General features: G+C 44.2%; 1 protein-coding gene across 2 annotated transcripts; it reads right to left on the bottom strand.

Annotated features, from left to right (window-relative positions):
* Positions 1-7,889: 7,889 nt before the first annotated feature.
* On the bottom strand, positions 7,890-33,066 carry LOC139550253 (cullin-3-like). 2 transcript variants are annotated; one of them, XM_071361010.1, is made up of 16 exons: positions 32,785-33,066; positions 29,610-29,807; positions 27,987-28,100; positions 26,108-26,268; positions 25,455-25,569; positions 24,511-24,739; positions 21,844-21,989; positions 21,166-21,342; positions 14,855-15,025; positions 14,435-14,542; positions 13,672-13,796; positions 13,481-13,577; positions 11,857-11,991; positions 11,503-11,689; positions 10,956-11,101; positions 7,890-9,157 (listed from the first exon to the last, which is right to left on the bottom strand). In XM_071361010.1, exons 1-16 carry the CDS (start codon positions 32,842-32,844, stop codon positions 9,026-9,028), a joined length of 2,301 nt encoding a protein of 766 aa, XP_071217111.1. In that variant the 5' UTR covers positions 32,845-33,066; the 3' UTR covers positions 7,890-9,025. The 2 variants fall into 2 exon arrangements, with proteins under 2 accessions (XP_071217111.1, XP_071217112.1); XM_071361011.1 differs by lacking the exon at positions 7,890-9,157 and adding an exon at positions 10,756-10,891.
* Between the last annotated feature and the right edge of the window lie 18,467 nt (positions 33,067-51,533).

The following is a 51,533-nucleotide window of genomic DNA, read 5'->3' on the forward strand; positions in this document are numbered from 1 at the left end:
TTGCAAAGTCAAAGCGTTAACACTAACCTCTGTGTGAGAGTATTCTATGCTGGTCCTTGTTTCATGATCATCTGTAATTGTCAGGCTATTACTCTCACTGTAGGCTATACATTCATTTAGATCAACGTATGGCACTACCAGACATACACAACCCCTCTTTTAACTCACATTACAATAGTCCCATTGGCAGATGAAGTGCCTTGTCATGTGAGGTTGGTTTCTCCTTCAGTCACACAACAGCTGACCCATTCTATAGAGGTGTCACACAGCACCTGACCCATTCTATGAAGGTGTCACACAGCAGCTGACCCATTCTATGAAGGTGTCACACAACAGCTGACCCATTCTATGAAGGTGTCACACAGCACCTGACCCATTCTATGAAGGTGTCACACAGCAGCTGACCCATTCTATGAAGGTGTCACACAACAGCTGACCCATTCTATGAAGGTGTCACACAGCACCTGACCCATTCTATGAAGGTGTCACACAGCAGCTGACCCATTCTATGAAGGTGTCACACAGCAGCTGACCCATTCTATGAAGGTGTCACACAGCAGCTGGCCCATTCTATGAAGGTGTCACACAACAGCTGACCCATTCTATAAAGGTGTCACACAACAGCTGACCCATTCTATAAAGGTGTCACACAGCAGCTGACCCATTCTATGAAGGTGTCACACAAGAGCTGACCCATTCTATAAAGGTGTCACACAACAGCTGACCCATTCTATAAAGGTGTCACACAACAGCTGACCCATTCTATAAAGGTGTCACACAGCACCTGACCCATTCTATAAAGGTGTCACACAGCAGCTGACCCATTCTATAAAGGTGTCACACAGCAGCTGACCCATTCTATAAAGGTGTCACACAGCAGCTGACCCATTCTATAAAGGTGTCACACAGCACCTGACCCATTCTATAAAGGTGTCACACAGCAGCTGACCCATTCTATAAAGATGTCACACAGCAGCTGACCCATTCTATAAAGGTGTCACACAGCAGCTGACCCATTCTATAAAGGTGTCACAGAAGAATCCTGGAACTTCAAAATAACCTGATGGTTATAGAGTGCACAGGAGGGTAATGTGGTGTTTGTGTTCTCATGATGTCATTGTAAAGAAAAATACAATCTACTTCAACTTTGCGGTGGGATAGTTTTGATTTGGTTGCATTAGACAGAGGGGACATGGTAACTTCATGGACGGATGGATGGATTGGTGTGTTGTGTCCCAAATGGAGGGGGGGGGGGGGGGGGGGGGGCAATGCCACAGCTGTAGCAAATAAAGGTATGGAACCAGAGACTGGTCAAGAAGATTAAAAAAAACACTCTGCCTCTCTATGCTGCTGTCATAGGCTACACAAGTAAAACCCACCCCTGCCTCTCTATGCTGCTGTCATAGGCTACACAAGTTAAACCCACCCCCTGCCTCTCTATGCTGCTGTCATAGGCTACACAAGTTAAACCCACCCTCTGCCTCTCTATGCTGCTGTCATAGGCTACACGAGTTAAACCCACCCCCTGCCTCTCTATGCTGCTGTCATAGGCTACACGAGTTAAACCCACCCCCTGCCTCTCTATGCTGCTGTCATAGGCTACACAAGTTAAACCCACCCGCGGCCTCTCTATGCTGCTGTCATAGGCTACACAAGTTAAACCCACCCCCTGCCTCTCTATGCTGCTGTCATAGGCTACACAAGTTAAACCCACCCCCTGCCTCTCTATGCTGCTGTCATAGGCTACACAAGTTAAACCCACCCCCTGCCTCTCTATGCTGCTGTCATAGGCTACACAAGTTAAACCCACACCCTGCCTCTCTATGCTGCTGTCATAGGCTACACAAGTTATCTGGTTAAAAAAAGGTACTACATTACCAAAACGTTGGTTAATAGGTTTACCCATTGAATTGTTGGGTGTGATTTTCTTTGTGTAGGCTACAGAACTATCAGGATTCTGTTTTACCAACATCCCCTGTTTGTCCAGGTGGTACAGTCCACATGGTATGCAGTGTTTGTCCAGGTGGTACAGTCCACATGGTACGCAGGAACAAGGAGAGAGCTGAGAGAGAGAGAGAGAGAGGGCTGAGAGAGAGAGCTGAGAGAGAGAGCTGAGAGAGCGAGAGCTGAGAGAGAGAGAGAGCTGAGAGAGAGAGAGAGAGAGAGAGAGAGAGAGAGAGATTGCTCGTGTGTGTTTGTGAACTCAGCTACAACGTTTGTGCTGAACTCAGCTTCCGCATAAAGATCAACATCTGACCATACTGGTTTATTGTATTACTTTAAATGACTTTTTATTCTAGTAAGAATACGGTCACCATCTGGTTATATCTGAGACACATGGTCTGGGATCCTTTCAGATGCAATATATACTAACCTGCAATACCCCACCATCAACATGTTGGTAGGCTCCACACAGTCCATTTACTAACCTGTAATACCCCACCATCAACATGTTGGTAGGCTCCACACAGTCCATTTACTAACCTGTAATACCCCACCATCAACATGTTGGTAGGCACCACACAGTCCATTTACTAACCTGTAATACCCCACCATCAACATGTTGGTAGGCACCACACAGTCCATTTACTAACCTGTAATACCCCACCATCAACATGTTGGTAGGCTCCACACAGTCCATTTACTAACCTGTAATACCCCACCATCAACATGTTGGTAGGCTCCACACAGTCCATTTACTAACCTGTAATACCCCACCATCAACATGTTGGTAGGCTCCACACAGTCCATTTACTAACCTGCAATACCCCACCATCAACATGTTGGTAGGCTCCACACAGTCCATTTACTAACCTGTAATACCCCACCATCAACATGTTGGTAGGCACCACACAGTCCATTTACTAACCTGTAATACCCCCACCATCAACATGTTGGTAGGCTCCACACAGTCCATTTACTAACCTGTAATACCCCACCATCAACATGTTGGTAGGCTCCACACAGTCCATTTACTAACCTGCAATTAGGGTTGCAGAGGGTCTGTAAATGTCTGGAATTATTCCATGGGAATTTAAGCCCAGGGATTTTCCTTAAATTCATCAAAACAGTAAATTTATAACAGTTAACCTTTTTTTGTGGGATACACATAATGCAATCCTAGGTCTTATTTTGTTTGAACTATCCCCAATTCAATGGAATTGCAACCCTCTGCATGCGCAGTGCATTCTCCCATCACATGTACAGCTGATTCTCAAGATCTTGCACACTAATGAGATGCTATTGAGCCCAGACTACTACATTGTCTGAGCCAGGGACTACATGCTTTCTGGTAAGTTTTGATTACAGTACTGGGTGGAGTGAATATATTTTATATGACATGGTTTTTTGGTTTACGAGTAAATAGTAGCCTACAGCAAAGTGTGTTTAAATAATTTCTAACTTGTTAACAATTTCTGCTAGTTAGTTTTTGCTACCATGTGGGTTTAGCTTGTTTGAGCCTTTATCTTACAAAGGAGAATTTTATCTAACTGCTTAACTATTTATCTGTACATGGAATTGAATTTGTTTTGTTTTTTACTAATGTATTTCTAATCTCTACAGGAAAATGCCGTGGGCCCTATCGGATGTGTGGAGACATTTCAATGCAGCTAATGTAGAAGGAAAAGCTGTGTACATTTGCAAATATTGTGCCAAATCATATGTGAAGAATGCAACAAAGATGCAGAATCATCTGGCCAAGTGGATAAAGTTCCCTCAGCGCTCACAACAAGCAACCTCTGACAAAAGTCCCTCTACTTTTATTCGAGGTGAAATTATGAATCAGACACCTTATCGATAGCAACAGCTCATGGTCCTCCTGGAATCAGATTTTTTGTTGTTGACTGAATGGAGGAACGTAGTCAAAGAAATGCTGATGAATGTCTTGCTCGAGCTGTGTATGCAACTGGTTCATCTCTGATGCTCACAGGCAATGTGTATTGGAAGAGATTTCTGAATGTTCTTCGCCCAGCATACACCCCTCCAACCAGACATGCTTTATCTACTAATTTGCTGGATGCAGAGTTCAACAGACTTCAAGTGAAGGTCAAGCAAATCATAGAGAAAGCAGACTGTATTGCAATCATCCCTGATGGGTGGTCGAATGTTCGTGGGCAAGGAATAATGAACTACATCATCTCCCCCCCTCAACCAGTATTCTACAAGAACACAGACACAAGGGACAACAGACACACCGGTCTCTACATTGCAGATGAGCTGAAGGCAGTCATCAATGACCTTGGATCACAGAAGGTATTTGCACTGGTGACAGACAATGCTGCGAACATGAATGCTGCTTGGTCTAAAGTAGAGGAGTCCTACCCTCACATCACAGCCATTGGCTGTGCTGCTCATGCATTGAATCTGCTCCTCAAGGACATCATGGCACTGAAAACAATGGATACATTCCACAAGAGAGCCAAGGAAATGGTTAGGTATGTGAAGGGTCATTAAGTTATAGCAGCAATCTACCTCACCAAGCAAAGTGAGAAGAATAAGAGCACCACGTTGAAGCTGCCCAGCAACACCCATTGGGGGGGGGGGGGGGGGGGGGTGTTGTCATCATGTTTGACAGTCTCCTGATGGGGAAGGAGTCTCTAAGAAATGGCCATATCACAGTCTGCCGATATGGACAGCCCCATCAGGAGGATCCTCCTGGATGATGTATTTTGGGGGAGAGTGGTAAGCAACCTGAAACACCTGAAACCTATAGCAGTAGCCATTGCATGGATTGAGGGAGACAATGCCATTCTGTCTGATGTTCAGACTCTGCTTGCAGATGTAAGAGAAGAAATCCGTACTGCCCTGCCCACTTTGCTGTTGCTCCAAGCAGAGGAAACTGCAGTTCTGAAATAGATCAAAAAGCGTGAAGACTTCTGCCTGAAGCCCATACACGCCGCAGTGTACATGTTGGACCCAAAGTATGCTGTCAAGAGCATCCTGTCTGGTGCAGAGATCAACAAGGCCTATGGTGTCATCACTACCGTGTCTCGCCACCTTGGCCTGGATGAGGGCAAGGTTCTTGGCAGTCTGGCGAAATACACTTCCAAGCAATGGCTTTGGGTTGGAGATGCAATATGGCAGTCGTGTCAACATATCTCATCAGCCACCTGGTGGAAGGAACTTTGTGGATCTGAGGCTCTTTCCCCAGATGCCTCCATCATCCTTCAAATCCCACCAACATCAGCCGCCTCAGAGCGCAACAGGTCCTTGTTTGGGAACACACACACCAAAGCATGCAACAGGCTGACCAAAACAAGGGTTGAAAAATTGGTGGCCATCTGGGCAAATTTTAGGCTTTTTGAGCCTGACAATGAGCCATCCTCAACAAGGTTGGAAAGTGACAGTAAAGATGAGGCCTCAGAGTCTGATGTTCAAGAGGTAGACATTGACGAGGTCCAGGGAGAAGACACGGAAGCCTGAGAGGAAGACAACCAAAGCTTTCGTTTCTAGAGTATTATTTTACAGATGTTGAAAACGTTTTTGGTTGCGATGGATCATTGTGGATAATTCAATATTCCCTTTTGATGTTCAGTGAAACCACCCATGTGAAGAGTCAACTCATTTAATTAAAGTTGAAATTCATAACTAAATTGTTTTTTTTATTTCTGTTGGAAGGATTTAATCATTTGCAATGATGTCTACTTATAAGGTAAAAGGTTTATGTTTCTGTCTCCATAAGATATGATAAATATATCAAATGCAAAAAACATCTACATTTAAATGATATTAATTTCCATTATTTCCCATATATTCCCGTTAATTCCCATATATTCCCGTTAATTTCCATGGTAAATTTCCACCTCTGAATATTTCCCAGAATGTGCAACCCTACCTGCAATACCCCACCATCAATGTGTTGGTAGGCACCACACAGTCCATTTACTAACCTGCAATACCCCACCATCAATGTGTTGGTAGGCACCACACAGTCCATTTACTAACCTGTAATACCCCACCATCAACATGTTGGTAGGCACCACACAGTCCATTTACTAACCTGTAATACCCCACCATCAACATGTTGGTAGACTCCACACAGTCCATTTACTAACCTGTAATACTCCACCATCAACATGTTGGTAGGCACCACACAGTCCATTTACTAACCTGTAATACCCCACCATCAACATGTTGGTAGGCACCACAGTCTGTATACTAACCTCCAATACCCCACCGTCAACGTGTTGGTAGGCACCACACAGTCTGTATACTAACCTGCAATACCCCACCGTCAACGTGTTGGTAGGCACCACACAGTCTGTATACTAACCTGCAATACCCTACCATCAACATGTTAACTAGGTCAAATCATGGTGCCAGTGACTTTCAAGTGGGAAAATCTGAGTTATTTTCCCCCAGTTGCATTGAACACAATGAAGTCGGAAATCTCAGAGTTCCCAGTTGTTTTGAACGCGGGATCACTTGAGGATCTGGCAACTGACTTTGCTTCTTGAAAGTCCAATATCTTGAAAACTTGACTGCTGACATGCAAACCATTATGGGACTGAATCAACAGTGGACAAATAAAACAAATACCAAAATAGTTTTGGAGTGGATTTTTCCTTTAACTATTGAGGGGGTCAAGCCTTTTTCTCCGCGTTGGTTTAGATTAATAATGCTGTCTGTATGGTGAACAAGAGAAAGGGTAACGATGATGGTCTGGAGAATAACTTTACCACCAGCACCTGTACTGTCTGAACACACCTTGGGTAAGACTTGTACTGTCTGAACGCACCTTGGGTAAGACTTGTACTGTCTGAACGCACCTTGGGTAAGCCTTGTACTGTCTGAACGCACCTTGGGTAAGACCTGTACTGTCTGTACTGTCTGTACTGTCTGAACGCACCTTGGGTAAGACCTGTACTGTCTGAACTCACCTTGGGTAAGACCTGTACTGTCTGAACGCACCTTGGGTAAGACCTGTACTGTCTGAACGCACCTTGGGTAAGACCTGTACTGTCTGAACGCACCTTGGGTAAGACCTGTACTGTCTGAACGCACCTTGGGTAAGACTTGTACTGTCTGAACGCACCTTGGGTAAGCCTTGTACTGTCTGAACGCACCTTGGGTAAGACTTGTACTGTCTGAACGCACCTTGGGTAAGACTTGTACTGTCTGAACACACCTTGGGTAAGACTTGTACTGTCTGAACAAAGTAATCTATGATCTGAATAGGTTCTCTTCCCTTCAGGAGTGTATGTGTAAGTAAAATTCCACAGGCAACCAATCAGAAGGTTACGTGTACAACATTTGGCTCCAATCGCAGTAACATCTGCTAACCATGTGTATGTGACCAATAACATTTGATTTGATGTTCTCACCCAGAGCCTCATTCCACGGCAGAAGAGTTGGGACCCAAGGGTGGTGGACACTTGCACAGTAGACATAACAAACCAATGGTCTGGATATTCCTTGGGGCTATGCCATGGGAGTTTCTGCAATAAAAACATGTATCTGTCAACATTGGCTCTTTTGTCTCTTCTGGCATGTCCATGTACTGACTACCCCGTTCTCATCCTCTTTCCCCCAGATAAGTTACATCAGGGGGCATGCCGGTCCAGAATCTCCGGCCTGATGACCTCCAGTCCGCAAAAGGTCCCTTTGATGGACCCATGGTCTAGGTAGAAGTAGAGAACAGGGTTCACATGGTGGGGATACCTTGCCTTGGAGGTGCTTGGTTACAGTAGTTATGTACAACACACTATAAGATTGTATTTTGTCCACAGCACAAGGTGCACCTATGTAATGATCATGCTGTTTAAACAGCTTCTTGATATGCCACACCTGTCACGTGGATGGATTATCTTGGCAAAGGAAAAATGCTCACTAACAGCCATGTGAACATTTGTTCACAATTTTAGAGAAATAAGCTTTTCGTGCATATGAAACATTTCTGGAATATTTTATTTCAGCTCTTGTAACCATCACTTTACACGTTCCGTTTGTATTTCTGTTCAGTGTAGAATCCCAACTTCCACTAAAGTTAAATGTTCACTTCAGTCATTGATGTAAATGGAATTCTCCCCTTTGTACTTTTCACTGTGTTAAGGTAATGCAAAGCTTCAGTATATGACCAACAGCCATGAGGTGGTAGATAGCTCATCCTGACACATTCATGGTCGCTCATTTGTCTCTTAAGCTAGAATCCTAGCTGAGGGACGGGCCTGGAAAAAAATGTAGCCACTCATTCATAAACAGAGCTTATGGATGCAAGGACTGACCATCCAGGATATCAAAATAACATTTTTAACCATGTTTTTGTTTACAAAATGGGACACAATAGCTGAACTGAGCTCATGAGGAATTTGAAGCTTTTTCATTAGGATTAAATGGGTAAAAATAAGTTTAAAAAAATAGATGTAGCAACTAAGGATTCTAGCTTTAAGTACCTCTAACCTGTCCTGATTTCTTTATTACCAATGAAAGACACTTGGCCTTAAACACAGATTGAGTATATCCCTGTCTGAAACTCAGGACACAGGACACACTTGAATTCAACGATTTTGTAGCTAGTTTTAGCCTGAAGGATCAGCATTAAATAATTGTTGGTTAAGAAATAAAACCTCAATATTCCATTTTTTTTTGTTGCAGCAATCCACATTTGCTGTTTTGTTTTTAATAATTCATTCTCATTTTTATACAGTATTGAAAACCAAAAAAATTTTAAAAAAAAGTGGTGCATTCACATCTTTCCCAAGGGATTCTTTAAGGTTGATCTCTACAAGGGTAAAACGGTGAAAAGCTGGAATCCATCCATGTTGAAATTCTCACAGGGAGCAAGAGTAATAGTAGTTGGCCTGATAGAAAAAAAATCTACAACACTTCATGGATTTTTTTTTTTGTATTATTTTTTTTGCCATTTACTTCTGGTTTTTGTCATTTTTGTAAAGGGAGGAGTCAGCTTCCCAGCGTTTATCTTTTAAAAAGGAACTTCCCAGTCCATGCGTACAACACCCCCCCCCCCCCTCCAAAAAAACCTCCCCTCAATCCATTTCTCCTCTCCCACAACGCTCCTCTCCTCTTATGCAACGTAGGTGTAGACTTTGCGGTCCTCAGGCGTCCGTGCCAAGTATTCTCTCTCTATGAGTCCTTCAATGCGCTTCTTAATGACCACAGGGCTGGGGAGGAACCGGGCCCTCAGCTGCTGGGTGACCTGGGGAGAAAGGCAGTACAATAACACTATTACACACTATCGTTTCTCTGGTTCAAGAGACTGTGCTGAAATGTCCTTGAAATATCATGTGTTAATGTTCTGTACTGAAATTTTATGTCCCGAAATATCCAAGTTCTGAGGAAGTGTATTTTCATTAAAAACTATAACATGATTGGTGAAAGAATAGCACTGAGATGATTGGCGGTACTCACGTTGCAAAAGTTACCTCAAAGTACTCACTGAAATACTGCAGGGATAAACATTTCCATGTAAAAATTAAAATTGAAAAAATCTTATATTCAACAGAATTGACTCAGAAATGATCTAGGGATGCAGATTTTAACAATAAAAACGATCTTCCAAACCTGGCTGCACACCAACCCTACACGTGCTATGACGAGGGACTGAATGGACAACAGATGGAAATTTACCAGCTGGCTCAGAGACAATTTATGCTCGATCCGAAAATGTGGTCGGTGGTTCCATATGGAGGGCGTTGCGGAGCCTCCGGAAGCACGCAGAGGCCAAATTGAGCTCCATACTGCATTGCCGTGCACATTTCGTAACAATGCAGCGGGCTCCGTAAAACTACGCATTGACATGATTGGTTGACGGAAGGTGAGGGCGGTCCTGTATAAACACAAACCCACTTCCTTGACAACAGCTCTGCTCTGAGAAGTAGGAACGCCCTGACTTCTGCAGTGGCCCCATCACCCTTACTGCTGCACGGCCAATGCAGACAACAGATTGGCCACACAGCGCCTTTTGGTCTGAAATATTGAACAATGTGTGTTGTCCCTGTGAGATAAACCAAGTCCAGGACAGTACAGCTAGCGGAGGTCAAGGCAGAGAGTTCTCTCCAGACCCCATGGGCCGGTTTCCCTAAACAGACTCAAATGGAAATTCTCCCATTGAGCTAGTTATTTTTTAGTCTAGGGCAAAGGTCCGTCCTCCACCCTTTCTCCTCTGTCCACAGTAACCCCAGAAACTGATAAGTGGTCTACTAGATGAATGTAAATTGGTTAGTAGGAGAACGGAAGAGGCTCCTCCCCTCCTCTATAGCGACCTTTCATCAAGAAGAGTCATACTACGAGTCTTTATTGGAAGAGATTTGAAATCTGCCACACCCCCTTTGAATCAGCGTTTGTTTTGTCTGAAGGAGAAAAGCATACAGACGTGTTAAAACAATATGCCTCTTAAGGTTTTACATAGAAAATGTCTTGCACAACCAACTTGTTTTAATCCCTTCACACATGTATTTTGGGATCCACCCCTGTAAACGTCATTTAACTGATGACGCACGAGAGAAGGAGCTTCTCATTTCATAAAATCGCTTTTTTCTCCACTTTCTCTCTCCTCAATTACCTTAGAACTTCTTCAAAAGGAGGGGAGAGGAAGCCTCCATTTGATTTGCTTAACTGCTGAAAGGCTATCTCCATGGTAACACTACCACTTACCGTTAGAATCTCTATGGATGCCATATAGGCCTACGCTTACTCTGTGTCCAGGAAACAACCCACCTCTTACCAGGACGTTAAGGCCTCTGCTACCAGGACGTTAAGGCCTCTGCTACCAGGACGTTAAGGCCTCTGCTACCAGGACGTTAAGGCCTCTGCTACCAGGACGTTAAGGCCTCTGCTACCAGGACGTTAAGGCCTCTGCTACCAGGACGTTAAGGCCTCTGCTACCAGGACGTTAAGGCCTCTGCTACCAGGACGTTAAGGCCGCACCCACCTCCGCTACCAGGACGTTAAGGCCGCACCCACCTCCGCTACCAGGACGTTAAGGCCGCACCCACCTCCGCTACCAGGACGTTGTGCTGCATCCTCTTCCTGGACTTCATGATGCGGACGATGGCCGCCTCGATCTCATGCTTTCTGTCGTCGTCCACCTTCTGCCGCGTCTCCTTCCTCTCAGGGTCCGACTCGCCCTGCTTAGCAGCGACTGGAGGGAGGGAGAGAGAGACAGCAACCTTAGCACGGCGGAGGGAGGGGGGGCAACCTCGGCGGAGGGAGGGGGGGAGATAGCAACCTCAGCACAAGGCCACGTTCAGTAGCCAGACGTTGTCGAACGTTGCAGATAGAAATACCACAAATAGAGCCAATTATTTTGCAAAACTCGACATGTCAGAGAAGCATGTTTGTTCTAAATACCATAGCTCTATCTGCGCGTCCTGCTGAACACATCTCAGGGCAAAGTCAAAGTTCAACATGCCCAGAGGTTAAATGAGCAATAGTTAGAAGATGACACCCTAAGCCTGTAGCTCCCCAGACCAGAAGACCACTGTGATATGGCTCTTTTTATCATTTAGAAAACCTATTAGAATAACAGACAGACACACTCGCCTGTCTGTATTTTGACTCTGTGCAGCTTGGAGGTAAACTGATCGTTGACTGTAAACACGTGGCCATTCTCGATCTCCTTGGACTTGGGCTCCTTGGTGAGGACGCGCTGGGTGGGCTTCCCGCAAGCCAGCGACTGCAGCGCTCGCACCAGCTCCCTCTCCGGTATATCCGTCTCCTGCTGGATCTCCTACAGTGGGGGAGGAGGGGGACAGAGAGGGAGAGAGTGTAAAGGAGGAGAAAGGGAAGCAGAAAATGGGAGAGGAGGAAAGAAGATGATTTTTTTCAGCGTGCCATCTTTATCTGTGAATTCTAACACTTTCATGTGATGGAGACTGACCTGTATCTGGCTCTTACCTCGAACGTGGACTTTTCTCTGTTGTTGAAGAGGATGAGGATGGTCATCTGGAAGGTGGAGACCTGCAGTATGTGCTTCCTGGTGTTAGAGCCCGTCACCTGGGCTCCTCCCACTCCTACCTCCGAACCATCCTCCTGGAGAGACAGAAAGAGACTGTGACTGACCCAAACTTAAGGAAAGCTTGGACTATGTACAGACTCAGTGAGCATGGCCTTGCTATTGAGAAAGGCCGCTGTAGGCAGACATGGCTCTCAAGAGAAGACAGGCTATGTGCACACTGCCCACAAAATGAGGTTGAAACTGAGCTACACTTCCTAACCTCCTGCCCAATGTATGACCATATTAGAGACATATTTCCCTCAGATTACACAGATCCACAAAGACTTCGAAAACAAACCCAATTTTGATAAACTCCCATATCTACTGGGTGAAATACCACAGTGTGCCATCACAGCAGCAAGATCTGTGACCTGTTACCACAAGAAAATAAGTGAAGAACAAACACCATTGTAAATAAAAACCCATATTTATGCTGATTTATTTTCCCTTTTGTACTGTCATCATTTGAAATGTCTTTATTCTTTTGGAACTTCTGTGAGTGTAATGTTTACTGTACATTTTTGTTTTTCACTTTTGTTTATTATCCATTTCACTTAATTTGGTAATGTCAACATATGTTTCCCATGCCAATAAAGCCCCTTGAATTGAGACAGAGTGACCAGAAGTACAGGTAGAAAGAGGTAGAGAAGGGTTAAGAGACGGGAGAGAGGTAGAGAAGGGTTAAGAGACGGGAGAGAGGTAGAGAAGGGTTAAGAGAAGGGAGAGAGGTAGAGAAGGGTTAAGAGAAGGTAGAGAAGGGTTAAGAGAAGGTAGAGAAGGGTTAAGAGAAGGGAGAGAAGGGAGAGAGGTAGAGAAGGGAGAGAGGTAGAGAAGGGAGAGAGGTAGAGAAGGGAGAGAGGTAGAGAAGGGAGAGAGGTAGAGAAGGGAGAGAGGTAGAGAAGGGAGAGAGGTAGAGAAGGGAGAGAGGTAGAGAAGGGAGAGAGGTAGAGAAGGGAGAGAGGTAGAGAAGGGAGAGAGGTAGAGAAGGGAGAGAGGTAGAGAAGGGAGAGAGGTAGAGAAGGGAGAGAGGTAGAGAAGGGAGAGAGGTAGAGAAGGGAGAGAGGTAGAGAAGGGAGAGAGGTAGAGAAGGGAGAGAGGTAGAGAAGGGTTAAGAGACGGGAGAGAGGTAGAGAAGGGTTAAGAGACGGGAGAGAGGTAGAGAAGGGTTAAGAGACGGGAGAGAGGTAGAGAAGGGTTAAGAGACGGGAGAGAGGTAGAGAAGGGTTAAGAGACGGGAGAGAGGTAGAGAAGGGTTAAGAGACGGGAGAGAGGTAGAGAAGGGTTAAGAGACGGGAGAGAGGTAGAGAAGGGTTAAGAGACGGGAGAGAGGTAGAGAAGGGTTAAGAGACGGGAGAGAGGTAGAGAAGGGTTAAGAGAAGGGAGAGAGGTAGAGAAGGGTTAAGAGACGGGAGAGAGGAGAGAGAAATGTAAAACAGTATTGACATTAACATACAACAGGAAAGCTACAGTTCATGTCATTCTGAGAAGGCCCCCCATGCCTTATTGCCGACAGGAAACCTTTACCTTCTTGATGGGGCCGTGGAAGGTAGCGTTGAGGTCTGCTGAGCCCATGTGATGCTGGAGGGTCAACTGTCTGCCACTGTGTTTGGCCAAGTAGAACCTAACAGAAGAATATATATTAAATGAACTGCACTGTGGAAGACACATGTAATAGATAACAGATCCATCGATGAGGCTCAGAGGATGGCTGGTACCTTCTGAAGACCTCGAAGGCGTGTCTCGGGGAGGGGGGGATGGTGCATTTGGGCGTGGCCGACTGTGTGGGCCAATAGCCAGTGGTGAGTACTCTTACTGTGAGGTCGACACCCCCTAGAGACAGCTGGGAGAAACAGCAGTCACAACATGAAAAGGAGAACCAAGACACACAGGAAGAGTCCAGGGTTTATAACACAGAAACAAGACATGTTGTGGCAATGCCAGTTTTTCATATGATGGAAATAGTACTTTTATCATATCTTATACATGTGGACTGTTAGGGGTGTGTGTGTGAACTGTTAGGGGTGTGTGTGTGTGTGTGTGTGTGTGTGTGTGTGTTAATGTGGACTGTTAGGTGTGTGTGTGTGTGTTAATGTGGACTGTTAGGGGTGTGTGTGTGTGTGTGTGTGTGTGTGTTAATGTGGACTGTTAGGTGTGTGTGTGTTAATGTGGACTGTTAGGTGTGTGTGTGTGTGTGTTAATGTGGACTGTTAGGGGGGTGTGTGTGAACTGTTAGGGGTGTGTGTGTGTGTGTTAATGTGGACTGTTAGGTGTGTGTGTGTTAATGTGGACTGTTAGGTGTGTGTGTGTGTGTTAATGTGGACTGTTAGGGGTGTGTGTGTGAACTGTTAGGGGTGTGTGTGTCTGTGTTAATGTGGACTGTTAGGTGTGTGTGTGTGTGTTAATGTGGACTGTTAGGGGTGTGTGTGTGTGTTAATGTGGACTGTTAGGGGTGTGTGTGTGGAGGTATAACAGTCTTACCCCCGTGGACTGTAGGTGTTGTCTGAACTCGTCCATGGTGGTGTTGGAGATGCTCATGTCTCTGAACATCCCTTCCAGTTTAGAGGTGAACTGACAGCCACACTCAGTCTACACAGAGAAGACAGCACAGCGAGTCACACAGCACAGCGAGTCACACAGCACAGCGAGTCACACAGCACAGCGAGTCACATGTTCAGGGTTGGGACCAGCACCATATGGAAAACCAGGTCAAACAACTACCAGTCCATTCTAATGCTGAGAGATGTAAGAGTCTGTACAAGAGTCTGTACTGAGTCTGTACAAGTCAAGAACATCCTGAAATCCTGATTAATACGTAATAATCTAATTAAAATCAAATGAATTAGTAATATATTGGGTCTGAAATGTCAATGTGTAATTGGCCGCAGTTCATCTCCTCACCTTCAGCTTAGAGATCATGTTCTTCTCAGAGTCGTCGGAGACACTCTTGTTGGTGAGCAGCCTCCGGGCCAGGTGCTGTTTGTAGTACCGCTCAAACACATCCTTCTCCTGCATGAACCGGAAGAGAACCATGGCCTTGTCCAGGATGGACTCCACCTCCTGTTCTGTCAGCTGGAGACCCAGACAGACAGACAGTTAGGATATTGGTTTGAATAGTTTTCCTTTAATAAAAGCGTATTTTTATGCTGTGTTCCCTGTCCAGAACCACGTCTCTACGTGGTCCTGGAAGGTAGGGTAGGTATGGAGGGTATGGTAATGCAGGTAGGGTAGGTATGGTAATGAAGGTAGGGTAGGTATGGAAGGTAGGGTAGGTATGGAGGGTATGGTAATGCAGGTAGGGTAGGTATGGTAATGAAGGTAGGGTAGGTAGGGTAGGTATGGAAGGTATGGTAATGCAGGTAGGGTAGGTATGGTAATGAAGGTAGGGTAGGTATGGTAATGAAGGTAGGGTAGGTATGGTAATGAAGGTAGGATAGATATGGAAGGTATGGAAGGTAGGGTAGGTATGGAAGGTAGGGTAGGTATGGAAGGTAGGGTAGGTATGGAAGGTATGGAAGTCAGGGTAGGTATGGAAGGTAGGGTAGGTATGGAAGGTAGGGTAGGTATGGAAGGTAGGGTAGGTATGGTAGGTATGGAAGGTAGGGTAGGTATGGAAGGTAGGGAAGGTAGGGTAGGTAGGGAAGGTATGGAAGGTAGGTATGGAAGGTAGGGTAGGTATGGAAGGTAGGTATGGAAGGTAGGGTAGGTATGGAAGGTAGGGTTGGTATGGAAGGTAGGGTGGGTATGGAAGGTAGGGTAGGTATGGTAGGTATGGAAGGTAGGGTAGGTATGGAAGGTAGGTATCAAATCAAATCAAATTTTATTAGTCACATACACATGGTTAGCAGATGTTAATGCGAGTGTAGCGAAATGCTTGTGCTTCTAGTTCCGACAATGCAGTAATAACGACAAGTAATCTAACCTAACAATTCCACAACTACTACCTTATACACACAAGTGTAAAGGGATAAAGAATATGTACATAAAGATATATGAATGAGTGATGGTACAGAACGGCATAGGCAAGATGCAGTAGATGGTATAGAGTACGGTATATACATATGAGATGAGTACTGTAGGGTATGTAAACATAAAGTGGCATAGTTTAAAGTGGCTAGTGGTACATGTATTACATAAAGATGGCAATATGCAGTAGATGATATAGACTACAGTATATACATATACATATGATATGGGTGATGTAGGGTATGTAAACATTATATTAAGTGGCATTGTTTAAAGTGGCTAGTGGTACATTTTTACATAATTTCCATCAATTCCCATTTTTAAAGTGGCTGGAGTTGAGTCAGTATGTTGGCAGCGGCCGCTAAATGTTAGTGGTGGCTGTTTAACAGTCTGATGGCCTTGAGATAGAAGCTGTTTTTCAGTCTCTCGGTCCCTGCTTTGATGCACCTGTACTGACCTCGCCTTCTGGATGATAGCGGGGTGAACAGGCAGTGGCTTGGGTGGTTGTTGTCCTTGATGATCTTTATGGCCTTCCTGTGACATCGGGTGGTGTAGGTGTCCTGGAGGGCAGGTAGTTTGCCCCCGGTGATGCGTTCTGCAGACCTCACTACCCTCTGGAGAGCCTTACGGTTGTGGGCGGAGCAGTTGCCGTACCAGGCGGTGATACAGCCCGACAGGATGCTCTCGATTGTGCATCTGTAGAAGTTTGTGAGTGCTTTTGGTGACAAGCCGAATTTCTTCAGCCTCCTGAGGTTGAAGAGGCGCTGCTGCGCCTTCTTCACAACGCTGTCTGTGTGGGTGGACCAATTCAGTTTGTCCGTGATGTGTACACCGAGGAACTTAAAACTTTCCACCTTCTCCACTACTGACCCGTCGATGTGGATAGGGGGGTGCTCCCTCTGCTGTTTCCTGAAGTCCACAATCATCTCCTTTGTTTTGTTGACGTTGAGTGTGAGGTTATTTCCCTGACACCACACTCCGAGGGCCCTCACCTCCTCCCTGTAGGCCGTCTCGTCGTTGTTGGTAATCAAGCCTACCACTGTAGTGTCATCCGCAAACTTGATGATTGAGTTGGAGGCGTGCATGGCCACGCAGTCGTGGGTGAACAGGGAGTACAGGAGAGGGCTCAGAACGCACCCTTGTGGGGCCCCAGTGTTGAGGATCAGCGGGGTGGAGATGTTGTTACCTACCCTCACCACCTGGGGGCGGCCCGTCAGGAAGTCCAGGACCCAGTTGCACAGGGCGGGGTCGAGACCCAGGGTCTCGAGCTTGATGACGAGTTTGGAGGGTACTATGGTGTTAAATGCTGAGCTGTAATCGATGAACAGCATTCTCACATACAGTGGGGAGAACAAGTATTTGATACACTGCCGATTTTGCAGGTTTTCCTACTTACAAAGCATGTAGAGGTCTGTAATTTTTATCATAGGTACACTTCAACTGTGAGAGACGGAATCTAAAACAAAAATCCAGAAAATCACATTGTATGATTTTTAAGTAATTAATTTGCATTTTATTGCATGACATAAGTATTTGATCACCTACCAACCAGTAAGAATTCCGGCTCTCACAGACCTGTTCGTTTTTCTTTAAGAAGCCCTCCTGTTCTCCACTCATTACCTGTATTAACTGCACCTGTTTGAACTCGTTACCTGTATAAAAGACACCTGTCCACACACTCAATCAAACAGACTCCAACCTCTCCACAATGGCCAAGACCAGAGAGCTGTGTAAGGACATCAGGGATCAAATTGTAGACCTGCACAAGGCTGGGATGGGCTACAGGACAATAGGCAAGCAGCTTGGTGAGAAGGCAACAACTGTTGGCGCAATTATTAGAAAACGGAAGAAGTTCAAGATGACGGTCAATCACCCTCGGTCTGGGGCTCCATGCAAGATCTCACCTCGTGGGGCATCAATGATCATGAGGAAGGTGAGGGATCAGCCCAGAACTACACGGCAGGACCTGGTCAATGACCTGAAGAGAGCTGGGACCACAGTCTCAAAGAAAACCAATAGTAACACACTACGCCGTCATGGATTAAAATCCTGCAGTGCACGCAAGGTCCCTCTGCTCAAGCCAGCGCATGTCCAGGACCGTCTGAAGTTTGCCAATGACCATCTGGATTATCCAGAGGAGGAATGGGAGAAGGTCATGTGGTCTGATGAGACAAAAATTGAGTTTTTTGGTCTAAACTCCACTCGCCGTGTTTGGAGGAAGAAGAAGGATGAGTACAACCCCAAGAACACCATCCCAACCGTAAAGCATGGAGGTGGAAACATCATTCTTTGGGGATGCTTTTCTGCAAAGGGGACAGGACGACTGCACCGTATTGAGGGGAGGATGGATGGGGCCATGTATCGCGAGATCTTGGCCAACAACCTCCTTCCCTAAGTAAGAGCATTGAAGATGGGTCATGGCTGGGTCTTCCAGCATGACAACGACCCGAAACACACAGCCAGGGCAACTAAGGAGTGGCTCCATAAGAAGCATCTCAAGGTCCCGGAGTGGCCTAGCCAGTCTCCAGACCTGAACCCAATAGAAAATCTTTGGAGGGAGCTGAAAGTCCGTATTGCCCAGCGACAGCCCCGAAACCTGAAGGATCTGGAGAAGGTCTGTATGGAGGAGGAGTGGGCCAAAATCCCTGCTGCAGTGTGTACAAACCTGGTCAAGAACTACAGGAAACGTATGATCTCTGTAATTGCAAACAAAGGTTTCTGTACCAAATATTAAGTTCTGCTTTTCTGATGTATCAAATACTTATGTCATGCAATAAAATGCTAATTAATTACTTAAAAATCATACAATGTGATTTTCTGGATTTTTGTTTTAGATTCCGTCTCTCACAGTTGAAGTGTACCTATGATAAAAATTACAGACCTCTATATGCTTTGTAAGTAGGAAAACCTGCAAAATCGGCAGTGTATCAAATACTTGTTCTCCCCACTGTAGGTATTCCTCTTGTCCAGATGGGTTAGGGCAGTGTGCAGTGTGGTTGCGATTGCGTCGTCTGTGGACCTATTGGGTCGGTAAGCAAATTGGAGTGGGTCTAGGGTGTCCGGTAGGGTGGAGGTGATATGGTCCTTGACTAGTCTCTCAAAGCACTTCATGATGACGGAAGTGAGTGCTACGGGGCGGTAGTCGTTTAGCTCAGTTACCTTAGCTTTCTTGGGAACAGGAACAATGGTGGCCCTCTTGAAGCATGTGGGAACAGCAGACTGGGATAAGGATTGATTGAATATGTCCGTAAACACACCAGCCAGCTGGTCTGCGCATGCTCTGAGGACGCGGCTGGGAATGCCGTCTGGGCCTGCAGCCTTGCGAGGGTTAACACGTTTAAATGTTTTACTCACCTCGGCTGCAGTGAAGGAGAGCCCGCAGGTTTTGGTAGCGGGCCGTGTCAGTGGCACTGTATTGTCCTCAAAGCGGGCAAAAAAGTTATTTAGCCTGTCTGGGAGCAAGACATCCTGGTCCGCGACGGGGCTGGTTTTCTTTTTGTAATCCGTGATAGACTGTAGACCCTGCCACATACCTCTTGTGTCTGAGCTGTTGAATTGCGACTCTATTTTGTCTCTGTACTGGGACTTAGCCTGTTTGATTGCCTTGCGGAGAGAATAGCTACACTGTTTGTATTCGGTCATGTTTCCGGTCACCTTGCCCTGGTTAAAAGCAGTGGTTCGCGCTTTCAGTTTCACGCGAATGCTGCCGTCAATCCACGGTTTCTGGTTTGGGAATGTTTTAATCGTTGCTGTGGGTACGACATCGTCAATGCACTTCCTAATGAACTCGCTCACCGAATCAGCATATTCGTCCATGTTGTTGTTGGACGCAATGCGGAACATATTCCAATCCGCGTGATCGAAGCAGTCTTGAAGCGTGGAATCAGATTGGTCGGACCAGCGTTGAACAGACCTGAGCGCGGGAGCTTGTTGTTTTAGTTTCTGTTTGTAGGCTGGAATCAACAAAATGGAGTCGTGGTCAGCTTTTCCGAAAGGAGGGCGGGGGGAGGGCCTTATATGCGTCGCGGAAGTTAGTATAGCAATGATCCAGGGTTTTACCAGCCCTGGTAGCACAATCGATATGCTGATAGAATTTAGGGAGTTTTGTTTTTAGATTAGCCTTGTTAAAATCCCCAGCTACGATGAATGCAGCCTCAGGGTGTGTGGTTTCCAGTTTACAAAGAGTCAGATAAAGTTCGTTCAGGGCCATCGATGTGTCTGCTTGGGGGGGAATATATACTGCTGTGATTATGATCGAAGAGAATTCCCTTGGTAGATAATGCGGTCGACATTTGATTGTGAGGAGTTCTAGATCAGGTGAACAGAATGACTTGAGTTCCTGTGTGTTGTTATGATGATCACACCACGTCTCGTTAATCATAAGGCATACCCCCCCGCCCCTCTTCTTACCAGAAAGATGTATGTTTCTGTCGGCGCGATGCGTGAAGAAACCAGCTGGCTGCACCGACTCCGTTAGCGTCTCTTGAGTTAGCCATGTTTCCGTGAAGCAGAGCACGTTGCAATCCCTGATGTCTCTCTGGAATGTTACCCGTGCTCGGATTTCATCAACCTTATTGTCAAGAGACTGGACATTGGCGAGTAGTATGCTAGGGAGTGGAGCGCGATGTGCCCGTCTCCGAAGCCTGACCAGGAGACCGCTACGTTTGCCCCTTTTACGGCGTCGTATAGGGTCCCCGGCTGGGATCAGATCCATTGTATTGGGTGGAAGGCAAAACACTGGATCCGTTTCGGGAAAGTCATATTCCTGGTTATAACGATGGTGAGTTGACGTTAATCGTATATTCAGTAGTTCCTCCCGACTGTATGTAATGAAACCTAAGATTACCTGGGGTACCGATGTAAGAAATAACACATAAAAAAACAAAATACTGCATATTTTCCAAGGAACGCGAAGCGAGGCGGCCATCTCGGTCGGCGCCGGAACGTATATTACTGTATGGAAGGTAGGGTAGGTATGGAAGGTAGGTATGGAAGGTAGGGTAGGTATGGAAGGTAGAGTAGGTAGGTATGGAAGGTAGGGTAGGTATGGAAGGTATGGAAGGTAGGGTAGGTAGGTATGGAAGGTAGGGTAGGTATGGAAGGTAGGGTAGGTATGGAAGGTAGGGAAGGTAGGGTAGGTACGGAAGGTAGGGAAGGTAGGGTAGGTATGGAAAGTAGGATACTACATGAGATTAGTCCATTGAAGTGTAACAATATAACATTTAGCAGGTTGAACACTGACGTACCCCTTTGACTCCCTTCTTGAGCTTGTCGTCGATGAAGAGGGAGAGGTACTCTGGGGAGCGGGAGTTGAGGTTGAGGAAATACTCAAAGTCTCCGGCGATAGTCTGCTTGAAGAGTCGGTCGTTGTTGAACGACTCCAGGAGGAAACGGTCGAACCGCGTCTTCAGATCCAACAGGCCCTATAGGACAGAGAATCAAATCCAACTTTACTTCAAGGGAATTAAAAATCACAGCACACTTTACAATAAGTAATAACACACAAACACACAGATACTATAGAGATTGCAAGTGGTTTACGTGTTAACTCTTGGGGATGCCCTAAAAAGATAATTGGTATTGTGGTAAACAATTATCTTTCTTCTGTACTGAAATTCCAAATACTGTACCACTTGGCAGTTACGTACATAGTTGTTTAATTCCTTTTGCTTATTTTCTGAATAACTGTAAGATATTGTGTCGTTCCTGGAAGCTGTTGATAACCAAAAGACACTCCCTAAAAAGAGTGGGCTGGAACCTTAGCTTCAATGCTTATTGGGGTAGTTACCAATGTTACTATTTTTAAAAAGCTTCATATTGGAGTTCTTTCTGGTCAGGAAATAATCTGTGCCCTGATCGTTATGGACATGTTCTGAGAATAAAAATGCCAGACAATCTTTGATTTGAGGTTAGGCCCAGCGTACCTGGATGTAGTCGACAGGGTTCTTGCCCTCTCCCTCCTCTGACACCAGAGCCTTGCCCTGCTCCCTCAGGTAGGAGCTCATACACTCACACATGGTCTTCAGGCCGTTAGGCACACGGCTGAACAGCTTGTACATACAGCCCAGGTCTGGAGCGCAACAGAAAGAGAGAAGGAAGAGAGGGGAGAGGAAGAGTGGGGGAGAGAGGAAGAAGGGGGGAGAGAGAAAGAAGGGGGGAGAGAGAAAGAAGGGGGGAGAGAGAAAGGGGGGAGAGAGGGGAAGGGGGGGAGAGAGGGGAAGGGGGGAGAGAGAGGAAGGGGGGAGAGAGAGGAAGGGGGGGGAGAGAGGAAGGAGGGAGAGAGGAAGAGGGGGTGAGAGAGGAAGGGGGGAGAGAGAGGAAGGGGGGAGAGAGAGGAAGGGGGGGAGAGAGAGGAAGGGGGGGAGAGAGAGGAAGGGGGGGAGAGAGGAAGGGGGGGAGAGGAAAATGGAGAATAGATGAGTTATGAAGGAAGTTCAAACCAATACACAGATCTAGTCAGAACTTGACATTGGTTTAGATGTCAAAGATTCACTGGCTCTGTCTGTATTTCTGCGTGTCTGGTTTCAGAGTTAATCTGTGAGGTAAATGCAGAGCTCAGGAAATGCGTTTGAAGCAAATTCCAGTCAAGAAAGTGAACTGACGTGAACCAGTAAATACATGAGTGACAGAGTTAACTTATTTATCTCTGATTTGATAATCATCAACAGGAGGGTTTGATTCAGTCAACTCATCTATAATAGGTCTTGTACTATCTAGTATTTGTATCCCTGTCTGATAGTATGACATCTAGTGGGCCTTTTGGGTACTTCAGACTAACACACGCGTCTAATTATCTCTGGCTCTCTGTGTGGCCTTCTATCCCACTATTGTTTGTGGAGATATGCTCCGATTGGTCGACTGACCAAAAGCTCAGCTATAATTAAAATAAATGTGGATCTGACTGGAAGTGTGCAGAGATTTTTTCTCTCCCTGTTTCACTTTGTCTCCAGTAGCTTCACTAATCAGCTTTGGGTGTCCGGTAGATTGTGCCTAATTGGCTACGGTTACATAGGCAACATATTCAGATCTTTTGCCAATTATTTCCAATCTGATATTTTTCCTAATGTATGAACAGCAACAACAAAACATATATTGAATATGATATTTTGCCTTCAGATTCATACCATGGCCATACGTGGACCTCAATCCTAACGCAATTCTGATGCTCCAATATGTGGCCACCTTTGTATGCTCTAAAGTGATTTTTGTTTGTGTGCACGACTTGCCGTTATCAACCACCCCGAAAATATTATGTAACAGTGACAGGAAATGAGCGTTACATCTGTGTGCTACTTCAGAGGCTACATCAGTGGGAATGTGGCCCGGGGTACAATCACACCACACACACTGTTAATACAACACTCACACTGGTCCCTCAGAGGCTACATCAGTGGGAATGTGGCCCGGGGTACAATCACACCACACACACTGTTAATACAACACTCACACTGGTCCCTCAGAGGCTACATCAGTGGGAATGTGGCCCGGGGTACAATCACACCACACACACTGTTAATACAACACTCACACTGGTCCCTCAGAGGCTACATCAGTGGGAATGTAGCCCGGGGTACAATCACACCACACACACTGTTAATACAACACTCACACTGGTCCCTCAGAGGCTACATCAGTGGGAATGTAGCCCGGGGTACAATCACACCACACACACTGTTAATACAACACTCACACTGGTCCCTCAGAGGCTACATCAGTGGGAATGTAGCCCGGGGTACAATCACACCACACACACTGTTAATACAACACTCACACTGGTCCCTCAGAGGCTACATCAGTGGGAATGTAGCCCGGGGTACAATCACACCACACACACTGTTAATACAACACTCACACTGGTCCCTCAGAGGCTACATCAGTGGGAATGTAGCCCGGGGTACAATCACACCACACACACTGTTAATACAACACTCACACTGGTCCCTCAGAGGCTACATCAGTGGGAATGTAGCCCGGGGTACAATCACACCACACACACTGTTAATACAACACTCACACTGGTCCCTCAGAGGCTACATCAGTGGGAATGTAGCCCGGGGTACAATCACACCACACACACTGTTAATACAACACTCACACTGGTCCCTCAGAGGCTACATCAGTGGGAATGTAGCCCGGGGTACAATCACACCACACACACTGTTAATACAACACTCACACTGGTCCCTCAGAGGCTACATCAGTGGGAATGTGCAAATCTGATATGAGCGTGGACAGTCAAAAAAATAAGATTGGATAGAAGACTATCGCTAGGTCTGGAGAATCATTGATTAACCCTGGATAACATGCCTATGTCCGGACAACCTTTTTACATGAAAATCACCCACAGCCCAAGTCTCAGTACGGGAACGCTGATCTAGGATTACGTTTTCCTCTTTTAGACCACAGTGAAAAAGATTCTATGGACAGGATGACGTGTTCAGCACTCATACTCGGGATGCTTTTTGAAGAAAAAAAGGGCCCAGGTCTCCAGATATAATTAAACACACAAGTAAAGTTCTCATTAGTCTTGATTATAACTCAATTCAGTCTTAATCCTTTGCTTGTAAAACAAGCCTGTTTTCCATGTTCACCTTCTGTCTTGCCGTTCTTGAGCATGTGAACCAGGCCGGAATTCTCCATCTCCACGATGGTCTTCATGTGTTTGGAGATGAGCTCCCGTTCCACCACCTTGACGATGGGCTCCTCTGTGGACTTGTCCAGGCAGTGCAGCACCCGCTCGATCTCCTCGTTGATCCGGGCCTCCACCTTCTTGATGTACACACTGGCACTGTTCTCCGCTAGGAACTTCTGGCTCTCCATCTGAGGGGTAGGACAGGGTACGGTTTGAGGAGGAGGGGGTAGGACAGGGTACGGTTTGAGGAGGAGGGGGTAGGACAGGGTACGGTTTGAGGAGGAGGGGGTAGAACAGGGTACGGTTTGAGGAGGGGGGGTAGAACAGGGTACGGTTTGAGGAGAGGGGGTAGAACAGGGTACGGTTTGAGGAGAGGGGGGGTAGAACAGGGTACGGTTTGAGGAGAGGGGGGGTAGAACAGGGTACGGTTTGAGGAGGGGGGGGTAGAACAGGGTACGGTTTGAGGAGGGGGTAGAACAGGGTACGGTTTGATGTGAGAGAGGTATTTCAGATACAGAACAAAGTGGAAATTGGAAGAGGTTGATAGGGCAATACAATTTTATGTAAAACGGAAAACTAAAAAGCATTTTATTAGTGTGGACAATTGTTGAGGAGCACAAAATGACGAAGTGATGGGCTTCGACTCATGAACAGGATTTGGATGACCACAAACCAAGAGGTCACCTATATGTTGGAATGTTGCTATATGGGGTTAGATGAGGATAGTGAGAAGCTCCACTGACTTAACGCAGCTTAATGTTTTGTAATAGCTTGGTTACGTGTTTTTGTGGTTTTAGCATCCATGCCAACATCATAAAACAAATCTCAGCAGTCACAATGACTGGACCAAAAAAATATATATATAAAAAAAAAGAGGAGTGTGTCAAATGTTGCCCAACCCACCTGGAAGAATTCTGCAGACATTTCTAAGAAGGGGGACTCAAAGTCTTCCTCGTACACAGACCTACCCTCCAGACCCAGAATCATCAGCATCTGACAGGCGTTCCTGATCGCTCCCCTGTACACACACAAGGAATAAACACATGATCTAGATTTATGGGGGGGGGATTTCGCTCTTTAAAAAGAGATAAAAACCATACGATAGGATTTATAGTTTTATGACTCCTTAAAACATCCACAGTTTATTTTAATTTTAAAGAAGTAACACTGAGTAAAACCTATTTGCCAGAGTGGTGATGAGTTGGGTATTAATGTAGTAGTTAATCTCCCAAATTGAAAGGTCAGTTCTCTGTGAATAGGATGTGCTACTGCCCTTATCATAGGCCTACATTAAAAAAACAGCCAAAGAGAAAGAAGTGGTTTCAGGGGCTTAAACCTCACATCACAGCCAGCCATTGTCCCCTAGGGTATGACTTACGCACCAGCCCCACAAAATACCTACTATCTGATCAACAGTAGCAGGGACTGTATACACAAAGCAAGTCAGTCATCATGATCGGAAAGGCAAAACTGATCCCAGATCAGCACTAATACTCAGACCCTGTGAATAGATACAGGTCTTTCTTTTGTTAGACAGATCCCAGAACAGTCCTTACCTGTCCACCACCTCTCCTTTCCTCTCCCGTGCGATCATGTCCAGCAGGGTCTGTCGCAGGTGGTCTCGGATGCAGCCGTAGCGTACCACCTGGTCTCTGAAGATGATCAGGCCCAGGTTGTAGACGTTCTCCACGTTGTTCTGCTGCACGTACACCCGGTCCTGGAGCCAAGTGGAGTACAGCGCGTTAGAGCGCCCGGTAAGTTAGAATAAAACCCATTTGAATATTTTGTCCTCTGAAGAGAAAATTCTTGCACAGTTAGAGTTTACTCAAAACGGGTAAGGGGGAGGACACCCAAAAATGTCATATTTTTTGCACTGAAAAGCCATATGATACCTGATAGGCTGGTGTCCTTGGTACTTGGTTACACTCACCAATACAAATCTATAGCCTACTAGGCAGATACAAAATAAATATGGCTGAAATCTCAGTTCTGGGATTAGATGTTTTTATTACCAAAATAACACTACATCATCTTCCCATTTCTGCACCTAACACTGAGCGGGCCAGGCAGCTAACTGGAGACCCAGGACGCAGGGAAACGGTCAAACTTAATTTGAAACTTTTGTGAGTGTACTGTTTACTGTTCATTTTATATTGTTTATTTCACTTTTGTTTATTATCCATGTCACTTGCTTTGGCAATGTTAACATATGTTTCCCATGCCACTAAAGCCCTTTGAATTGAAGAGAGAGATCAAGCCCTTTGAATTGAGAGGGGTGGGGGGAGAGAGCGGGGAGAAGGAGAGAGAAAAACAAAAGAATCCCGAGAGAATTCTGCAGTCTCCATAGCGGCTGTGTCACTGGATTGTCCCCCACCTCATACAGCTCACAGACAGTTGGCCTTACTGTCAAAGTAAATCAAGCAGAGTTGCCACTAGTTGCCCAAAAAAACTGGAAAAATAAAACAGAAGTTCTTTGTTCTGCCCAGGGCAAACAGCAACTAGAAGGCTGGCCCGCCCAACCCCCGCCATGACACATCGTTGAGGAGAGTCTGCCCAGGGCAAACAGCAAATAGAAGGCTGGCCCGCCCAACCCCCGCCATGACATGTCATTAAGGAGAGTCTGCCCAGGGTAAACAGGGCAAACAGCAACTAGAAGGCTGGCACGCCCAACCCCCGCCGTGACGTGTCGTTGAGGAGTCTGCCCAGGGTAAACAGGGCAAACAGCAACTAGAAGGCTGGCCCGCCCCTGCCATGACGTGTCATTAAGGAGTCTGCCCAGGGTAAACAGGGCAAACAGCAACTAGAAGGCTGGCACGCCCAACCCCCGCCATGCCACGTCGTTGAGGAGAGTCTGCCCAGGGTAAACAGGGCAAACAGCAACTAGAAGGCTGGCACGCCCAACCCCCGCCATGCCACGTCGTTGAGGAGAGTCTGCCCAGGGCCATTCTTTCATACGAGGAAACTATTATTTACACTTCAGGGAAACCACTGGAGACAAAACACTAAACGGGAGATAAAACTCTACAGCTTTCTGGAGAAGCAATACTACTGATTAGGCCTGTCGGGTTAAAAGGACATCTGGATAATCCTTCAGGACTGGGGTTTGGGAATTCTGCAGATTCATGTAAACTATGCATATTTTCCAGCATATCCCTGGTATACAGACAGTAGTTGTGCTTCTTGGCATGGTCGACATGGACTGGACACTTCCAATTCAGTGTAACAGCAAAACTGTTGTTCTTCCATCAATAACCATAGAACACACTAGAACAGGAGTGTCAAACTTTCAATTAAGACCCAGGTGAGGGGAGTTCTTTACTAGTTAGTGACCTTAATTCATCAATCAAGTACAAGGGTGGGGCGAAAACCTGCAGACACTCGGCCCTCCGTGGAATGAGTTTGACACGTGAACTAGACCTAAAGCAGTCCACCTACCATGTACATCAGGATGTCTCTGATCATGACCATGGCTGTCTGGTGGTCGTTCCACGCTTGATTCAAAGTCTGCAGAAAGTTATTGTTTAACGAGTTTAGGACATCTTCCCGTACCTGCGGAAAGACATAAGATAAGTACTGAGAGTCTTAGTAAAGACAAAAGATAAGTACTGAGAGTCTTAGTAAAGATATAAGATAAGTACTGAGAGTCTTAGTAAAGATATAAGATAAGTACTGAGAGTCTTAGTAAAGACATAAGATAAGTACTGAGAGTCTTAGTAAAGACAAAAGATAAGTACTGAGAGTCTTAGTAAAGATATAAGATAAGTACTGAGAGTCTTAGTAAAGACATAAGATAAGTACTGAGAGTCTTAGTAAAGACATAAGATAAGTACTGAGAGTCTTAGTAAAGACATAAGATAAGTACTGAGAGTCTTAGTAAAGACATAAGATAAGTACTGAGAGTCTTAGTAAAGACATAAGATAAGTACTGAGAGTCTTAGTAAAGACATAAGATAAGTACCGAGAGTCTTAGTAAAGACATAAGATAAGTACCGAGAGTCTTAGTAAAGACATAAGATAAGTACTGAGAGTCTTAGTAAAGACATAAGATAAGTACTGAGAGTCTTAGTAAAGATATAGCGTCTGTCTATGTTGAAGTTGCCTGTAGACACTGATCCAAGGCAAAAACATTTGAGATCAGTGTCTACATTTTTTGGAGTTTCCAACCTAATGGTGTAAGTTAGAAATGAGATTGAATGAACTGATCCTAGATCTGTACCTATGGGCAACGTCTACCCAGGGCTCTGTGTTAGAAAAGCTGGAGACTGACAACATGTGGACATACAGGTTATGACCCCAGCTATCTGGCCTGCTGTATGCTAAATGTTATATTTATGAGAGAAGGTGATGCCAAATACTACATTCCAGTGCAGGTGGTTCATATGAATTAGCCTAGTCCCCAGACAGAATACACTGCTACAGCTCCCATACTAATCAATCACAAGAGTTTAATCAAGTATGTCTGTCTGGTTCTGTTTTGAGTGTGGTGAGCTTTCATGTAGGCTATATAGCTCTGATCTATCATCCGTCTATCTATATCTATAGCTGAACGGGGGATTGTTTCATTGTGTGCTGTACTTAATTTGTAAAGTGGATTGCACTGTGTTGTGTGTGTACAGGTTCCCTGCTGATTTTGCATATCAAATTTTGTCCGTTACAAAAGGTAAACGTTACAGCCAAGGCCAGGAGTTTCTCTTGACCCACATGGTCACGTGACCAGGAGAAACTCCTGGGCCTAATTCGCTGTGAAAGTCAACACCTATTCCGATTTACTTCCATACCCAGTCACAAACTATTTTGAACGGGATTCAAGATTATATCCTCAAATTCATGAAAGTGCGGTCATTTACGATATATAAAATGATATTGTGATTATGGATTAAATTTACTTCTACCAGATGCCTCTTAATAAGATTTTAATTTGCGTTCACATGCTTTTGCTCTTGAAGACCATCAAAACCAAACTACAAGGCGTGAGGGATGGTCACTTTCACAGCGTATTATGGGAAATGATTTATAGAAGATAAACAGTGGTGCATTGTGGGAGGCGTAGTCCTTTACTTTGTTGACGAGGTGCTCGGTGACGACCTCGCGCAGGCCCGTGTAGAGCTTCTCGCCGTGTTTGTGCAGCACCATGGTGTAGGCGTTCCTGTAGAGCTCCTCGAAGCTCAGGCCGCTGTTGTTCTTCCTCTGGATCTCCTGGATGGCGTTCTTCAGAAGGTCCCAGATGTTGTTGACATACTTCTCATCCATTGTCATCTAGGGAGAGAAATCGGACACAATGAAAAAACAATGACAACGGAACAGTTCAACCCTTTTCACCTGTGTCCGTTCATTCTTAGTAAGGATTGTTTCCTCATTCTGAAAATCTGAACAGATGACATCTTTGTCAATTGATATATGACAGCAGTGCACAGATGTTGGTAATTCATTAGAGGTTGCTATCGGGTTAGAACAATGATGCAAGTTTATAAGGATCTTACAATGTTTTATACAGTCTCAAAAGCTGTTTAGGTATGGCTATGATCGACGACTCACCGACAAGCTGGCCCTGCACCTAGTATGCATTTTTGTGATTTGAGTGAGGATTTGAAGCCTCAAATGTTCTAAGAGCTTTCTTTGATAAACCACAGGTGGCAGCTAGGGTCTAAAACTTGAGTGACAATAACATGAAAAACAAAAACAGTCAATTATGACTTCACAGTGAGTCAATCATGGTGGTTGAAACACACCTTGTCTGGACACATTTGAAACAAAGAGACAACGCCATTGGCGTATTATTAGGGATGTCTGTGTTTCTCATTGTTAGAGAAAAGGTAGGAGTTGGTGCATGAGGAAATCAAGTGACTAGGCTAATTGTAGTCAGAACATCTGTATTAGGACTATTGTGTAGGTTGTGACATAATATAATAGAGACAGTAGATCTAGCTGGTTTGTCATAATATAATAGTGACAGTAGATCTAGCTGGTCTGTCATAATATAATAGAGACAGTAGATCTATCTGGTACAACACACGATAAGTTAAATACAAACAATAGTATATTTATTTAAGTTAGGGATTTTCATTTGACAGATAATCTCAAAGACGCTTAAAAACAAAAGTACATGTAGTTCTTGGGCTGGACGATGGTCATCAACAGAGGCTGACGTGTCCAGGTCACATCACCTCCGGTGGGTAAGAAATAGCATGACGTCGGTCTAAGCCTAGGTGTTTTTATATTTGAAGTATTGGTAATTATCAATAGTAGAACGAGTAGGGTGTACATAGCAGTAAATTATATATTTGCTTGCGTTAGCCTACATGATCATAATCTATGACATTATTAATGCCGATAGGGTCTATCACTACAACAAAGTGAACAAACCAGGAGTTGTGTTTATACAGACAGGCTAGCATAACATCATTAATTACTGAGAGAATTTGTTATGGGAAAGTATCTTGTCTTTCCCTAGGCAGGTTCAGAAGAATGGAAAATTCCAAGATGAGGTGAGGGGGAAAAAATATGCAGACAATAACATTAAAAGAAAATCAACTACAGATGATTCTGATTCAAATTCATGTGGGCACAGCAGAGGCGCCAAGACGAGTCAAGTCTTTTTGCCCCATAGCTTATTAGTATGACAACAGCTTAGCTAGCTATCAAACCCTGTCAAGATGTCCATTCTTTTGGCCATTCAAACCTCAGGGATCCCGTCACCTGATCAGAGAGCATATTAACACTCCAGCCACAACCATACACCTATTAGACAGGCAAGGAGAGGGCTGGAACCTGTAACTTTGATTGACTTCATTGCTGTTTGTCCGCCAGAGAAGGATGTTCAACTCACACATTAACATGAGGAGTAATTGAGGGAGATGGAGAAAGAGAGATAGGCTGAGTCAAAGAGTTTAAAATGAGAGAGAGGGCCATGCCATCAAGTCATTGTTCTACAGTGAGTGCCTACCCTCTACAAAGTAATTACATAATCTGTTTTATTATATTAGGGCCAACAACTGAACTGAGCGGTACAGGATGCACCAACATGTGCAAAGGGGAAAACTGCCTAAATAGAATCCAGTTCTTCATGGCAGTCTAAATTAAAGCCTGCCCAAGCATGCAGAGACGCAAACAAACACATAGGCCCTAAACACAAACACTACACTGAAAGTCACTTTGGTGGGCCTAAATTTGGAACATGGGCCGAATAAACTGGGGGGCAAGTAGTTGTGTAAGATGAAAAGCTTATCCCTTCTCCTGCTCAGTTATTATTAGGTGGGGCTGCTGCAGGTATGCAGGCAGACAAAACTGCATATCCCATACCCTGGCTACTGTCCAGGTGCACAGACTGAGTGCGTGGTCACAGAAGCACTCGCACGGCCATTCCGCTGCTGTTGTTCCTGCAGCATTCAAGCAGTCAGAGTGTAACACTGTGCGTGTGTGCGAGATAGAAATGTACTCTCTCATCCCCTGACTGTCTAAGCCCAGGGCCCTGACTGCAATGTCATTCCTTCACACATACAGCCAATGTCTGGCATCCAACAATGTAGGACTGCTCTCATAAAAAGAGAGACTAACGTTAACTAACGTACAGCAATCGGTATACATGCTTAGCTAGTTCTGCAACATAGTCAGGCTAAATATCATGACACAGATTTAAAAAAAACACTGACAAATTAGTTTAGAAACTCTGGTTATACCCTTTCTGAGTTAGTAAGTTAGGCCTACGCTACAGGCAGTTTTTACGGGTGGGCAGTTGGCTACACAGCTAAGGAACTAGCTAACGTTAGCTGCTACCTAGACTAGGTCCTAGCTAACGTTAGCACGTTAGCCGGTAGCTTAACGTTACTAGCTAACGATAGACAGTGAACTTAAAGTTTCGTTAACCAGGTAGCTAGTTAGTTACCAAGCTAGGTTTCTGCTAACTAGCTAATAAAGTTAGCTGGCTGCCAATGTACATAGCTAGCCAACAACCTAGCTAGAAACTAGTTTGTCAATAACACCGCAAGTTAGCTAACGAATAGTTAGCTAGTAGATATTTTCCAATGTGCACTAAACAAATAACAGAAACTTATCGAATCAAAGCTAGCTAGCAAACTAGCGAATATGAATCTACGCAACACGAAGCTAAGTTAGCTAGGTTGTTGTTAGCTGACAGTGACATTTTCAAAGTATATGTTTAGCTAACTAGCCAGGCCCGTCTTTAGCAAATGACATCCCCGGTGCTTGCGTCTCAGCGTACCCGGCCAATACTTACAGGAAAGGCTCTTATCCTCATCTTTGTGTCCTTCTTGACGCCGCCTTTGAGGTTGGACATGATTAGTTAGTACGTCCGTCTTCTCTACGTTATCATGAAATACTATTTTAGGCTGCAACAGGGATGCCTGCAAATGGAAAGTGGTAAAGATCCCCCTCGACCTTCCCCTTGGGCTTGGGTCCGTCTCTCTGCGCTGTTGTTGTCACTCCTCTTCTCTCAATTTTTGCCTAGCTTCTCCTTGCAGTGATGGCGGACAACAAGCTTCTACAGGGCAGTGGTAACTGCGAACCGAAATCACGCGAGATGAACCATGGAAAACATAATGTTGCAAAAAGATATAGCATGTTCATCCTCATTCCACCAGTTGGATATATATCCAATTAACTTTAACCCAGTATCAAGTCTGGACAATGTATTTGTATACTGTCTATTCAGTTCATATCATATTGCATTTTATCAGGTGGCCAAAATTGGAGGTGACATGGATTTTTTAAAATATTACACAAACATGCACATTTCAAAATCTAGCATTCTTTCTTTGTGCTCACTAGATACTTACCTAGCTACATTATTGAGTAGTCAGTACCCATGCACTAGGCCTGTCAACTATGACGAGTTGGCCAATACACATCACATGATATCCATGCTGTTTTGTTATTTAAATACTAGTGTGCATAAAGCCTACAAAAAGCCTACAACATGACACAGTGCTAATGTAAATTGTTATTGTTATTAGGCCTTGTGATGTCACTAGGCCTAATAGTGTGACAGGGTAGGAACCATAATGTCTGTTCCTTTAAGGAGACCCTTAGTTACCATGTGAAATGTATAAAAGCAACCTTTTTTCAGGTAGGCCTAAAATATTTTGTCCTAAAGGTCCTGAGAGGTAATTGTGATTTGTTGATTCTGAACCCGCCAGGTGACTGTTAAAGTAAATATAGGCTTATGTGTGTTATTTAGTCTTACTGCCAAGTCTAACTGTTATTTTACTGTTCTGTTACTGCCTAGTCTAACTGTTATTTTACTGTTGTTGCCTAGTCTAACTGTTTTAGAGGTAGGTTATGTTTGTCACTGTTGTTGATCTGTTTTTTGTTTTGCAACCTGTAGTCCTGTGAAAGCACTATTGCACTTCAGGAAGGCACTTCGATCTAAAAAGCCTTTTGTGTAGGTGTTTTGTACTGTTACCCATTATTACAAGGAAATCTCAACCTTGAACCTTTAATAAGCTACTTGTCCCCCCCATATTTGCCTCAGACTGTTTCCCTTAAAATGGGCCTGGAACCTGTTGTTACTGTTGGCCTGAATATTAGACTACGTCTAGATGTTACACTTGGCCTTATACAAAATCAGACGATGAAATGAAAATGGAGACGGGTGACATTTTAAAGAATTACTTTAATTATTTTGGCTATGCACAAAAATAATTGTGTTAAAATTACTGTTGGTATTTGCTCAGAGAATTAAAGTAGCCGGTGATGGCTCCATGTGATAACAAGCCTCCACTGCAATACAGTAAACACCCACAAGAGGGTAACGTTACGCTCTTGTCAATCCAAGGCTATAGTTATTTTTTTATTTTATTTACCTAGGCAAGTCAGTTAAGAACAAATTCTTATTTATAATGGCGGCCTACCAAAAGGCAAAAGGCAAAAGGCCTCAAGCGGGGACAGGGGCTGGGATTAAAAAAATAAAAAATAAAAAATAATATAGGACAAAACACACATCACGACAAGATGAGGGTCAGGCGAGGGTCAGGTGATGTACGGAACAACTAAGTAAATGTCAACCTTCACATGTCACATTATGCTGTCCAGTGTCCACCGTGCCTCCGTCAGAGGGCTATTCCATCTCTCTCTCTCTCTCTCTGCACCCTGGTCACATTAAAATCTCCTGGGTCGATGATCGACCAAGGACTGGAAGATGGAATATCTTCTCACAGTCATGACGATGCTCTCTGAATAAGGCAATAGACAGATTGTAAAATGTTATATAGCCAAATGCATTGCATTATCCCATGTATTCTACACATGAGGCTACAAACAAAACATATAACTGCAAGCAGCAATGAACAGTGTTCACAGGATAACAGAAAGAACACAAGATCAGTTGGATAACAAAGCAAGCACATCATGTAGGAACTATCTTCCTTTATGTGAAAGCATTAACATGTTTTATTTTTCAATACCACAAGGATGACACAAGTGAAGTTTTGTGTAGTGCTGTATGCAGCATGTAATCCTTCTTAAAGTCATTACTTAATGTATTGAGGTTATATATTAATATTTATATGTATTTATTTATTTTATTTATTTATTTATTTTATTTTACCGTTATTTTACCAGGTAAGTTGACTGAGAACACGTTCTCATTTGCAGCAACGACCTGGGGAATAGTTACAGGGGAGAGGAGGGGGATGAATGAGCCAATTGTAAACTGGGGATTATTAGGTGACCGTGATGGTTGAGGGCCAGATTGGGAATTTAGCCAGGACACCGGGGTTAACACCCCTACTCTTACGATAAGTGCCATGGGATCTTTAATGACCTCAGAGAGTCAGGACACCCGTTTAACGTCCCATCCGAAAGACGGCACCCTACACAGAGCAGTGTCCCCAATCACTGCCCTGGGATCTTTGTTTAGACCAGAGGAAAGAGTGCCTCCTACTGGCCCTCCAACACCACTTCCAGCAGCACCTGGTCTCCCATCCAGGGACTGACCAGGACCAACCCTGCTTAGCTTCAGAAGCAAGCCAGCAGTGGTATGCAGGGTGGTATGCTTATATGCATATATATATGCTGACTGTGCAAGCAGCAAGACTTACAATTTCACATTTTCCAGAATAAAATATACACTTTTCACAAAGTTCAGACCAATAATAGGGCTAGTATTATTATACAGATATACTAATAACAATAATTCACATCGTTTTTCTGCATAATTTAAATTTAACATTAATTTGCACGAGACAAAGTCCACTTGACCACTAGTTATTGCTCTAGTATCCTATAGTGCCACTTGTGCCAATGACATCTATAGTGCCACCAACTGGTCTGGTGCAGTGGGGGTTCATGAGAAGATTTTTATAGCATTTTTAGCATATTTCAGCATATTAGCGTATGTGCTAAGTAAGTTAAGACATGTGCCATGGGCCTACATTCTAAATTGGGTGTTATTTGGTCTTATGTTTCATGAGAATATGTTTTTTAAATGTTTTCCGAAATTTCCAAGATGGAGGAAAATCTATCCTGATGGACCTTATGGGTCCTTGAGGCAGATTGGTTCAGCATAAGGAAAGACACCCACATACAACGTTTCAAGTCTCTAGGTCAAACGGGCCCATAGATATGAGACTGCTTATAACAGCGTCACCTATAGGCCAATCGGTGCCATTCTTTTTGACCAAGTTTCTCATGGCCTCTTGTTTCTGTGTGCCAAATTAGAAACAAGTTACCAATCCCTGCTTGAGTTATTTGACCATGTCAAGGGAAACAAATTATAAGAATACAGACAATAACAATATGCTTCAACCCCTAAAAACAGTGAGAAAAAAGGAAAACGTGAAGGTTTGACTCACTTTTGTATTCAGCCACTAATGTAGGGGCGGTAGTACTCCTTCTTAACTTGTTTCCAACTCTTCTCAGCCCCATGTTCTCTAACTCCAATTTCCGGATTTCCGACCGCATTTCTATGATTACCTGCGCGAGTCTCCGTTCGCTATCCATGGTGCTGAAACGACAGATTTATGCCCGCGCGGAAAGTGCCATTGGGACAGAATATCTCACCCTTAGCCACTTGCCTCACCTGACCTGGTAAATAGATATCATGCTCTCCTAAACTGTTTTCCTCTGTACATACACTATTTCAGTCACATGGTAGGCCTAGTTTTTCCTCCCCTCATCTCGGTTGTCAATGTGATTGTCGCGCGCGGACCCGGTTAGTGATCCATGTGGAGCAACGTTTTCTTCCTCTCACTTTTTTTTAATGAACAAAATAAACAATTACCCTCTCATCGCACCATTGATAACACAGCCACATGACGTAGGCCAACTAGTGTCATTTTCTTCTCTGAGACCCGATGCCACCCACTTTCTCTGCGACAGTTAAATATTTATCCGTTCTGTCAACGTAAAGCAGCAATAGGCAATCTAGTACGGGTCAGTGGCACGTAGGACGACACTGCAACGTTGTGGTGATTTAATTAAATCACTTTCATTTTCTGTCTCTTGTTTACTGTCGTCTGCCATTCACCTGCATCTGTGTGCTCTCCATCCGTTCCAGTCACTAAAACTAATTTAAAAATAAAATAAAATAAAATGTTATTTGTCACATACACTGCTGAGCAGATGTTATTGCGGGTGTAAAGAAACGCTTGTGCTTCTAGCTCCAACAGTGCAGTAATATCTAATAAGTAATATCTAACAATACACACAATCTAAAGTAAAGGAATGGAATTAAGAATAAATATAAATAGCTAGATCTACTTAGGTGATTCCTATACTAGAAAATGTGTATAGTTTTATAGACTTTTGTAGACTATTTTAAAGACTTTTCTTGCAGGCCTAGAAAGTCTCTATCAACTTTTGAAAGTTGTGAAAAATAGGGACCTTTACGTTAGACCTAGGTCAAAATGGATCCTTGAGAAGTCCAAAACATATTTTCCAGTTCCCACACTGCTATCCTGTCACGTTCTGACCATAGTTCTTTTGTATTTTCTTTGTTTTAGTGTGGTCAGGGCATGAGTTGGGTGGGTTATCTATGTTTTGTGTTTCTATGTTGGGTTTGTCGTTTGGCCTGATATGGTTCTCAATCAGAGGCAGGTGTTAGTCATTGTCTCTGATTGGGAACCATATTTAGGTAGCCTGTTTTTGTATTGTGGTTTGTGGGTGATTGTTCCTGTTCGTGTGTTCCGTTGTTCTGTGTTCACTATTTCGGGACTGTAGCGTCTTCGGTTATTTTTGTCAGTTTATTGTTTTTGTTCGTTCTTGAAAGTATTCTAAATAAATATGAATACTCACCACGCTGCATCTTGGTCCGAACATTCTTACTCCTCAGACGAGGAGAACGAAGACTGCCGTTACATATCCTTATCTGCTGTTACATACACTGAGTGTACAAAATATTAGGAACAGCTGCTCTTTCCATGACATAGACTGACCAGGTGAATCCAGGTGAAAGCTATCATCCCCCTCACCTGTTTAATCCAATTCAACCAGTGTAGATGAAGGGGAGATTAGTTTAAGGTTAATTAAGTATTTTTAAGCCTTGAGACAATTGAAACATGGATTGTATATGTGTGCCATTCAGAGGGGGAATGGGCAATACAAAAGATTTAACGGGGTGTGGTAGTAGGTGCCAGGCACACCGGTTTGAGTCTGTCAAGAACCTCAACGCTGCTGGGTTTTTCACACTCCACAGTTTCCCTTGTGTATCAAGAATGGTCCACCACCCAAAGGACATCCATCCAACTTGACACAACTGTGGTAAGCATTGGAGTCAAGATGGGCCAGCATCACTAATGCTACGCTATTCCCTATTGAGTGCACTACTTTTGACCAGGGCCCATACGTTTCTGGTCAAAAGTAGTGTACTAAATAGTGAATAGGGTGTGTGTACATAGTGGCATGTTTCAACACTGTGGCCCAGTGGTTCCCAATCAGGGGTACTAGGATCCCTGGGGGTACTTGTCCTAACCACAGGGGGTACTGGAGAAGATTCAAAAGACCATAGGCCTACTCAGGGCCGGTTCAAAGACCATAGGCCTACTCAGGGCCGGTTCAAAGACCATAGGCCTACTCAGGGCCGGTTCCAGGAATAAGCCACATAAGCTTTTTATTTATCACATTTTTGGGGGAACTCAGTGGGGTCTCAACTTACTATTGTGAGTAAGTACAGTAGATTACACCAGGGGCAATTTAGAGATGTGGATGTGCATCAGCAGCTTTTCTCTTATATCAGTCACTGACAGTCACTCAATTAGCAATGTCAGCTAAATGTTTTTAGATTGGTAGTTAGTCTAGCCAGCCCTGATGTCCAGGGGACCCCCATTGATTTTGTTAGTAACTCTCACTCAGAAATCTTTTTAACATGGCACAAGTCATTATAAAATGCTAGAATTGCAGGAAATTAGCTGTAAATGGGTCCCTCAAAACAAATCTCGCTTAGGGCCCCCAAAAGGCTAGAGTTGGCCCTGGGCCTACTGGTAAAATGCACATGAGGGGGTACTTCAGGGGTACTCCTGGCAGAGCAACATTCAGTTGGTTGTACAGTCATCGAAAAAGGTTTGGAACCATCGCTGTAGCCTGTACTCTGCGTTCCTCCCTTTCCACAAAACAGTGTCTCAGCTGCTGCTTGCTTGCTGATAACAACGCTTACAGCAACTGACAGATAGACTGACCTCATTGCTCTTTCTGTGTCATGGTGTTGAGTAAACACAGGAAGTTAACCTCTGAAGCATCTGTAGATAAAGGCTATATCGTTCTGCTAATACAGGACTAGTAAAGGCCCAATGCACTGCTTTTTTATTTATTTTTTATATAGATATATTTTTATTTCCTGACATTTTTCTTCAAGTTTTTAGGGGGTTCTGCAGCACCCTCGACAGCCCTGCTTCCCGCGGTTCTGTACGTAATTTAAAATGTTGAGTCCTTAATTTAAAAACTGAAGTACCAAAATCAACCTACAGATGTCAGTGTCGTGTGCTATTCTCTGGGTGCAGGCCTAGCTGGCAATCTGAATCTGCTGTCATTCGTTGAGGAAGCATACAAATGTCGAACTCAGGACAGGTAAGAGACACATGAAAAGTATGTGCAAAGATTATAGAACAAACGTTTTCCCCTTTTATAAGTGGTATGTACATTTGTAAGTTAAAGTTAACGGTAAACGGCAGATGCACGTTGTGGTGAAGGCAGGACAAGTCACAGGTTTTTTCAGTAATGCTGATAGGCGCACTGCTGCTGCCGTTGATTTATGCTACGTTGGCTCGACGTTATTCACGGTGCATGGGCACTGATGCAAAAAGCGCTGACATTAAGGAAGGTCAGGAACACAAACGCTGCTGACTACCGTATCCCTGTTTCATCATTTTAGCAAGTCACTTTTGTCTATGTGCCAACAGCACAATATTGGAGGAAATGTATCCCATAATGGTTTTGACCTTGAAACAGTTTATAGTCCACATTGGCTACTGAGAAAATATATCCAGAGATATATTCGGTGAAACAGGGATGAGATGTATTGTCAGCTTGTCCTCTGTTTAATGACCATGAGTTCTTCTCTGAACCTGGCCTTCTGTGTTGTTAATTCTAGGGAGCTACTGTGAAAGTCAAACACACATCTTTGTTTACTTTCATTCACAGGGGTTGATACAGAGAATGCATGCATAGTTCTTATATAACTTAAGTAGACCTAGTACATCAATAGCTGTGGCGGTCAATATGCCATTTACCCAGCTCAATGTAACAATGATAGGTTTAGGCTACTACATGATACTTGAATTTGCCCTATACCCATCATGAGGTTGCTACAACCTAAACTACAAACATATATACAGTTGAAGTCGGAAGTTTACATACACCTTAGCCAAATACATTTAAACAACATTTTTCCCAATTCCTGACATTTAATCCTAGTGAAAATACCCTGTTTTAGGTCAGTTAGGATCCCCACTTTATTTCAAGAATGTGAAATGTCAGAATAATAGTAGAGAATGATTTATTTCAGCTTTTATTTCACCACATTCCCAGTGGGTCAGAAGTTTACATACACTCAATTAGTATTTTGTAGCATTGCCTTTAAATTGTTTAACTTGGGTAAAATGTTTCAGGTAGCCTTCCACAAGCTTCCCACAATAAGTTGGGTGAATTTTGGCCCATTCCTCCTGACAGAGCTGGTGTAACTAAGGTTTGTAGCCCTCCTTGCTCGCACACACTTTTTCAGTTCTGCCCACACATTTTCTATGGGATTGAGGTCAGGGCTTTGTGATGGCCACTCCAATACCTTGACTTTGTTGTCCTTAAGCCATTTTGCCACAACTTTGGAAGTATGCTTGGGGTCATTGCCCATTTGGAAGAACCATTTGCGACCAAGCTTTAATTTCCTGACTGATGTCTTGAGATGTTGCTTCAATATATCCACATCATTTTCCTCCCTCATGATGTCATCTATTTTGTGATGTGCACCAGTCCCTCCTGCAGCAAAGCCCCCCCACAACATGATGCTGCCACTCCCGTGCTTCACGGTTGGGATGGTGTTCTTCGGCTTGCAAGCCTCCCCCTTTATCCTCCAAACATAATGATGGTCATTATGGCCAAACAGTTCTATTTTTGTTTCATCAGACCAGAGGACATTTCTCCAAAAAGTACGATCTTCGTCCCCATGTACAGTTGCAAACCGTAGTCTGGCTTTTTTTATGGCGGTTTTGGAGCAATGGCTTCTTCCTTGCTGAGCGGCCTTTCAGGTTATGTCGATATAAGACTCGTTTTACTGTGGATATAGATACTTTTGTACCTGTTTCTTCCAGCATTTTCACAAGGTCCTTTGCTGTAGTTCTGGGATTGATTTGCACTTTTCGCACCAAAGTACGTTCATCTCTAAGAGACAGAACGTGTCTCCTTCCTGAGCGGTATGACGGCTGCGTGGTCCCATGGTGTTTATACTTGCGTACTATTGTTTGTGCAGATGAACGTGGTACCTTCAGGCATTTGGAAATTGCTCTCAAGGATGAACCAGACTTGTGGAGGTCTACAATTTTTTTTCTGAGGTCTTGGCTGATTTCTTTTGATATTCCCATGATGTCAAGCAAAGAGGCACTTGAAATACATCCACAGGTACACCTCCAATTGACTCAAATGATGTCAATTAGCCTGTCAGAAGCTTCTAAAGCCATGACATAATTTTATGGAATTTTCCAAGCTGTTTAAAGGCACAGTCAACTTAGTATATATGAACTTTTGACCCACTGGAATTGTGATACAGTGAATAATAAGTGAAATAATCTGTCTGCAAACAATTGTTGGAAAGATTACTTGTGCCATGCACAAAGTAGATGTCCTCACCGACTTGCCATAACTATAGTTTGTTAACAAGAAATTTGATGACTCCAACCTAAGCATATGTAAACTTCCAACTTCAACTGTACGTAAAGTAGGGGTGCTGAGGGTGCTGCAGCACCCCCTGAAAAATCGGAATAAAAAAATACATAAAAATAATAATATATATATTTTTCGCACAAAAGTAATGCACTGGGACTTACTAGTACTAGTCCTGTATTAGTGGACCTATATAGCTGTATGTAGCACATTTTGTCTCTTTGTCCAGTATGAAGGAAGTTAGAAATCATTTTGTGAGTCATTGCTAATTAGCCTTTAGCACAATGCTATCCTGGATCTACGCGCTCTCCTCTTCTTACCATTTCCCTTCACTTGTGGAGTTCAGTGCACAACACAACAGCTGTCTGTGACCAGGCAAAACACCTCTAAGCCAAACCTTTATACCATAACCGCTAACCACTGCACAGCCTACATCGTTGTCACCATATTAACATTAAACTCAACAAACTAGAACTAATGCGTGTGCAATCATGCAGTACAGTATACAGCAAGCAGTTTAGCAGCTACACCATTGGTCCCCGGTGGCAATGAATGAATAAAAAATGAAATCTTACCTTGTCTTGGAAGAGTTGCCGAGTTGGATAGCCTTAGCCAGCTAGCTAAATAACATCCCTCACTGTTTGAGTCAGGTTTTTGAGTAGGCAAAATTAACTGTTTAGAAGCCTCTTGCACCTAGACTTGGCGCTCCGGTACCGCTTGCCGTGCGGAGGTCCTGGATGGCAGGAATCTTGGCCCCAGTGATGTACTGGGTCATACGCTCTACCCTCGTAGTGCCTTGCGGTCGGAGGCCAAGCAGTTGCCATACCAGGCAGTGATGCAACCCGTCAGGATGCTCTCGATGGTGCATCTGTAGAACCTTTTGAGGATCTCAGGACCCATGCCAAATATTTTCAGTTTCCTGAGGGGGAATAGGTTTTGTCGTGCCCTCTTCACGACTGTCTTGGTGTGCTTGGACCATGTTAGTTTGTTGGTGATGTGAACGCCAAGGAACTTAATGCTCTCAACCTGCTCCACTACAGCAAAACAGTATGTTTTAATCAGTTACTTGGTGACGTGAATATATTTACTATAGTTTTATCTAAAAAGGATACCTTTTTTACCGTTTCACTATTTTTATTATTCTGAAATTCACTGAGTAGGATGGTCCTCCCCTTCCTTCTCTGAGGAGCCTCCACTGATCAATAGAGTTGAGAGCACCAACTATCAGTCACAGGATCATTTAAATTGATGCCTTCTATAGCAACGGGCCGGTCCATTACCATGCCTTCTATAGCAACGGGCCGGTCCATTACCATGCCTCCTATAGCAACGGGCCGGTCCATTACCATGCCTTCTATAGTAACGGGCCGGTCCATTACCATGCCTTCTATAGCAACGGGCCGGTCCATTACCATGCCTTCTATAGCAACGGGCCGGTCCATTACCATGCCTCCTATAGCAACGGGCCGGTCCATTACCATGCCTTCTATAGCAACGGGCCGGTCCATTACCATGCCTTCTATAGCAACGGGCCGGTCCATTACCATGCCTTCTATAGCAACGGGCCGGTCCATTACCATGCCTTCTATAACAACGGGCCGGTCCATTACCATGCCTTCTATAGCAACGGGCCGGTCCATTACCATGCCTTCTATAGCAACGGGCCGGTCCATTACCATGCCTTCTATAGCAACGGGCCGGTCCATTACCATGCCTTCTATAGCAACGGGCCGGTCCATTACCATGCCTTCTATAGCAACGGGCCGGTCCATTACCATGCCTCCTATAGCAACGGGCCGGTCCATTACCATGCCTCCTATAGCAACGGGCCGGTCCATTACCATGCCTTCTATAGCAACGGGCCGGTCCATTACCATGCCTTCTATAGCAACGGGCCGGTCCATTACCATGCCTTCTATAGCAACGGGCCGGTCCATTACCATGCCTTCTATAGCAACGGGCCGGTCCATTACCATGCCTTCTATAGCAACGGGCCGATCCATTACCATGCCTTCTATAGCAACGGGCCGGTCCATTACCATGCCTTCTATAGCAACGGGCCGATCCATTACCATGCCTTCTATAGCAACGGGCCGATCCAATAGCATGCCTTCTATAGCAACGGGCCGCTCCATTACCATGCCTTCTGTAGCAACGGGCCGGTCCATTACCATGCCTTCTGTAGCAACGGGCCGATCCAATACCATGCCTTCTATAGCAACGGGCCGATCCATTACCATGCCTTCTATAGCAACGGGTTGGGACTCAGAACAGAATAACATCAACAGAACAAAGTGACAGGCGTGGTTTGAGTCAGAGAAACATCACATTGGGGTCCAGAAAGTGGCACCTCCCGGTGTGTGAGTGGCCCAATGAAAGAGAGATGGAGGAGTAAGGCAACAAAGATATGTAGGACAAGCGACGGGTAGGAGCATTGGGCCAGTAACCGAAAGGTTGCTAGATCTAATCCTTGAGCCAATAAAGTAAAAATCTGTCATTCTTCTCCTGAGAAAGACCCCCAACAACAACAACTGTTCTCCGGGTGCCGATCACATGGATGTGGATTAAGGAAGCCCTCTCTGATTCAGAGGGGTTGGCTTAAATCCGAAAGACAACTTTTCCGTTGAATGCATTCAGTTGTACAAATGACTAGGTATCCCCCTTTCCCCTTTATTATCCGATAACTGCCAAACGGCATTTCGGTGCACTGATCACACCAGTCACCATCCCTCCTCATGATCACTGATCACACCAGTCACCATCCTTCTTCATGATCACTTATCACAGCAGTCACCATCCCTCCTCCCGATCATTCACACCAGTCACCATCCCTCCTCCCGATCACTCACACCAGTCACCATCCCTCCTCATGATCACTGATCACACCAGTCACCATCCCTCCTCCCGATCATTCACACCAGTCACCATCTCTCCTCCCGATCACTCACACCAGTCACCATCCCTCCTCCTGATCACTCACACCAGTCACCATCCCTCCTCCCGATCACTCACACCAGTCACCATCCCTCCTCCTGATCACTCACACCAGTCACCATCCCTCCTCCCGATCATTCACACCAGTCACCATCCCTCTTCATGATCACTTATCACACCAGTCACCATCCCTCTTCATGATCACTTATCACACCAGTCACCATCCCTCCTCCTGAACACTCACACCAGTCATCATCCCTCCTCCTGATCACTCACACCAGTCACCATCCCTCTTCCCGAGCACTCACACCAGTCACCATCCCTCCTCCTGATCACTGATCACACCAGTCACCATCCCTCCTCATGATCACTGATCACACCAGTCACCATCCCTCCTCCTGATCACTGATCACACCAGTCACCATCCCTCCTCCTGATCACTCACACCAGTCACCATCCCTCCTGCTGATCACTCACACCAGTCACCATCCCCCCTCCCGATCATTCACACCAGTCGCCATCCCTCCTCCCGATCACTCACAGGGTATTTCAGTGTGGTTGCTGTAGCTACAGGATCATGTGACATCATTGTCACGTGTGTCCTGTAACGTAATGTTATGGCTGCATCAAGAATGCAATGACCCTAGTGCCTAGACCAGTGAACTTCATTCCTGGTAGGCCTGCAGGTTTTTGCTCCAACCCAACACTAATCAATCAGATTGAACTAATCAGATTGAACTAATCAAATCGAACTAATCAGATTGAACTAATCAAGAGCTTTATGATTAGTTGATTTGAGGGATGTTAGTGTAATGTTGGAACAAAAGCCTGCACGCCCAATGGATCTCCAGGTTCAGTACTGAAGAACGTTGCGGCCTAGACTGTAGCCTAAAAATGGATTCACTTGGGAAACGTGCACAGGAAAAACAGTGGTCATTGCCACAACAGGTTAAGTATTGAGATGCCAGCGCCCTGAAATGATAAGCTGGGCTTTGGAATCTTTGGAAAGGCGTTATTACACATTAAGGGTCTTCATATACCTGTACACTTCACTAACTCTTATCTTTCAGCACCCAGATAACATCTTTAGCTAAATATTTCTCCAGCAATAAATATGTCTCCAGCAACTCAAGCTTTAACCCATGTGATGTTGTGAACTGATAGTAATTGTGGCCGTAACTTCTTGCCCCGTCAACAGTGACACCGTAGATCACTCTGATGAAAATGTCTTTGGGTGGAAATTCAATATCGATCGTAAAATCTAAAGATAGTTCCCAAAGGGTCGAGGGATCATTTCTCCGAACATTTGATACATAGAAGATCTGGCATATAAGGCAATTCTACTGCCATTGAAAACCATTAACTATAACTATAAAGCATTGTTGTCATGGTTTCAAGGCCTCATAAGCTGTTTTCTAATCGCCGCCAGTGTGTCACATCTGCTCCTGCCACGCCCTCTAGTGCTCATCCGGTGTCTCCTTGACCTGCCGCCACTCCCCCAGTGTCTCTCCCTTTCCCTCTCTCTCTCTGTGTGTGTGTGTGGGCGGAGACTGGTGTGCTGGAGTCAGAGCAGATCCCCACCAGCTGCAACCTGTTCCATAGTCAAGACCTCTACAAATACTCAGTCCTGCCACTTCCACACTGCCAGATCGTAATCTCTGCGCAGTCAGGCCATGTTTCTAGCCGTTTGTTCCTGTTGTGCCTTGCCTGACACTGTTTTCCTCTCCGCTACAGTTCTGCCCGCTCTGACTCTGGTCCCTGTCTCCAGTCCGACTTCTTGTCAGTCCTGCTACTCTGTCCTGGATTACCCACTCTACACTCCCTTGGATTCCCCTCCGGACCTGGTTACCCTGTCCCCACACCTCTCACTCCAGCCTCAGCCTCCGCATCTGGTTTCCAGCAACCCGCCCGAGCTTCCCCTGGCCTGCACTCAATCTTCCCCCTGTGTTTCAATAAATATCTTGGTTACCTCGTCCCAGGCTCCTCGTCTGAGTCTGCTCTTGGGTTCACCTGTTCCGCTCCACGTGACACTGAATGTTTTGAAACCCTGAAAATGTATGTTTGCTCATCTTTATGCATTTGTGTTTTCAAATAATGACTTACAGTATAAGGCCATTATGCTAGCATGGACTTTAGTTTCTACTGCCAATGTTTTTCAGGCCTTTCCCCTACTTATCATCGCCTCTGCATCATAATGATGCAGTAATCATAGGCTATCTGTTTTTCTTGTCTCTCTCTTTCTCTCCTCTCTTCCTTCTCCTCCTCTTCTCTCTGTTGACTGGAGAAAGTGTTTGTTGACGTTTGGGCTCAGTAGAGGAGTCGTGTGTTATTTATGGCGCACGACGCAACGTGATTGGCTAAAGAGAGAGATATAATTATGCCTGGCGGGACTAGCCAGTCCGGGAAATGCAGTAGGTGCTGTGTGGAGTTCGCCGGTTGCTAGGCGACGGTGGTGGGTCCTAGGGTGTATGGAGAGAGTGTTTTTAGACCTAAGTGGTGCTGTGGCTGTTGCCTGGTCCCCCTTCCCTGGTTAGCTCCCCAGATAGATCCATTCACCCCTGATCCCCTATCTATTATAGCTGTGGTGCTAGCTGTCGTCATGATGCATTGGAGGGATAGTTCAAGCCTGAATCTATTTTCATGGAATTATATGGTGCAGATCTTTCCCATTTATTCTGGATTGAGGCCTGCAGATTTGTACTAATGGATTTAGGATTTACAGAAAAGATGGGCTTGGAATATGGACACAACGCCGGCTCAGCTTCCGGTTATCGGCTCATATTCCGTCCCACTCAGAATTTAAACCGGCAACCCTCCGGTTGCTGGCCAGTCTATCTAACCTTCAGGCTACCAAGCTGCCACCTCAGTCTATCTAACCTTTAGGCTACCAAGCTGCCACCTCAGTCTATCTAACCTTCAGGCTACCAAGCTGCCACCTCAGTCTATCTAACCTTCAGGCTACCAAGCTGCCACCTCAGTCTATCTAACCTTCAGGCTACCAAGCTGCCACCTCAAAACATTTTACAGACTTTGATTTTGGATTGAACTATCCAATTAAATCAGTTGTATTTTTGGGTGTTTAAATAACTATTACAATGCCATAGGGTTTTATAATGGTTTTATAATGGATACGATTATAGACATGACATTGAAACGTATCAGGATGCTCTGTCATTCCAACCTACCTGATAAGATATTGAATTCTATACTATCTATACTATCTATTCTATACTACCTATTCTGTTCCATCCTATACTATATTTTCTATCTACTCTATACTACCTATTCTATACTATCTATTCTATACTATCTATTCTATCCTATACTATCTATTCTATACTACCTATTCTATATATTCTATACTATCATTCTATTCTATCTATTCTTTCTATTCTATATGATCTATTCTATCTATTCTATACTATCATTCTATTCTATCTATTCTATCATTCTATATTATCATTCTATTCTATAATATAATTCTATTCTATACTATAATTCTATTCTATACTATAATTCTATTCTATACTATCATTCTATTCTATACTATCATTCTATTATATCTATTCTATACTATCTATTCTATTCTATCTATTCTATACAATCTATTTTATACTATCATTCTATTCTATCTATTCTATGCTATCATTCGAACTATTCTAAACTATCTGTTACGACTTTTGCCGAAGTCATCCCCTCTCCTTGTTCGGGCGGCGTTCGGCGATCGACGTCACCGGCTTTCTAGCCATCGCCGCTCCATTTTTCGTATATCCATTTGTCTTGTCTTGTTTCATACACACCTGGTTTTCATTTCCCCAATCAATCTACTTGTATTTAACCCTCTGTTTCCCATCATGTGTTGTGTGTAATTGTTTCATGTTATGTGGTGTTAGTTTACACGCTTTACTTTTATGTTCTGTTTTTTGAGCGCGTTTGTTTTATGTAGTTCTCTCGTTATTGGAACTATAATAAAAGTGCCCCTGTTCATTATAATCTGCTCTCCTGCACCTGACTTCTCCTCCAATACACCATCCTGACACTATCTATTCTATCTAATGCATCTTAGTCTATGCCGCTCTGACATTGCTCATCCATATATTTATATATTATTATTCCATTCCTTACTTAGATTTGTGTGTTTTAGGTATTTGTTGTGGAATTGTTAGATATTACTTGTTAGATATTACTGCACTGTCTGGAACTAGAAGCACAAGCATTTCGCTGCACTTGCATTAAAATCTGCTAACCATGTGTATGTGACCAATAACATCTGCTAACCATGTGTATGTGACCAATAACATCTGCTAACCATGTGTATGTGACCAATAACATCTGTTAACCATGTGTAGGTAACCAATAACATCTGTTAACCATGTGTATGTGACCAATAACATCTGTTAACCATGTGTAGGTAACCAATAACATCTGTTAACCATGTGTATGTGACCAATAACATCTGTTAACCATGTGTATGTGACAAATAACATCTGTTAACCATGTGTATGTGACCAATAACATCTGTTAACCATGTGTATGTGACCAATAACATCTGTTAACCATGTGTAGATGACCAATAACATCTGTTAACTATGTGTATGTAACCAACAACATCTGTTAACCATGTGTATGTGACCATTAACATCTGTTAACCATGTGTATGTAACCAACAACATCTGTTAACCATGTGTATGTGACCATTAACATCTGCTAACCATGTGTATGTGACCAATAACATCTGTTAACCATGTGTATGTGACCATTAACATCTGTTAACCATGTGTAGGTAACCAATAACATATGTTAACCATGTGTAGATGACCAATAACATCTGCTAACCATGTGTATGTGACCATTAACATCTGTTAACCATGTGTAGGTAACCAATAACATCTGCTAACCATGTGTATGTGACCAATAACATCTGCTAACCATGTGTAGGTAACCAATAACATCTGCTCACCATGTGTAGATGACCAATAACATCTGCTCACCATGTGTAGATGACCAATAACATCTGCTAACCATGTGTAGGTGACCAATAACATATGTTAACCATGTGTAGGTGACCAATAACATCTGTTAACCATGTGTAGGTGACCAATAACATCTGTTAACCATGTGTAGGTGACCAATAACATCTGTTAACCATGTGTAGGTAACCAATAACATCTGTTAACCATGTGTAGGTAACCAATAACATCTGTTAACCATGTGTAGGTGACCAATAACATCTGTTAACCATGTGTAGGTGACCAATAACATCTGTTAACCATGTGTAGGTGACCAATAACATCTGTTAACCATGTGTAGGTAACCAATAACATTTGATTTGAAGATTATGGGAAGGATCTCAATGTGTACCTCCTCACCCCTGTTAACTCTCCTGTTACCCTTATTCCCTATCCCCTATCCAATTACATCACCTTTACCCCGCCCGCCTGCCCCACACCCCTCTTGACTCTGACTGGTGCTGAGCGGAGTCCTCAGCTTGCTTGATGCTCTTAAAAGTGACCGTGTTGTAGCCCGGAATGACCTGCGCTGGTTGGCAAGTCACTCATCTGCACCATGCCATTAGTAATGTATCTACAGCATGGAGGATGATGCATTAAGTTTAATCAACGTGAGGCTGAATTAACCGCGGGGGCTTCCCCAAGCACAACACTACAAGATTAGTGGAGATACGGCTGTTATGTCATGTATTATTGATGTTGCCTACCTCCTACCCTGGGACATTTAGGGGTTGTTGTTATGTTATTGCAGGGTCTGCACGGTCGATAACTCTTGTTGTTGAGTTGATGGACTCCCACAGCTGGCTTACTGTAACGTCTCGTCTCTTCAAGGCCTAATTCTGATGGATGTGTATGGATTATAAATGACAATGTACCGAGATTAAAACCCAGAATGGTGGATTTTAGGATTCTGAGAATAGCTGTATAGCTGAATAGTGTATAATACACTTACAACAACTGAAAAGTCAGCATCTCCAAGCGAGTTATTTAAAAAAAGTTAGAATGAGTTAGAATTTAGGAAAGTGCTGCAGGAATGTGTAGACTGATAGATTATAGAAACATTATACTGTAGCTACATTGCAATAAATGTCCCTCCTTTACATGAATAAACTCATTACAGGGTGGTCTTGTAGAGAAGTGACGGAGCGTGGTTTCAGTAATGGGATTATGGCTGGTGTGAATAGGGCTTTCCCAGGGCTTTCCTGTATTATCGGGTCTGGTGACACAACGCCGGCGGCCATCTTGGCCTTTTGAGGGGGGACAAAAGATGGGGGCTCCTAACCCTCCCACCCACCCTCCCACCCACCATGCCTAATCCTGTTTTTATATTCATAGCATGGATAATGTGATCATGTTTCTTTAATAACCAGTGTATTGTCACATGGTGACATGACATAATGTATTGTAATCCCCATCTTAATTCTGTTATTTAAAACATGCTCTGTCATGGGTAATACCCATGGGAATAATAACTGTGATATGCCTAACATATTTGTGAGGTTGAAACATTGCCTGGCCTTCATCGCTAATGCTACTCTGACTTAAAGTGGTTGAGATTAGATTGAAGTTATTATAATTTACTACTTATATAACCTATTGGCTGCAGTATTTTAGTCCATTTTGTTTTCTGACCTGATTATAGGGTTTAATGCTCAACATGTCTCTTAATTCTGATGGATTTAAGGTTGTCCTGCAGTGAAGCAAACTCTGAAATACGTTA

Source organism: Salvelinus alpinus, chromosome 23 (assembly GCF_045679555.1).
Source record: "Salvelinus alpinus chromosome 23, SLU_Salpinus.1, whole genome shotgun sequence".
Taxonomy (NCBI): Eukaryota; Metazoa; Chordata; class Actinopteri; order Salmoniformes; family Salmonidae; genus Salvelinus; species Salvelinus alpinus.

What these genes read in the sequence shown, in the direction of transcription:
- LOC139550253 (XM_071361010.1), bottom strand. Translation starts at nt 32,844, where the DNA reads ATGTCCAACCTCAAAGGCGGCGTCAAGAAGGACACAAAGATGAGGATA. An exon ending in AAAGGAGAGGTGGTGGACAG is followed by an intron (nt 25,570 to 26,107) that starts GTAAGGACTGTT and finishes GTGTGTGTACAG; the next exon opens with GGGAGCGATCAGGAACGCCT. An exon ending in AACACCTACAGTCCACGGGG is followed by an intron (nt 13,797 to 14,434) that starts GTAAGACTGTTA and finishes TGTTTCTCCCAG; the next exon opens with CTGTCTCTAGGGGGTGTCGA.